We start from the raw sequence: 72,089 nt of genomic DNA, 5'->3' as shown, positions 1-72,089 counted from the left end.
TAGCATGGCACAACTTAATTGGCCTTTAGCGAATGCTGCACCTGAAGCACGTTGACAAAAGTGGTTTTAGCAATTTTCAAATTACAATTTGGTAAATACTTACAGGAAGTTTACAGAGATGCACTGGATTTGAATTAATATTCTCTTTTTTTCTTCCCTCCTCACCTTTTCCAGAAACTATGTCACATTCCTTTTTGCTCTGTCCACTTTCAATTTCATGATCCCAGGCTTCATCATGCTGACAGCCTATCAGTCCATACACCAAAAGTTCAGGAAAACTGGGCACTTTAAGGTAAGAAAGCTCCCTGAGCTCCTGCAATCACCTTGACAAAATAGGTCTGCATCTGGTAGAGATGAAGTCCTTGAAAAAAAAAACATTTTCTTTCACAAAGACTTTGACTCAGCTCCTTTTATCCTAACTCCCCAGTGCTACTTGAGTAGTGTAATGATGGAGCCATTCAGAAAGTCCATGGACACACCATCCTTGGAAATGTCAACATTTTACCAGACAGCCACATTTACCCTAACCTAGTCCTGTAAACAGTTCCCCATCAAAGAGGGAGTTGGACCAGTGATCCTGAAGATTTCCCTCCATTAACCCTGGTCCACCTCTCCTCAAAAATAAACACAGAGCATACAGAATATTTGCCAACAGCATATCAATATTTATTCAGAGAAATTTATCTCAGGAAGGATTGTTATTTCCTGCTTTGCTACTGGCCTTTGGCTTATGGCTGAGGAAGTCAGACAGAACTACAACTCTGCAAGGAAACATGCAGGCACCCCATGGGGAGAAGGGCTTTCACAGACACATTGTGCTAACACTTGGCTGAGGAAATTCAGAAATATTTATGAGCTGGAAACAAAGGAATTGCTCTGGTGTGGCAGGTTTATGGGAATGTAATGTGGTGATTCTATGAGTTGTTTGCTGAGGTGCAGGCGATACAGTCTGGGGCACTGTGCATGGCTGGTGGGCACAGCCCAACCCCTGCACTCAGTAAAGACAGTCAGATCTCAAGAGAAATGTTATACTGACAGAGACAGTCAGGCAGACTTGTTTGTAGCTGACTGGAATAAATACATGTGCCCTCTATATATGTCTTGAACAAATCTCAGTGTTCATTATTATGTCTATTACATTTTTCGAGTGACTTTGTATGCACTAGCATGTGATTTCTTTCTCACAATACTCTGTAGCTGCACAGACAGGTTAGAATGCAGAAAATTTAAGGATGAAATTATCACTTCCTTAGTCATTAATATTTATAAGATACTTGGGAACAGCTGGCCACAAACACCATGGATAGGGCCCTAGCATAAAGGACAGAGGAATCCTCCTACCACAGCAGAGCTGCTTCATCCATTTGTTGCACCAGCAGTGGTGTCACATACTTTGTCTATAAGACTATCTAAGAAGTCAGCAAAATATCATTCCTTTTAATCTGCTTTTAAATTTTCACATTGCTGTCTCCCCTCAGCAGCAGTTACTGGCCATGGCTTGTGTATCTAGCACACACTGATTTATCTGATCTACCACAAGGTGTTTTGTCTCCTCTGCCACTCCCCACCCGTGCCCAGGATCAGGGCTCTGGTGCTGCTGCTCTGTTCTGTCCCATATCCTATTGGCTGATCCTCTCCTGCTACTGAACACAAGCCACGGTCCCACAGGACCTCTCCCATCCATTTGTTGCAGTGTGTGATTGTGAAACACAAGGAAACCTATTGCTCTTGTTTTTCAGTTTAACACTGGTTTACCATTGAAGACGCTGGTCATTTGCTGGGGTCCCTATTGCCTGCTGTGCTCCTACGCAGCAGTGGAAAACGTGATGTTCATTCCACCCAAATACCGCATGGTACGTCAGCACCACCTCAGAACCCAAACAGTGAGATTCTCCTCACTCCCCTCTCCCTCTCTATGGGACAATGACAGTTTACTCACTACTGGGTCAATTTGTAAAAACATGTATAAGTAGTCCTTTTCCTCAAAGCATTCTGTTCACTACCATTTTTTAGTGAAAACAGGTAAGCACAGTGATACAACAGGCATTGTATTATTGCTTTGATCAAGCAAAAATTTAGGAAATCAGGGGTATTTTTCCGTAGCAGTTAGTTAGGGGTGTGTAACCTGTCCTGTTCTATGTCATGTAGGAGATTTTTGTCCTTCCCAGAGTGAGGTACCAGCTCAGAATTTTCAGTTTTAAAGTCAATGTTTGTCTCATTCATATTTCTAATACTTACTTGTCCTCAAGGAAGCTGTAATTGATTACTCCTAAGGTTCTGCTGCTTCCTTTTTCCACTTTCTTCAGTGAGTCTTGGCTCCAAAGCCACAGCTGGAATCATCACTGCTGTAATATCACATCAAACATTTCAACTTTCATTCCGTGCCTCCCCCCAAAATCAGCCCAGTTTCAGGTCACCAAATGCATTACTGTATTCAGTATCCCACATTAAGTGTGCTAGCAACATCAGCCTATTTATCCATCCAAAGGTGTCCATGGCACACCTTTCACTCATCCTAAGTGCTTGTATTCAATGGCAACTGAATTATCCCTGTTTCAGGCAATGCCAACCTAAATTCTTTCTTCTGTAAACTATAATTTCCTTAGTAGGACTTCCCACCAGCCAAATTGCTTTTACTTCTCCCCTATCCGGGAGTAGAAAGCTAATGCCATTGGAGACAGGCTTTTTCTGGTAAAGGGAAACTAAACATAGGCTGAAATCAGCCCGTTGGCTTCTCGGTGTGTTCTCCCAGTAATAAATATTGTGTCTCATGACAGATTCCTGCCCTTATTGCCAAGACTGTGCCAACGGTGGATGCCTTTGTATATGCCCTGGGAAATGAAAACTACAGAGGAGGAATATGGCAGTTCCTCACAGGACAGAAGATTGAGAAAGCAGAGGTTGATAACAAAACTAAATAACCCATTATGGCATTAAGCACAATTACTGTGGGTACATCACTGAAAGCAAAATTCAAGAGAAAACTGAGTGCATTCTCTGATATGTTATGTGCAAAGGTGGTTCCACATTGGAAAGGCTGTGCATTGGCTACAAATGAAGTATGGAAAGAAAGCCCTCCAGATAACTGTCCAAACCATCATGAGCTGCTTGTCAAACAAGCTGCTGTGTCGATTGTCATCAGTCTCATTTTGTATGTCACTGCGAATAAACTATGTGCTGGAAAGCATTTTTTTCCTCCTGATAAAAGCTAACATAAACTCTCAGCAAATTAACTGAAGCAGGATATTCATTTATCCAGTGAGGCCTCATCAGATCAATCTGTGCTGGTTGTCCATATGGTAATGTCTGGATTACTACAAGATTAAACCAGTATCCAGTATTGACCACATGTCTGTATAAATAGCTTGTTCATCTGAACAACTCGTTTTCAGTGTACCCAGAACAGGGCTTTCCAAATTTCCATCATGAATCTGACATCCTAGTTCCATAAAAACATTTTAGTGAGCATGTTTCCCCAGTAAAGAGTATTAGCTTGGCTCCTATTCAAATGAGTTACTGTGTGACATTCAGTTTTGTCACACAATAAACTACATCAGATTTTGCAGCTGGTGCTTAGCAGGACAATCAAAAGCTTATAGTCCATCATAAAAAACATTCATCTTTTTGTTGAACATTGAGCAAAAACTAAAGGGAGGTATGAGTCAGATTCTGTGAAAAAATGTCAGAATAAAAATTAACTTCACCTCTTCCATTAAATTCCCCTATGTTCTACATAAGAAAGCAATCACTGAATCAGTGGTGATTAAAGAGTCTGAGCAATTAAAAAGTCACTTTCATAATTATCAGAAATCATAAGTATTTTAAACTCTCAGAAATGTCCATTTTAAACACTTGTATTTGCTCATGTTGCTCATATTGCCTATGGGATGAAAAACTGTCAGTTGACATTGCCTGTTATTACAAGATGTGTCTCAGAATTGCCCATTTGTAAAAAAATATGTGCACGACACAGATTAGGAGAGATTATGTGTACAAAAAAGCAAACCTAATTGATATTTACAGGGATCATGTGGTTCATTTCCAAGCACTGACAGTGAAAGGGTTTTTGAAACTGACCAAAGAAAAAGCTGATCCGTCCTTTTGATGCCTTCCAACATAGTAACAGGGAAACAGTCATTTATGAGATAAAAAAGGGTAGATGGTACAATCCTGCAAGCTAAACAATCAGTGGGCAGAAGGAACATTCTTCTCATGTCTAGAGATAGGGAATAAATGTCATTTTGTCAGCAGTTAACCAGCAGGATCCCATTCAGGGATGTGCTTTGGGACTTCATGAGGTTCAATCTGGTCACAAACTACCTGACAGAACACTGAATAGTGCCATGACAAAATTATGCAGAATAATGACATCTAATGCTGACAGCTAAGTCTTACATCTTAGGTACACACAATATAAAGTGAGCAGATGACAAAATGTTTGCACTGATAAGTGCAAAATAATGTGTTTGGGCACAAAATTACCTTTAAGTATGTATCTACAGTGACAGGCTCTGAATGTGCAATTATCTCTTTCTCAGGAAAGAGGCCTGGGTAGGTCTTGCAATCACCAGCTCCATTGTCAGCGGGGTCACAATGACAAATCCCAGCAGAATGCTAAAAAAGGAGTAGGTAACAAAACAGGACACACAGTCACACCATTTGAAACCCATTTATTCAGACTTAGTGAACAGGGTGCATAGTTTGGGTCATTCCAACTCAGGATACACTAGAAAAGGGCCACAGAGATGATCGAACACAGGGAGAAGCTTGAACACAGTAGGGAGGAAATGAAGGAAAGTGTTGGCTCAGAAGAGGAGCCCGGTGAGGAGAACAGAGACAGCCTTATTGAACCATGGATAAGGGCATGAGAGATGGAATGATTGCTGCTCCCAGTAGCAGAAGAATGATGGGACACACAGTAAAATTACTTTGAGATGTGCATTTTCAAAAGTTCAATGTTTGAGGAGTGTTCTTCATGTCTGCCTACTGAAACACATTATGGTTTACATAAAAAGACTGTGATAATCTAATAAATAACAGCTAAAGATATTTGATTAGGGACTGAGTCCCTTTGGCTTAAAGGAAACATACATCAGGAACTCATCTCAGACTTTGGCTTACTCCATCTGCAGATTGATTTTTTTCTTGCTCTTACTACAAACTTTCTAATGTGGGAGTAGAAAGCAGCAGAGCTCTTTCTTCATTCTGTTGGACAGCTACAAATCTAAACATGCCTCTGCTTAGGTTTGTGCATTCTTTTTCATACAGATTACTGAGAAGTAGTGATGAGTAAAGCTGAATATCATGATTTAGAGAGCATAACGTTGGTGAATGCTATTCAAGCCTTGAGACAAATGGGGCCTGTGTCCTGAGCAGCAACCAAAGCTGTCCTCTAGAGCCCCACTGAAGAAATGCAGGGTGACAAAATCACTGAAACCTTTCACACCTAGTACAAAACTTACAGATGGACTGTGAAGAACACAGGATGTGTTCATATGGCCCAGCTATAAGTATGGGACTAAGCAGGGGCAGTACAGGGCATTACAGTGAGATAAGAACAGCCTGTCCCACCCAAGGGGGGGAGAGACCTCACTTCAGATGGTTTCCTGTGCACTGTGTTTCTCCCATCGGGTCAGAAATCCCACCTGGTTTCACTCTGCACCTCTAAACCAAAAGATGTACGTAAAACATGAGTCATTTCTCCTGTCATTTATCTCCCCCCTGAATATCTTCAACAAATGCTTCTCAGCCAGTCAGGCCCACAGCTGTCCCAGCCTGAGGGCTCCTTCAAACAGGTTACAAAAGCTCCTGACTGAGGGAGAAGAGGTAAACAAACCATTTGAACAAACTGTTCAAATTCGAGTTTATAGCCTTGGCTGCTGACTTCCTGCCAAAGAGGGGAAGAATTGAGGTTGCTCATGGCTCATTTATTGGATTATGGATACTTTCTCTCTGCAAAAAAACCAAAAAAAAACCAACAACAAACTGAAAGAAAAAAAGACATGGAAATAAGTGTGAGGGTTTCCAGGGACTGTACCAAGAACCAGCAGTATCTGATAGCTGGTCACTCTTCTGGCTATGACTAGTCCTCACCACTGATTTTTCCACATTAAGAGGTGGCTGATGACTACTAACAATAGCCTAAACAAGCATCCTGTGCTTCAGGAAAATGTCTGAGAGCAAAATGCACTGCATCAAGAAGCCCAGCACATACTTCTAGTTGATTACACAGTTTATCCTTAGCACAGTCAGCCTCCACCACAACATGCTGGCCCAGTGCCTCACGGCACTGCTGGTTGTCCAGGTCTTGGCAGTGGATATCTGTTACCATCTTGATAACACCTGTCAAAATAAGGTGTTATCTGGAGTAGTTTAGGCTGAAGCATACAAAATCTCATCATGTGTTTGTACTCTGGAGAGTCCCAGATGGCTAGAAACAGGATTTACAGTACCCTAACCAAAGTACAGGCCATGGGGATATACAGGGGGTGAAAGACACTCCTATACATGTAGTATTCCACCTATTCTCTGAAGCAAACTGCATAAGAACAAAAAAATGGAGACTCAGCTTAAGACAGTACAATATGAACATCACTGATTAATACCTGTCCTGTCACTAAGTGACTGAGTACAACTGTGTGCCCACTGCTAAAAATAATTAAATGGCACCTCAGGTTATGTCACATTAGCCACTGCAACCCTTTGTTGGGGAGATTTTGAACACAACCAAAATAGAAGTGGAAGGTGGGCCTCCCCTTAGGCTTCAATTACTTGATTCAGTATCCAACCACTCTTAATGTCCAGTGATCTGCAGCATTTTATCCAATAACACTTAAACACCCTACCATCCCTCTTACAGGCAAACTAATTCTGTTCATTTGTGTCAGTGAGCATTTTACACACTGATGAAAAACAGGCTTTCAAAGAAAAAACAGAAGACAATTTTTACTCCTTATCTCTGGAAACAAAGTGTAATTTCTTCAGGTTTTCTTTCAGCAGACATAAATGCCTCACATCTTAAATAGCATTTCATGCAGTTCTATTTTCAAGGTTATTAAACGCCTACAACTCCAAATGAAGTTACTGTGTCCTCAATAATGCTGCACATCCAGATCTTGCTGACTCAGCTTTCCCACACTGCCCACACTTACAAACACTCTACACTTCAATAAAAGGGAGCCAGGCCTTTCTGCAGTGCACATCCCTCATGTGCCTCACACACATTGTGATGTGCTTTCCCCAGCACCCTCAGAACAGCTGATGGGAGCATTACACAATTCAGCAATAGGGTCAGAGGAGGAATCTGCGCTGTTCCCTGTCTGTCATCATGTCTCTGAACTGCATTAATGTAAAACAGGGCAGTAAGCTGGTTTTGTCATCACAGAAGAAAAAAGGTCTGCCAAAATCTTAAACATGGACCCAAGTGCTAGTGATTTTGATTCAACAAGGTGGGATACAAAGAAAAAAGTGAAATATAAGATCCTTATAGCATGATGAATGGCAAGTGTTAGTCACAAATACTCATCCTTCCTGTTGTCTCACTTAAATTTCTGTTCGTGTTTCACCTGCAAGGAGGACAAAGTAGAGGCTCACACCTCAGCCCATGACAGTGAGAGTTTGTAAGTTGGAGTTAAACTGCAAAAATATTGTTACCATCTGCCTTTTTAGACATATTCACACTTGAGATTCTTCACCAAGGCATTACAGTCAATGGCCAGGCCAGGCCAGGCCCTGGCCCTGGCCAGGCTAATAAACTAAATGCTCAGAAGATTTTTGTTGTGAAAACATGCATTTCACTCTCTGCAGAGAGAAAGGGAGCGTGGGCTTGGTGCCTTAATATTCTGTAAAATAATAATTTTCACATGGTGAACACACATGCCTACACATCTATATTAGGTGTTGTTTGGAAGTTTGCTAATGCAAAATAATCTTTTGTGTATATCATTAAAAGACAAAAGGACCCAATAGCTGCACCAGGAAGCACAAAAATGCTTCTTGATGAGATGCGAGTCTGAATGGTTATCACTACATTTGAAATTGCTCATGCAAGATTTAAGAATTCTATTTTAACCCTTTGAGACCCTTGGATTTCTGCAGCGTGTTATTTCTTCCAGTGCTCGCTGTGTATGAATTTTCCAAAGCAGGTTTTGTTCAGAGCAGAACATCAGATCACAGAACTGTCAGAAGAGGAGAGCTACTGCTGTGTGAAGGAGCTGTGCTGGCTACAGGTTTTCCTTGTTTCAGAAGAAGCAGGAGACAAGCACAGGGCTCACTGGTTGGGAGCAATAACCCTGAGCAGTGCCAGAGAGGTGAGGCAAAGGGAGCTGCAGAGAGATGATATGTCCCTTGAGGCTGACCACAGAAATGGTCAAGACAATTAAGATTTTGCACCTAAATGCCAATTTAATACATTTCAGATGCAAATTCAATTACCTGTTTTAAAGAAATCTAATTTTAATTAACCCCAGTCTCAAATTAATGTAAAATAATTAAACAGTGTTTAGAGGTATGTTTCAGAAGAAAATACCTAGTTCAGTAGGCCTCTAATGGTAGAAAATGTGTTTTCTTTACCAACAATTTGTTCTTGGGAATTAGAAAAATAATTGTGTAGCTCTAAAGCAAGGTCTAATACTTTTTTACAGTGTTGTCAAAAATCAAGTTTGAAAAATAATTCTTTCTAATTATTGTAGTACAAGAATATGATTCTAGGAAGACAATCATTTGTGTCCTACAAACATATATCTTATTTTTAAATGGTAACAGCAATAGTTCACTTACATATAAGCCAGGTTGGATGGGGTTCTGAAAAACATGGTCTAGCTAAAGGTGTCATTGCTCAAGGCAGAGGGGTTGGAACTAGGTGATTTTTAAGATCCCTTCCAAACCAAATCAAGCCATTCTATGATTCTATGTTAGAAAAACCAGCAAAAATATTATGTAAGTGGAAGCAGAGAGCAAACTCGCAAGTGCTACAGCAAGAGTGCTAAATTTTAAATGTACTTTAGATCTTGACAGTGAAAACAAACTGCATTTTGACAGGCAACAGTTGGAGGCTCTAATTTCTGGAGAAACTACTCTTATAATCTTGGTGAACAGTGAGAAAACAGATTTTTTTCATGGTGTTCATTGAGTCATGTCCACTGTGCCAAGATTTCTTCCACTGAACTACACCGTGAGGTGCTACAGCAACATTCTTAATTTCTCTATCAATAAGCTGACCCATTGTTCAAAGACAAGCAGGTTTGCAAGCAAATTCTATCACATTGGATGAGAAACCATTGTGCTGATATCAGCTGTAGAAGCAGCAGCTTAAGGATGCTATTAACTACAGATGGGGCAGGGAAAATGCCATCAAACAAACAGGAGGAAGGCAAACCCAATGCTTTGATGGCAATATTTGTCAGCTCTTTCACTACTGAACCAGTCAGTTCAAACCTCAAAGGTGATCAGCACTCTGCAGTTCTGCCTCTGTCTCAGCAGCATGTCCTAAATATCACATGGAATGGTGCCTCTGATGCATGGATTAAATGCTGCATTTCCCAGAGAACTCTGAAGCCTTTCCTTTACTAGGAAGGTTTCAACTTTCTTGAAATAGATAACAAACAAAAATCTTAATGGAGACAAGACAATGGGCTGATTTACTGTTAGCCCTTAATCTACAAAGAATCTACATGTTGAGATACTTGGCATTGGTCCCCAAGCCTGAGTTTGGTACATAAATTCTACCCAAAACTAGAATTCACACAGAAAGTAATGAAAAGCACCTTAAACAGACTATAAATCTGAAAAGAAGGGGTATTTTTGTTTCATGTCCTTTGTCAGCACATTGAGCCAATTCACTGCAGCCTGTTTTCAGCAAGGGTTCAAAACCTGGGACTAGGCAACTCAGCATCATTGAATTATTCAAGCCAGAAAAGACCTTCCTAGAATCACATTCCTGTACTACCAATTAGGAATAATTATTTTTAATTAATGGTTGGACCTGGTTTTGCCAACTGAATGAGGACAAGTAATTTGTAATTGATTTGACTTGACTAGATGTGAAGAAACTTAGATCATGATATTTTTTCCAGGACAAAATGCAAAGACTTATGTGTTTTAGCCTAGTGAAAACTTGAATTTCTCCAGGATACTTGTAAGGATAAGTGAAATACAGTCAATTACACCTTTTATGGAATTACCATATAACATGTTCTGTGAACTGAATACTAGGCTTAAAATACTAATTAATAACTAAAATACAGTCCATAGGTAGATACCACTGAATGGGGACATTTTAAAACCAGAGACTTTTTCTTGATTGGCTCTTTGGTTTTACTTCTCTATGCTATAGTCCCATCTTCAGCTGACATAAAACTGTGTGGAGTAGTAGCTAACAGATAGATGGGTAAATGAGCCATCAGAGTAAATAGTTGTAACCTGCAAAAAAGTATTGTGGTAAGATCTAGTGTTTGAGATCCAAGAATGGCAATTGCTTATATTTACATGATAGAAGACTCTGCTTTGGAAAACAGAGCTCAGTAAAGGATCTAGGGGTCATTATAGATAATCACCTCAATGTAAGCTGTCTGGGCAATGCTGTTGCAAAAGGACTAATGAGATTCTTGAATATGGGTGGGGGAGAATAATATGAAGCAGAAATAATGAAGGATTTCGGCATCATTTGGCAGCACTGCCAAGACCCTTACTAGGTTAGTGAATGCTGTCTTAGTGTCTGCATTTTAAGAGGATTTGAAGACATTGGACAGAGTTCAAGTGAGTGTCACAAATGAATTCTCTGGCTTTAAAAAAAAGCCCATGCCTTCTGACGTGATGGGTAAGAGGCTCAGCATATTCAGCTCACTGAAGAAAAAGCGTAGACATACCTTCATCGCTCTGCGTAGGTAATTGCTCTTGGGGAAGACATACGTGAGGAGCTTTCCAATCTGGCTGACAAAGATCCAATGAATGAAAGCTGAAGTCAGAAAAATTCAACCTTGAAATAAGGAGAAATTTCCCAGCAACAAAGTAATGAAAAACAGAAACAGCCTATCAGGGGAACTAGTGAAACCACCATCATCACTTGCAACATTTTAGACAAAGATAGCACTGAAGAGACCCTTTTGGCCTATTTCAGACTAGATGATTATGGCTGTCCTTCCTGGCTCGGTAGGCTGTGACCCCTTAGTTCCCTATGCTTTATTTCCTCAGCCCGTGGTGAAACAGGACTGCCTATACTGTAATCAGTGTGCCTGCAATGCTTCCCTGATGGCTCAGATGATGCCACAGGGGCTGTGGGTGGCAACTGGGGAGGGTTAGCGTGGTGGGACCACGTTGGCCTCGTGGTCAGGGAGAAGGGGTAACCTCATGTCCTCTTCTGACATAGACAGATAAGGTTTTGATAGCAGGTGTTTGAGAGATCATATTCCATTCCTAAGGATGCAAACCAAGTGTAAAATCTTCTTGGGTAGCAATGGAGAGTGATCAACCCTTGTGAAGCTACAAATGCTTTCTTTTACATTAAGGCCAAAACTATTTGGAAATGTTCCCCCGCTTTCTCCAAAATCATCCACAGAGCACTTGGAAAGTGGAGCACATCACAGATATGGTCAGATCTGGTCCCAATGTGCTTTCTGGAGGGAGTCACACTAGCCAACTTCACTGGTCTAAAAATTTAGAAGGCACCAGGTGCTTATTCAGAGGCAGGATCTTCCAGGGGAAAGTGTACACTGGAGAGCACTGCAGACAGACAGATACACCTGCTGTGGGATAGACAGGTGGGGAGAGCAGAGTATCAGCACCTCTGGCACAATTGCCTAAAGATGGCATTTGAAATCAAATGTATACAGCAGCCATACTTGTAAATACAACACATGAACAGCAATGAGTTTCGACCTGAAGCATCAGTGAGAAAAACATGGTTCGTGACTCCAGTGAAACCCCACTCAGCAGCTGAAATTAGAAACATTAATCTCATGGCACTGCCCATAATTAAAGGCTCCATCTACCACCAAACAGCTGTGTAACTACTGCTGGCTGAACCTCGGTGCTATGAGATGGGATTAGCAAGAAATTAAAAGAGAAGTATGCATTGCAAGCATCAGTAAGACAAGTAATACCTTAGTGTCTTTTATTACATGGACCAAATGATAAAATTGGTGTTCTTTTGCAGTTACTTTTTCTCAGAATTCATTACCAGCAAAAATTACAAACAAAACTAAGGAGCTCAGGACTAGAGGCATGTCAGAATCCATCACCCAACAGTCTTTGCTTACAATGAGCATTTATTAACTTCTTTTTGCTATAATATTTCAGTGGCCTGAGCTTGCCACTTGTTCTGGTTTTGGCTGGGTTGGAATTAATTTTCTTCATAGCAGCTGGTATACAGCAATGATTTGGATTCAGTGTTTGTAATACAGGGATGTTTTCCTTATGGCTGATCAGCATTCACACAGAGCCAAGGCCTTTTCTGCTCCTCACCCCACCAGTGAGGAGGCTGGAGGTGCACAAGGAGTTGGGAGAGGACACAACCAGGACAGCTGACCTAAGGGGTATTCCAGACTGTATTATATCATGCTCAGTATATAAAGCTGGGAGAAGAAGGAGGAGGACATTCAGAGCAATGGCATTTTTCTTCCCAAGCAACTGTTACATGTGAGGAAACTCAGCTTTCTTGGGGGTGGCTGAACACCTGCCTGCCCATGGGATGTGCTGAATTAATTCCTTTATTCTTCAATGGATGAATTTCTTCATCCATTGCTTATGGACATGGCTTTTGTTTTACCTACTAAACTGTCTATCTCCACCCACGAGTTTTCTCACTTTTACTCTTCCAATTCCTCCCCATCCCACTGCGGGGGCAGGGAGTGAGTGAGCAGCTGTGTGGGGCTTAGTTGCCATCTGGGGGTTAAACCAGGACAACACTGAAATCTGCTCCAGTGATTTACCACCACAAGGGAACACAGTGCCTCAGACAACGATTTACAAATAATTATCCAAAGGGGTGGTGTTCTCTCCCTGGATGTCTCTAAATGGTGCATGTTGTTTTTCTGGCTGGAAACTATTTGTAGATATGGACAGGATAGCAACAAGAAAGTGTCATCCTGTGAGAAAGGTGCCATATGGAACACAAATCCCATTAAGAGGGTTTAATTGTTACTTAAAAGCCTACAGACAAGCAGGAATAAAAGGGAGCCCAGTTCAGACCTTCTCTGGGTGCTGATTTTGCTTCAGTTTCAGTTGAATGCAAGATCCATCCCTCCTCCTGCTGGTAGCCACTAAATACAACTGGGAGAATGTGGAATAACCCCCAGTAAGCCAGTGCTGTGCACTGCATTTTACCAAGTCACCAGTCTCCTGCAGTGCCTCGGTGCTAGCAGCCAGTCCTTTCTCAGTTGCACTGACAATTTAATTCAGAGAAGCTGATTCATCTATAATGCACAATGGGAATTCCATGATTTAAAATTTTTTGTGTCTCTTTTCAGAAGTATCCCACCCTCTTGCCAGAGCCATAAGGCCATGGTTGCAAACAACATTACTTGTCACTAGTCTGTTTCTTCTTTCTTCTTTTTTTTTTTCTCTCCAGGTGATGGAAAAGAAATTAACTGGGAAGTCTTTTCAGGCAAGGTGGCTGTACTGTGACCAAGGGGCATTACTGGAGCTGCAGAGCTGCCATCTGCACTGGTTCCTCACATCCCAGGCTGGGCTTTCTTGTCACTGTCATGGAGGAAGGAATACAGATGTGGAGCTGGCTAACTGCTGCCTCCAGCAATCAAAAATTATGGCACAGAGCTGCCTTGCCAAGCTTCAGGCAGTGGAAAAGACTGACCCCTGAAAATGTATCCTGGCTGTTCCATCCAGGGTAAAACTGAAGTGTCTAGTTTGTTTTTATTAAATTGGTGTATGGAAATAGTACATAATTTAGAATCATAGCCTTTGGTTAAGGCTATGATTGCAAGGTTTTAGGCAGATCAGAGGCCCAATTAAAAAAATTAAGTCCACAAAATGTAAGCCCTCTGTACCTTTTTGCTTCAATGTGACTCTTGTTAACTCCCTAAAATTAGATTTTTAATCTCAGATTGGCACCCCATTCTCTGCCACTCAAGTAACACAAGCAGTGAGAAGATTATGGCCACTTATGTAGTATCTATTTTCCTATAATCCTTTTAGCACCATAAATGCTAAATATAGCATCCAGTTTAAATTAGCTTTAACCTCAAGTTGACTCCAGTTAACCATGCAGGAACAGTCAGGAAAAAAAGGAAAAAAAAAAAAAAAGCAAAACTAAAACCAAACCACACCCCAAAGAAAGCTAGAAAGAGGTAGAAATATTCCCACAGTCTTTTAAAAAAATGTAGTAAGCTGTTTAGTGCATATTAACAGATGACTGCAACAGTGGTGAATTGTCAACAGCTTTTTGAAAATTTGGGACTTGTGAGCCCTTAGTCTGTCACACATGAGTAGATTGGTCACAGTACTCACCTGTACAAACAGCCATCCCAAAAAGTACAACAAGAAACTGGGGCTGCTCCTGCAGCTCCTTATTCCTGGCTATATTTACAAATCACTAACACTGAACATGGAGGCATCTCTGTGAATCAAACTCCCACTAGTTTTTCCAGGACAACCCTTTGTAAGCATCATGAGACCTTCACAAGGAAAACTGATACATCCCTTCATTAGGGGAGGACCACCATCATAAATTGGTAGTGAGGAGAGCTAAAACAGGCCAAAACCTAGAACACGAATGACTTCAGTAAAACAACTGCAGAGAGCCTTACCTCTTGCTTGGCAATTGCTTCAGGACAAAATAAGTCCTCAGCACCAAGGCAGGGGTTTCATGAGGTCTCTGTTCTTGGAGAGGGATACCCCTGAGGGGTCCCAGGGAGTGGGTGCCAGCTTTACAGCTGCCAGGGCCTGAGCACTCCACGCATTTTTCCTTGGACACTGATAGGATACATAGTTACTGTATATTATATATTATATTATGGTTAGCCTGTATATTCTATTTCTGCCTCTGCAGGAGCGCTTATTCTGACCAGCTCTGTTTTTTCACCAGCCAGTTTGCTTAAGGAGCATAACAGCAAATGAATCCCAATAACCAAATCATCCTGAAATAAACAACCATACACCCTTAAAGTTACAGGTTCATCTCAAACTTAATACTAGATTTAATAAGGCTGTAATTTTCTCCACTTCTAACTTTTGCCCTTTTTAAACACCACATGGAGACAAAGAAAGCCCACCCTCAGCAAGCCTGGCATTTTTTCATACTCCAAAGACAGAATGACTGCCAAACCCTACTCTGGCATGGGAAACATCATAGAGATGCAAATTAAAATATACCTGATTGCATCTGCCTGTCCATTTTGCTTCAGCATGTTAGGAACAATTAAACAGATGCCTAATGCTGAGCAGTAAAATGAGTACCCAGGAACTCTTCCCACAGTTTTCCTCCTTCACTTGGAGGACTGCCACATACACAGATTGCGACATTCTCAAATGTTCATTATTGAGACACGCTCATCTGTTAAACACAGATTAGAAGGGAAGGATAGGCAGAGCTGGTCAAAGGAGAAATAATGAACCAGGAAATGTTCGTGTGTACTGTCACAGCCACTACCAAAACATGTGGTGAGTTTCTGTTTAAAAAGCTATGAAATCTGAGCAAAATAAACAAACACATTGATGAAATGGAATTGGGGTTCTACATCAAAAGCAGAATCAAACTGGCTGTAGACAGGAACTCCAGAGCCCACGGTACCCTCATGCTGCTCCCAGAATGTTTTTCCTTAAGTAGCATCAAATATCTTTTATTTTCTGGAAAGGTTGTATAGTAGAAGAATAAACAAAACATTTTCAACTACACCTGGCTACAAAACCAAGGAACAATAAGACAGCAACCAGCATAGGTAATATCCGGAGGAGATATAAACTCCAGGTGTTTATTTTGAGCCTCCTGAGGTTAGACTGAGCACCTGGACCACAGCAGGAGTATCACTGCTGAGGGGCACTCAGTCTCCCTGAGACATGAGGGGAGCAGCAGCACCAGAGAGAGCAGGGCAGATACAAAGGTGAAACACAAGGACACACTGATAGAATCACATATTTAGAGGAGAAATTTATTCAGTTTTGCTATATTGCACTTGCAAACCTATTCAACTCTTGACTTCAGCAATCTCTTTCACTCTGGACCAAACCCCATGCAGTAGGTGATGGACAAAGATCCCAAGTAGGTTACACAGAAGTTACCTGACTTCCATAAACTGGGCTCTTTAGAATAAAATCTTTCTGATTACTTTCATTCTGCAGAATTTTCAAAACTTGCTCACTGGTACTTTTAAAGTGATTAGCAAGTTGAGCAATTATCTAAGCTATCATTTCCTCCTGAAATACAGGTTAGTTAAATCTTCTTAGCCTCTGCAATGGTACTGTGGCACACAGTTATAGTATGAAATAAGTCACTCCAGATGAAAGACGCTGAAAATGTTTTTGCTCTCCTCTTTATTTTTAAAAACAAATTTAAACCAAGACCTCACCATAACATAAGAAAGCCCAGCCTTAAAAACTGGAAGAAAGAGATTAATGTTATTATGCTAGTGGGGCCATGGTCTGTAATAGTGAAGAGTCAGCATCTATCTCTTCAAATCTTCTCTTTATTCAGTCCCATGTTACCATCACCAGAGTACACTGAAATGGCAAAATTCCTCCAGAGGGGCAAAATAAGTGGCCCTATGCCAAGTCACCCCATCCTATGCCCACAGCCAGAAAAGATGCACAGCTGGTGCCACTTGAGGTTGCCTAATGACATTTCCCATCACTGCAGCAGCCTCAGTAGGCCCCAAGGAAACCTCAGTCAATCCTTTTTTTCTTTTATTTCTTAATTCTTTTCCTAACAGAAAAAAAACAAAAAAAAAAAAACAAAAAAAAAACCACAACTTCAAAACTGGAAGTGTAAGGAGGAGAATATTTCTTTAATACTGCACTAAGATTTTTGGCTTAGCCAATGCCCAGGCACTTCTTAATGTCCCAAGTGCTGCAAGTCCCCTGACAAGAGCACAGGGCTTTCAGTCTATGGGGGTTTTTTTCTATTTTTTTTACCATGGAATGGATAGGGATGAACCAATTTCACATTCGATTTTTCCTCACCCTCCCCTCAAAACAGCATTGAAATCAAACTCATGTGAAATTGATTTTATTTGTAATGAAACAACAGGTCTGTGTGTTGAGGAGTATTGAGTACTCCTCATATATAAATATATACTCACGTACAAATATGTGAGTAACTTGTTTCACTTCTGCAAGAGGCTGCTGGGTTCTGCTGGGGGCTCACAGCCTCTTCAGGCAGGAGATACACAGCAGAGGCAAAAGAATGTGCGGCCATTTGATTTGCTCAGCCAGTAACAATCTCACAGCCAGGAAAACAAAAATCAGTGGGCATCTCTTGGTTCTGCTTTTTGTGAAAAGTCAACATTCCTACCATATTATTTATCTCTTAATACAGAAAGATAAATATAAAACCCACAGGCTCTGTGCATGGAGCACTCCAGGGTACATGCTCAGATGTAACCTGCCAAAGGTGTTAACAAGCCCTCTCCCACAGCCCACCAGGACAGTTTACCACACCTGGTGAAAGCATCTGGGACTAGGGTCCATAAGGCACAGCAGAGGCACGTATCTATCTCAACAGCTGCAGGGCATCCGATGCCCACGCTGCTGGTTGAGACCATCATGGTTTCTTTAGTGCAGCTGTCCCAGCAGCACTGGCCAAGAACACCAAGAGAAAAGGCCTTTTCTCCTACCATGGCATGCGTGGAAGGGAAAGGCATTGGCAGGTTGTATTGCTGCTGGTCCAGGGTGTCTCTCCTCCAAAAGCACATGCATGTAGGGATGGGAGCCAAAGGTGGGGAATTGTACCCACTGGGCAGTTCACAGCACAAGAGTACCTCCATTCGCTAGCAAGCACCGTGCTCCCAGCCCTGGAGATAAACTAAACCTCTTAGGGACCTCTCTAACAAGGTCTCTGTTCATATAATCACATTTCTCCAATAAGCAGTTTCTAGTAAGAGCAAAGTGTTGGTGAGAGAGAACAGTCCCTGCACCTCTCTCTGAGGGGACCTGGTGTCCTGAGTGCACACCAGTCCATTTAGTACTGTGACCTGTCTCCATTTACTGAATTGATTTGGCATATGAATGTTTACACTGCTGAGTGTATTTAAACTAATGGCTGCTAAAGCAGCTTATGTGACTTTTTAATCTAGCTTTTCCATAGAGTCATTTGTGGAATGACTGCTTGAAAGGGGAACAGACAAGAAATTGGGGCAAAACCTAACGCTGACAGACACTGAAAATGGGATGATGTGGCCACAGCAGTTACAGAGGCAGATTTGTGGCTCATTCATTACCATCAGACTGTTTCCCATAGCTGAGCTTTTCCACAGGCCACCTGACCAGAGGCACAGCCCACTCCCTGTGAGCAGACCTCAGGCAAGCCCAGGACAGCCTGCACTTTATGAAATTAATTTCATTCTCTGAAGCAGAAAATACAAGTTTCTTTTTCTCCCCGAGGAAAGGGGCTGGTGGGGAATGTGACCAGTTAAGAGAGACCCAGCTGGGTGGCTCATTCCCCTGTGCTCTGAAGGGTTTTGACTTAATGATCTCAAAGATCTTTTCCAACCCAGTTGATTTTGTGATTCACACAGTTATTTCAAGGACTCTGTGAATTACAGTGAACCTCAAAAGTTGCCACAGATAATTCTGTGTGACAATCATTAAGCACTGATGCAAAAGGACCATTGGTGACTGAAAGATAGTTTCAATGGCCTGCTGCAATGTACAGAGGTTGGTTTTGATCACAGATTACCTAATTTATTGAGCAGGTGTAATATTCTGTGTCACTGTATGGTGGAAGTTTCTTTGTGCCATTTACCCTTAGAGAACATAATGTTGATCTCTTACAAAACACTGAGATCTGTTATCTGTCACCAAAAATATCTGTATCATACTGTTTTCCTTTTCAAAGTCTTCCAAACATTTTTACAGTAATTAAGAATGCTGCATCAAAAATCAAATTCATCCAAAAGTCATAGTGACCCCCCCAACATGTCAGACAATTCATGTTGTTTCAGCATATGATGGAAAAAGTGAATCAAGGGACAGCAAACAGTCTTTGCAAGAGTAATAATTAGATTTGCTTCTCCTAATTCTTTGCACATGATCTTCTGGTTTGCACTGCAGCCCTGCAGACAGCACAGGACCAAGTCTAGGTATTCTATATAACCCACAACTTCTTCACAGGCCCTCTTGTAGAAATTGCCATTGCTGTTTTAAATATAACCAATAAATTGCCATAATGTTCATTTAAAAAATGAGCATTGTCTAAGCCTGCTATTCTGTCACTGATATATCCTTATCAACATTTAGTACAAACATTGCTTCAAAATTAGAGACAATAAAACCAAAAAACTCCTTCAAGAGGACTGGTGCCTGGCCCATCAAACATCTCCACCTGCAGGTGCCCCCACAGAGCCAGGAGCTGGGGCTGCTCTCACAACCACAGATCCCTGGTGTCTGTCCCACTGCACTCACAGCTCTGCTCAGAGCAGAGCAGGGTGTTGGTGATCCAAGATATATATATATCCTATATATGTAGGAATATGAGATGGGAAGGGCTACATAACACAATTATGGTTCTCATCTTCAGTTTCCTGAAGGAAACGCTGTTCCATCAGCGTGACTCCAAAGGTGAAGAGTCAGTTCCTATCACCTGTCACAGCAAGAAAATAAGAAATCACCTTTGGGTAATCTCATTCTGGGGATAATCATGTTAGCTCAGCCTGACAGCCGCTCAGGTCTGAGAAGCAGGAGGAGCAGACGCAGCATGATGTGGCCAGCCCAGCTCTTTATGAAAGCCACCTTCACTCTTGGGTGGTTGAAGCCATGCTCTGATCACAGCTTTCCACTCTTCTGGGTTTCCCACCTCCCCACAGCAATGGTAGCACCTGACTTTTGGTGCAGCATCCAGAACTTCGGAAGGAAATGGCATGATCTCCTTAAACCACAAGATCCACCTGGCAGTGGATTTCTGAGTGATTATCACGTACCTCAGTTGTCCCCAGACTTTAATAACCCAGGAAATGTGATAATCCCCAAAAGACACGCCAGAGTGTGTCTTATCAGTGGTGGAAATTACAGCGATGCATAAACAAAGAGTTGTGCTTTCCACATGGGCGTGGGTCTGGCACGAATCCCAGGAACCAACCCATGCCCTCTGCCGGGTCTAGTGCAGAAATCGCCTCTCCTTTCCCCCTGCCAGCTCAGGGGCACACCACACGGTCATCTCCAAACACAGCACATCAGCTATTTGCTGACTGGATACTTGGATTCACAGCTGGGGAATGGAAGGTCATTCAGCGCTGTGCCTCCTCTCAAAAAATAGTATTACTCAGAAGAAAGCTGCTGAATGTAGATTGTCAGTCCCAGACTGACGGTACAAAGTGGCAGAAAGCCGAGCAATGAGAAGGGAAAGCCACAGGACCCAGTCATAATTACATCTTCATTTTCAGAAATTGCTTTGATGTTCTCTCAACAGGGGATAGCTTCCATTTCCTTCAGTCTTTGCTGAAGCCTTAGTAGAAATATGGGCTGTTTCTGTTGGATTTTTAATTAGGAGTGGGCTATACTATTTCCTGCAGAAACCAGGGTGTCCTCCCTCAGCTCCCATTCAGACTGTATGAAAAAGGAGGTTGGATAAGTAAGATCAGAACCAAAGGGGTGCCTGAAAATACAGAAAATATTCCTTGGAAGAAGGTGATGACAGAGAGGTGCATTTGGGCTCTATACAAAATACAACAAATACAAAATAGTAGAAACCTCTAAAAGCCTGGCTGGCTCCTGCATTGAGCACCTCGTCTAAGGATCCTGGCCACGGCTCAGTTTGTGATTTATTTTAGACTTCCAGGATGGAGCTGACTGTGACAAGTAGGAGGAACATTCATTATCCGGTCTCCTCAGGCCGATGGCAGCACACACCTCCCTGCAGCTTAATCGGCTCTAAGCAGCCCAGACAGCAGCTGCCATTTGCTTTGTGCCCTTGCATAAATGCTGTGGATTTTACTCTGAAATCTGGATTTGACAAACTGGGAGCAAAGAAAGATAGCTGATGGTGATGCCTAGGCATCTGAAAAGACTAACCTTAATGGAAAAGAACTTTGCCAGGAAGAAATTTGTTTCTTGTATTTTTAAGAGTTATATTTTTGTTTGCTGTTCACCAAACAAATCATTTGAACAACACTAATCTCCTACATTGTAACCCATCTTCACTGACATAACTTTAATGAATTACTGAAGTTACAATAGAAAGAAGTAAGAAAACCCAAAAGACAATGTCACACTTGAACAAATATTTGACCACTGATCATAAACCACAGTGCACACATCCTTGGAGAGAGGAAGCTTTTACCAGGATCCTCATGAAGTGTTTAGAGAGTACAAAAACTAGAACTTCCTCCTGCAAAATTGAAAAATTCCTCCTGTTGGTTGAAGCCAACAACTTTAAGGTAGCTCCGAAGTGAGGAAAAAGTTGCTAAAGGTTCTATCAAGCATGATATCACACCAACATTTGTCAAGGAATGTTTTACTTTGTATGTCAAAAACACTGCCTTGTACTTCTTATTTCCTTTCAAAAACCACTTTCTTCATTTCCTTCTCAATTCCTACATATATACCATTACCCTATACATAATCTAGTGAAAATGTATGGCATTTATTAACGAATTTTCTAAACCTATGAAACTGCCATCAGAGTCTCAGAGTATCAAATCAGACAGCTGAGGTTTGTGTGCAGAATTCAGTCTCAGCATGCACCAGCCAAGATCAACACTTGCTAAAGCAGCAAATCAGGGTTTATAGTGGTAAGTAATAGAGAATGAGGTTTATACATCAAACCCTCTAAGAAACAAGAGGAAACATTAAATAAATGCACTCTGTTATCCTGAAGGTGGAATTCATTTTTTGGTATGCCTCAGTAACTAAGTTTCTTCTCACTTCAGAAAAATGTGGTCTTTACATGCAAAAGGTGGCATCAGATCTTTGTGAAAGGAATGAAAAGGCAGAAGTCGCTCCATAGCTCAAACATGAAAATGAAACCTTTTTTCCACAAAAAATAAAAAAGACATGCAGAAAGGCTTTGTTGTCAATAACAATAAAAATATTCTCTAGAAAATAGAAACGAGTTGCAGTAAATAGAGGGAACTCCATCCCCAGCCAGGCTGAATCCGGCATATGTGCAAAGTGAAATTAGAGTCTATCAGATAATGCTTCTCCATCTGCTGACACTCTGCATCTTCTGTGTTCTCGTTCTCCTTTATAGTTAAGAGCTTCCCTAAAGGCCAGGCTCTAGTTAAAGAGATGTGGGGCTAAGCTGAAGAAGAAAAGGGCTTTTTTCCCCCAACACACGCTACCTTTGCACCCTCTACTGGGGAAACAGCCGCGAGCAAACAGCTGAGTCTCACCACGGAGATCTTCCTCCCATCACCCAAAACACACAGGAGCAGCTTTCATCTTAAACAGGTCGTTTCTTCTAACCCAGTCATATCAATGGGATTCTACTCAGAATCCTTACTGACTTTAGTTGGAGCCAGTGAAAAGTTTACAGACAGGAGTAATGCACAGTAAGAGCTCATGAAAATCCTCTATTTACCACATTCTTGCAAAGTAACTCAGTTTTGTTTGCTTCTTTGTTTGTTTGTTTGGGGATTTTTTTGGCTTGTGGGGTTTTTTGGTGTTTGTTTGATTTTTGGGGTTTTTTTGTTTGCATGTTTGTTTGTGTTTGGTTTTGTTTGGGTTTTTTTTGTAAAGAAGGAGTCCCCTTGTGCTTAGAAAGGCCATTTAAATACAAAAAAAAAAAGCTCTAGTAGCAATATATCATTAAATAACATGTCCAGAGGACAAACAGTTGCTAGGTACTGAAAATCAGACCTTTGCTATTGATAAACAGAAATGGCTGTGGCAGATTTTGTGTTGTGAGGCTGGCAAGCCCTTTTCCAGAATCTTTAATCTCTCAGGTAAGCAGCAGATCACAATATAATATTTCTGTTCTTATTTTTATTATAATTTTATTAATATAAACAGTAATCCAAGGGAGAATTTTCATGTTACTCGGTAGAAAAATGTGTTAAAATAAAATTATCCAAGAAGGCCACCAAAGAAGTTAGGTATTTGTTATTCCAGTTTATTAAAGACTGCATTAAACCCTTTAAGAGCAGCCCTGCTGTTACACTTAAAACCAGAAGGTGGCATTGAATGGCCACAAATCTGCTCCCAGCGTCCTGAACTGCCTGGCAGAGCCGAGCAGGGAAAGGTCCTGGGCACTTCACGCAGCATAAATCTTAAACTTAGGCTACCACTCGAGTAAACTCCCTGGAATTAGAACGACGTGGTCAATAACTAATTCATGTTACGGTAGCAAGAAAAATACTTTATTTCTTCTCTCCTGTCTCTTCCCCTTGTGCAACCAGCCTATGGCATATCTGTTCTGGCTTTTTTGAAGTCCACTGAAACCCTAGCGGGACTCAGAAGAGCCCCACACCCATTAGTGTGCACAGTACGTGCAAAACTCTCATGTGGAGCGGAGCAGCGGAATCTCAAAAGCTCGGGAGAACTTCAGAGGAATGGGTTCCTGTCACTGTCGGACACTAAATGATTCACACGGATGCAGCTTGAAGTGTGGTGAAGGAAGAAGCGAAGTTTATTTGTTCTTTCAGTATTTATAGATTTTCGACCACGACCAGGGATTGGATAGTCAGCTCACCACCTTCCCAAGCACACTGGCCATGAGAGACTCCCATCGAAAGGCACATCTTTAATGGAATGTATAAATGTATAAATTATGAAAAGAGTATCGAAAGGCCTGATTCTTAGCGCGACAGGTTCCCATGATCCTTACCATTTATTCACATCATCTCCAGCGACAAAGCTCACACTAGAGAAACCGGGGCTGTGCCTGAATCCTCTGTTGGTTTCCAGCAATTCTGAAAGCCCCACTGCCACCTTGCCTCTCCTCCAGTGTTTCTGTATACCTTCAGCGATGCGCTTCTATGGATGGCCCAGGCAGCAGCTTGCCAGCTTTGACTGTGGACAAATCCTCTCGGGAGCGGCTGTGAGGCAGGAGCCCTGCCCGAGCTGCCCAGCGCAGCTGAGCACACACGAAAGCATCTCTCACACGGCTGGAGTCTCGGGAAAAGATCCACACGTACACCTGCGCACTGACACCGAAGAGAGCCTCAGAGCCCCGGCTTCCCTCCACGTGGCTGAGCGGAGCAGGGGCTCCATTCCCTCCCGCCCTGCTCTCCATGGGCAGCGCTGCCCTCGCTCCGCAGCGGCGGCACAGCCCGGGCCGCGCTGCTCCGGCTGCCACCGCCTGTCCGCCTGTCCCGGCGGCACAACAGCTGCCCGTGGCATGGGGAAAGTCGGGCTTGGGGGCACGCTGAGAACAGCCGGGAAATGCGCAGTTCCAGGGCAGCCCCCAGCCCGGCACCGCACGCAAAGGGAGCAGCACTGGGAACACGCAGGGCACGGCTCCGAGCTGCCCCTCGGCACAGCGGCAGGATCGCCAAAAGGACCGCGGCAAACTGCAGAGCAGGGACACAAGAGCCACGACCCTGCTCCCCTGCTCTGCCACGTCCCCTCATCAAGCTGCAGTCCTGCCATCTCCTTGAAGGAAAGGGCTTGGCTGTCACAGGGCCAGCTGTCAGTCAATCATACAAACACCACGCAGCTGCTGGCTCAACACAGGCTCTGCTGGACTGACAGAAAAGAACTCAGAAACATACAAAAATTGACTTTTTTTTTGCTTGGTTGTTTTTTGCTAAGACAGCTCAACATGGCTGTTTCATTTACTCTTTTTAATGAGTTGATTATTACTCCTTTTCAGTGAAGCCTTGTCTTATTTATTCTAGTGTCATGCCTAGCCCATCAAAAAGAACATATTTGAGAAAAGGAAATGCCATTTACTACAACAGTACAACAACAACAACAACAAAAACTAACCAGGCATACAAAATTGCAAAATGGAAGGATCAACTATTCAGGATATTTCAGCTGTAACGCTGAAATATAGGATAAGGTGACAAGGAGAATACTAGGATTTCCTCCTTTCTGTAATCATTTACATGCAAATGTAAAAGGAGACTCTTGCAAAGAACAATCCAGTTGTTTGAATCATTCTGTATATACACAGAATAAGTAGCAATTATCTCATGAGCTTTGACCTTATCTCAAACTTTATGTGTAGCTTTGCTTAGGAAAGAAATAAAGATAAAAATGATAAAATTTTTATTCCTGTATTTCAGATAAATAATTCAGAGGTTTCTGAGTGTTTGGAAGTTTCTTTGTTTTGAAGACAAGGGGCTCTGATGATGGACATTTAAAGAAGAGATCAACTTTGTCAACCCTCATGGCAGCCCAGACAAAATGAATATATGCATGCAGAGGGAAAGCAGAGAAATAAAATTCAGGGTTGGAAGAAACCTTGGCATTTGGGCTGCCAATCATCTGGATCAGCAGAGCCTCCTGACAGTCTACAAATCTGCATTTCCTTTTCCTGGGACTTGGTAGTTGAAGGACAGAGAGGACAGGCTGAGACCAGCTCCCAGCATGACATGAGCTAGATGTGCTCCCCAGTCACACCTGCACATACAATATAAAGGTGATGTGTGTTCTGGGGGGTGCTTAGGTGTGAGCCCTGTTACTGCTTCTCAGAAAACGTAAGGCAGGGAAAGGTTTGGAGTCAACAGGCAGGGGCAGGTCGATCCAATCAAAAGCACAGCGACGCTCAGTTCGTAGCACATGAAACTGCTGAAAGATTGAGTGCTCAGAGAGACTGAGGGAAATGCAAACAGAGCCCCCGGAGGGGAACCATTTTTCAGCAGGTCATGAGCAAGCCAATAATGATTTCCACTTCATTTGTATGTGTGCTAAACATACTTGGCATTACTTCAGAGACTGGGGTCAAAAGTTCAATGATTGCTAAAGGCATTGTGCTAGAAGATGCAGCTGGATAGCTGCTAGGGGAGGCTAAAAGCCAGGTTTGCGCTAACCCTTACCTCTGCCCTGTCCTGGTGGGTTTTCCCAACTGAGATCCATTATATATGCAACTGGCACATTGAAAAATGGCCACAATGTTTATCTTGCATGGTACCTCACTGCCAGGATGCTTCAAAACAGCAAGCAGAAGGCAGGGCAACTAGGGCCAGCATTCCTTTTGCATCTCTCAGTAGCCTTTCCATGCTGCAAGTCTCCTGGGTCAGCAAAAGCCTTTCTTTGCTGCTGACCCTCTTCAGCATGTCCACCAAAAACATATCTAAGCACAACACACACAAAACTCGAGTCATGCACACATGAGCTGGGGGAGCAGCTCCCTCAAACACCCATTGCCACGGGACTCTGGCAGTGGAGGACACTGCACAATGAGCTGCTCACTGCTGCTTTGCTGTAATGCAGCAGCAGTGCCAGTCCCAGCACCCCCTGACATGCCTTGAGCCAAGAGACACACTTAGCAAGCAGAGGGTTGGACAGCCAATGACTTCATTTCTTGGAAACACCATCAGTATTTTAGCCTCACTCTTCAGGCTTTGGTGGACTCACAGTGTCAACATCACATGCTCTGAGATACATGGTGGAGTTTCCCCACACCTCCAAAGAGCTCCTTGAACTCCATGACCTCCTTATGCTTCCCCTTATGGTCCCAGTAACACTTCACTGTGCTGCTTGGGGATAAGTGGAAAAGAAAACGATTTGCAAGCACAGGTTTCTCTGCCTGAAGATGATAACAAAGCTACAGAAAAAAAAATAAAAAGAGGGTCAAGTACACAAACACTGTAGTGATGTAGTATGAATGCTGTGAGTGCCCCTTTCCACCAGCTCTCAATCTCTTCTTGGGTCTCTTGCCTTTTGTTTGCCTTGCATTTTTGTTTTGCCTTTCTTGTTTTCCAGGCACAAGTAGCCCATGGAAAAGAAATCTTCCAGGGAAACAACAAGCAGACTCAAGGGAAAATAGAGGAGCAGAGGCTTCCATTAACTCACACAGGGCGTGGCTGAACTGGGTTCAGGCTCTAAATACTGGCTGGGGAAGACAGAGTCTCATTTTTCAAAGACCCCTGTGCAACTGTCATGAACTTGAATAGGAGCTTGCAGTGTGTGCTCCAAGACTGTAAGCCTGATAGATATGCATTGTCAATTTGACTTTTCACAAGGTGGGGAAGAGTAAAGGAAATAAACCTGTATCTTTTTTTAGCAACTTTCCCTTGCCTTTTTCGTAATTAAATTCACCATAATGACCACTGCACAAAATCTAATAAGAAGTCTGAGTTTCTGGTTTCCATTGGCAGCCATTTGCACTGCTCAATTCAGGCAACTCACTAAAGCATAAGAACAGGATTGCAAGACAACCTTCTTGAGTCAGTAAGTAAGAAGAAAAGCTTACCTAGACAGTATTAAATCACTAGAATTGATTGCACCCTATTGCTTATGCTCTGATTCCACTGTCAGGAAGGCTCTGAGCTGGCTTATTTACACACACACTAGTGAACTCATTCACACACAGCTGCTTTCCACCTTAGAGCAATAAAAATTAATAATAAAAATAATTAAACCTCATCAACCTTCAAGCATCTGGAAACCCCAGAGCCCCATTGCCAGATCCTCTGAAAATGCATCAGCCTTCCCGTGAGAGAGACTGGGGTTCAATTCCTGCAGGGACTGCCTGCCAGAGCTACCACGGTGCCTGGTCGTCACGCTCCAGCAGCAGATTATTCTGTGCTATCGACCCCCCTGCTCTGGGTTAATTCTTTTAATTGTCTCACCACATCTTTTCCCATTAGGCTGATGTAACTTGTTTAAGCATACACAGATTGATTTATGACAGCACTAGGGATGTTAATCTGATGCCTGCTCTCCAGTTAATGCACGCTCGGTGAGAGATGCAGGACAGCAGTCTCCCATTTGGGAGCTCCAGCCTTTTGCCTTGAAATCAAAGGCAGCCTCCCAGCGAGAGCAGAATTACAGTGCTCCAAGAATAGTGGCTTCCACTGGCATTACGGGTCAGGCAGGATCATTGCGTCCTGCTCTCAATTCTCAAGTGCCATCTTCTTTAAATATAGCAGCAATCAAGGAAATGGAAAATCTCTTTAAAAGTTCAGTTAGGAAATTACTGGAGCCCACTGAATTCCTAAAATCTTGTCAGGAGGTAAAGAGTTCCCTTCAAATGCAACCTCATTTGTCTCAATTAGAAACAGTTTCCTCCACAGTGTATGTTCAACATCCTTCTGCTCATTGCTGCATGTTCCCTGCATTTCCCTTTTACTCTGTGCACTTAGGACAGAAACCTGCACAGAGCAGCCTTCTGTTCCATACATACAGTTTAGGCCATGAAATGCACAGAATACATAATGCTCATATATTATGAGTTGGAAAATAGAGTTCTTAACAGTACCAATAAAAATTTGCAAAGCTTTGGGAAAAAAATAGGATACCCCATAGAATCAAATTACTTTTCCATTCTGTTGCTATGTTCACAATTAAAACAACTTGGTACATTAAAAAATATTTAAGTTCATCTGCAGGTGCCCCCATCTAACTGAAAGTCAAAGAAAACTTGCCTCATAATTTTGTGTTTCTGGGACAAAAAACCAAACAAAGAAACAAATAACTAAAAAAACCCAAAAAACTCCCACACATCCACTGTGCCAAACTTCTTAAGAAAACTGAAATTCTGCTTCTGAAGCTAACCTACATAACCATGCATTCTTTGGGCTTACAACTGGGACACCACCAGTCCCATCACATTTTGACAGCAAATCCCATGCATTTTCCCACCAGCAAGAGGACTCAGAGCAGGAGCTCTCTCAGCTGCTTCTCCCAGGTATTCCTCCTGTTACCCAGTTGGTCCTGCCTTGGTTAGTAGCGAATGGACTTCATCTCCTTGGATTTTCAAATCCTCCAGAGAGCTTTCAGTACAATTTCTAAGCACAAACTTACTAGATGTGCTGTCAAATCTCACCACTTCTTATGAAGTTTATTCCACTTATGATCTACTCTTGTCAGTTTGGGGGAGCATAGACATGCTCAGGCTGAGATACACTAATTCCATGTGCTTCCAGCCCAAGCAGGGAAGCAACAGGAGATGCTCCACCCCTGAGAACCAGTCAGTGCAGTCCAGATTTCTAATGTCAGGCACCTCATTCTTGCAGCAACTTCTCTGAGAACAACCTTTATGCTAAGAGCAACTTACAACACTTTCAAACAAAACAAGAGACAATTGTACAAGTACCTTCAGATGGTTCATGAACAAAAAGTAAAAAAAAAAAAAAGTCTAATGTATTATTAGGTACAGATTATTATTCAACTTTATTCAAAAATACCAGAGGCTGCTTTGATAGATCTAAAAGCACCAGCAGGAGTCACTGCCCTTTGCACCTGGAAAAGAAGAGCCCCCAGCTGACAGCGGCCACATATGGACCCTATACTGCTCTGAAGCTGCAGTGGCAACAGAGACTTCAGCAGATATTCCCAGTGACAAAAAGCACCACAAAGTCACTAACTTCATTCTTCTGCCTCTACTGACAACCAGTTCCAAGCCTTCACTCCTGCAGCTGCTCCACAGTGACACCAGCTCATGCCATCCCAAGACCAGCCTCAGGCTAGCAGGCTAAGAATCAGTCTGGTAACTTCCTGAGGTAGGAAGAATGATGCATCCCTGATTTCCCTTCCTAAATTTGTGTGAACACTAAGCCCACACACCTGTAAGGACCTTCAGGGTGGCTTCAGTCTCCACTGGCTTTATCTATGATGCAGAAAGGAACATTTTCTCCACTTCTTTACAAGCAGTTTTCAATGCTTTGAAATGCCACAGCTATCCAAACTGTTAATGCAGAGGATGAAAGCTACAGAAACCTAACTTCTTATGAACTAAACAGTGTACTGGGAGGAGATGGGCAAGTCTGGTGGCAAACACTGCCACAGACAAACCTGACATAATACATGCACATGAGTAAATACCTAATGTTTAGATATTTAGATGCATTAGATATACATGAGTAATTATCTAGGTTTATCTTTTCCTGATTTCCTTAGGTCACATGGAAAAGTAGAATCCACTACAAATTTATGTTGTTTGTCTCCAGACACCAATGGTTAGTTCATAGAATTTTCTCCTTGGCAATAATTTTGTAGAAAGACATTACTAAATTGCCAGATGCTTGAGCTTTTCCTGACAGTGAAATTTTGCTTAAATAGTTAGAAAATACAAGCTGACTTGTATCCTGTCACTGGGATATGTCACTTACAATATATCTTGCAAATATATATTTAATTATTTGCCAAGGTATTTGCCACTCCATTTAAGTAAACCATTCACATTCAATTCATTCTGCTTTGGACAAATGAATGTCTTTGCAGATTACCAATCCAAATTATCTGACAGGTTTTTTGATATATCTTTCTTCTGTAGTTAGCATGAGGAGAATGTCCAGCATGATGGAAATGCACATTTGAACAGTCAGCAAACCAAATTGCCAATATGACACCACTTTTAAATCCCCGGAAATTATTTGTGGGCATGTGGAAAATGTGTTTTCTGCTATCACAGCTCTGAAAGGCTGTTAAGCAGTGACAAATTTGATTTGGACTGCACCAAAGCCCCAAAAGGTGAGCAGAGATGAGTAGCTAGTAGAGAAGGATGTTAAGAATCAGGAGCATCCAAACATTCTTTCAGCTCCTGTTCCCTGCAAAATTGGATCAGAAATGAACTCGAGGAGTCTTGGAGCAAGGATAGATTCTGTATTTTTACAACTGAAAAGATCAAAACCGGGATAACTTTGGGGAAAAAATATACTTTTGTGGTTGGTTGGAGAACAGTTTGACAGGCTTCCACAAAAGAGCAGAGAAAGACATGACAGGACAAAAATTGTGTTCAAGGACTAGGAAGAGAAGCAGTCTTTGGGAGGAACAGCATCTTCCCAGATTTTATAACTGCTTCCTGCATCTCAAAGGCGGACACCACTTGTCATCCTTGTGTAGTCTGGGACTAACACAGCAAATGTCTGAAGGATATAAAGAAGAGAAAAAGGTGGTTTGAGGTGATGCACATGGTAGACATAGGCTTAGCAGAAACACAGCAGGAAAAGAAATTTCAGACTGAACATCACGAGACTACTCAAACCCTGAATTTTATTGGACATAATGTCCATAGATAAGTATTCTCCAAGAGGGAAAGGGGAAATTCCATTCACTGAGCTATTTACATGTTCAGAAATGACTTTGTCATAGAGAATACCCTGTACTTTTAGAGTTGGAAGACACACCATCATTTACTAGCTTTCTTTTAACTCTAACTGAGGAACTGTCTATTACAACTATCAAGAACTGACATAAGCTTAGACACATATCCTTTAATTGTTTTTTCTCTTATTTTTCCTATATTCACCTATTTTTTCCATTCTCTCTAAGCACTATTACCAAAGAGTGAAGCAGCATGAAGCATGGGTGTAACATTAATTAAAAAAACCCCACCCTGATCATTTTACCATTCCTCAAAGTATGACAACCATTAATAAAAAGCAGGTTTGCTTTTTATTAAGAACAAAGCTTTTACAGAAGTGGAAGGGCATGCTTTCATGTACAGTCCCCATCCCACATTACACCTGTATCACAGAGGTTTTGACAGAGTTACAAGACACCCAGTCTCCCCAGAATGCTGTGCCTGGTGGCTAATCCTGCTAATCCCAAAAGTACCAAAACTGGAGAGGCTAAGGCTTGTCCAGCCAGGACTGCCAACCAGCTCAGCTGGAACCCAAAGCAGGACCTGGGTCACCAAGCCCTGCCTGGCATGCCCCTGCCCAGTGCCACCTCATGGCACCACCAGCCCCTGGCAGGACTCCCTCTTTCTTCTGCTCTCCAAAGCTCCTCTGTGTGCTTCATGTGCTTCTGTCTGCACTGTGTGTCCATCTGCCTTGGAAACAAAGGTTTTAGATCCCAACAGGAAGAGCAGGAACCTCAGCTACTACTGACAAACAGGAGTGTGTTAATGGATAATGCAAAATACCTGTTGTTTTCTCAATAATTACATTCACAGCAATAATCAATTGGCTGTCATTTGATAGCCTGGCCATTTTCTGCACTAAAATGCATTTGAAATTAAGTTGTTGAAAATAGACCTTACCTTCTATCTCATCCCTTTTCTTCTACCACACTTCTAAAGATTGTAACATACTTGTCAAACTAGGTGTGCCTCTCTTATTTGGCAGAATCAGAGTAGTAGGTCTTTTAATCAAAAAAGAAACACATAATTAGTTGGGTCCTAAGTGCTAAAAAGTATTGCCATATCCTGAAGAGGCCAAGCTCCCTACTGCAGACATTAAGTACTCAGACTATTAAGAGTATTAATACTTTGCAGACCTGTAGGACTCTTAACTCCCTGACTCATTGTGTTTGGACACCTCATAGCAAAATCTTTTTCTCTTGTGAAAGAAAGGCTCCTAAGGATGCACTATTAACTCAGTTCCATTTCTGATAGCAGAGTGCGTCACAGCAGTTCTTGCTTCTCTCCCTCTCTCTCCCCCTCTCTCTCTCTCTCTGTAAAATCATCCTGCAACAGCATCAAAAACAATTGTCATTTCAAAGCACAAGGACTATCAGTAGGTAGCAGGACAAGCAAGAGCAGACTGTACACAAGTAATTTTATCTGTTTAACTACTTATATTCTTATTTTGATGTTTGGAGAGAAACCTCTCTCATTTTTCCAAAATTCCTGATGTTGGTAGGTCTTCCTTTTTAAACTGAGTGTTAGAAATGTGATCAACTGATCGTACTGAACCCTACTTTACCCTTATATTCAACTTAAACTGATACCATCATCAGATATGAAGGTTTGTATGCTCATATATGTTATATATTTTCTAGGATTTTTTCTGAAATCTTGAGGATCCTTAGTAGAATTTGTCTTCCTGGGCCATGGGCTTTTTTGGATTCAATAATAAATTCCCTTTCATTGCCAAACAGTCATCCTGAGCTACTTTTCCTTGATCTACAGCCTCTAGAACAAAGAAAGTGGTAAAAGTCCTGGTGCAGTCATCTCTGTTCTTTACACAGACTCAAAATCTTTTCTATTTCCTTGACATTAGTAGTTTTCCAAATCTGCATGTTCTGCACTGGAGGACAAATGAAGTACAGCACCTCCTCCGCATTCCTCCTCTCAAACTAAATAATCGTCACATCTCTGGGCTTTGGGATAAAAGCACAAAATTTTAAAAGTCATGTCATTTCACCTTAAAGTCCCTTCCCAAATACAATTACAAATTTATAAGCCAAACACCAGGGAGACTTTTTTAAACTTTAATTTACTGTGGGTCCATCAACTTTGACCACACTTGAAGGTACATTTTCTCCCCATTAGTTCTGTCTAGTCAAAGAAGCTCACGTAGCGATGACGCATCTCCTGCAGATAAGGGTATCCACTGATTTGATTTACTAAGGAAGCTAAATTTATTATGCAACATTTTACAAGTATAATTCTGCTTTCTCTTGATGGTAATAAATTCGATATCAACTCCCATGAGACAAGAGAACCAGTCCTTTTATTATCCAGACATGACCCCCAGAGCCAGATTCCATTTTAGAGACGGGAAATGACCATATCTCTGATTAAAAGGGAAACTTTAATCAAATAAAGTGCCTCATCAAGCGAGAGCCAAGATTCCAATACTCCTGACTGCAGCACAGCAATGTTCCAAAGTCACATCTGCCCCCAACCCATTACTGCCTGCTGCAAACGTGATATCCATCCCAAACAGGAGGTGCATCCTTCAGCCATTTCCTCATCATCTGGGTAGCTGTTCCTCCCGTGTCCTGTGCACAAACATGTTCTCAAAAAGCTACCCCAGGGTCTCTTTGAGGAAGCAGAGGAGGATGGACTTTGTAGTGTTTGATTTTTTTCCCAACTAAACCAGGCTCACAGGTGACAAGTATCTTGACACTATACAGCCAAGTGCAGCAGCCTTGGCTTTTAGCTCAATACCCTTCCAGTTTGACTCTTCTATTCCTTCAGACACTTTCCTTCTACACCCTGAAATTAGTTTTTGCAGCCTGTAGGATAATAGCTTATTTAGAGTCCCTGGTCAAGAGCTTTATCCCGATTGTCAGGGGTGCATTTCTGCAGTTTTACAACGCATGTAGTAAATGAGTAACAAGGGTAACAATGACAATATGGATGTCTAGGGGTATTGTTATTTCAAATATGCTCTAAGGTTCCACTTCTGTGTAAGCACAATTTGATCTGTATACTACTCCATGCAGGGATCCATCTTGTAGACTTTCTGGCCATCTAGAATGTTTTTTCGCAACAGAGCAAGATACATCAGCTGACAGATAAATCACCTATCTCCCTTTCAGCTGTGAAAGCCCAGCTACGCAAGCAAATGAAGTTGCCCCAACTCCACATCCACTCAGGAACCGCTCGGCTGAGAGATGGGATTATTTCATACAGCCTTCTGCAGAGATCCTCCTCGGATCAGCCCACATGTCATTTCTGCTACGGGAGTAATGATATGCTGCTTTGTGCAAGGGAGTGCTCAGTACCAAAGGCTCTGCGCTGAGTGAGGCCCCTTGCTCCGCAGCTCTTCCCGCTGCCGCATTGGCCCGGCAGAACGCGGGCAGTGTGTAACACAGCCGCACTCGAGGGTCATTTCCCCGCTGCTCGTCTGGGTGTTGGAAACGCGCTCGCACGCAGTTACTGCGCTGCTCTCTGATTTCCAATGAAGCTTCCGTGGTCTCGGGCCCCGCCTGAGGTGGGGCAGGGCTCAGCCCAGCCCTGCCAGCCCCGCTCCCCATTAGCCCGAGTCCCCCCCCCCGAGCGTCCCGCCCCCTGCCCCGGCCGGACCGCGCCGTGTGTTTGCGACAGCCCCGAGCAGCTCTGGGCTTAGACGGCGGCAGCAGAGCGGCAGAGCCCGTGATCGCCGCCCTCCGCAGGCGAGCCGGCTCCGCTGAGGCAGCGGCACGCAGGGCCGAGAGGACACGGGACCGCTGCGCGCAGCACGGGCGGGCGGACACCGCCCCGGCCCGGGGGGAAGCGAAGGAGAGCCCCGGGAGGCTGCCGGGGAGCCGGGCTCGCTTCCAGCGCCGCTCGGGCGTCCGCGGCCGGCCGTGCCGTCGGGCCGGCGAGAGTTGCCGTCGGACCCCCGCCCCGGGGGCGGTGCCGCGTCCCCACCGCCCCCCCAGGCACACCCCCGGGGCGGGGAGTCCCGCCGGCACCCCCGCCCCGCAGCCCCCTTACCGCGGCGGGCAGGGCTCCGTCCCCGGCGCGGTGCAGCGGGGCGGGGCGCGGAGGGCGGGCGGGCGAGCGGCGGGGCCGGCGCGGTGGCGGGGGCGGGTGGGGTTTCCGTGCGCGGCGCTTATTAGTGTGGTGATGGAGGAGCGGCCCCTCGGAGCCGCCTCGCAGCGGCGGCGCGGGCTGACGGCAGCCGCCCGGAGGTGAGCGGCGGCGGCTCGGGCGGCCGAGGCGGCGGGGCCGCCCCCGCCGTGCCCCATGCGGGCGGCGGGGCGGCGGCGGCGGCGCTGAGGGCGATGTCTGAGGCGGGGGGCGCGGGCCGGGCGCGGGCCGCCGTGGAGCGGCTCTCGGAGGCGGTGGGCGAGCGGCGGCGGCAGCTGGGCACCGCCATGGGGGAGGCACGGCGGCAGCGGCGGCTGCTGCTGATGGTGGTGTGCGTGGCGCTGCTGCTGGACAACATGCTCTACATGGTCATCGTGCCCATCATCCCCGACTACATCGCGGCCATGCGTGGCGGCGGGGGTACCGCGGGCCCGTCCGCGCCCGCGGGGGGCAACGGGAGCGGCGGCGGCGGCGGCAACCGGAGCCTTCTGCCCGCGCGGTACCCGCCGGCCTCGGGGGACAACGAGGACGTGCAGATCGGGATACTGTTCGCTTCCAAAGCCATGCTCCAGCTGCTGGTGAACCCCCTCAGCGGCACCCTCATCGACCGCGTGGGCTACGAGTTGCCGCTGCTGGCCGGGCTGGCCGTCTTGTTCCTCTCCACCGCCACCTTCGCCTTCGCCGAGAACTACGCGACGCTGTTCGCGGCGCGCAGCCTGCAGGGGCTGGGCTCTGCCTTTGCCGACACCGCCGGCATCGCCCTCATCGCCGACCGCTACGCCGAGGAGCCGGCGCGGAGCCGCGCCCTGGGCACGGCGCTGGCCTGCATCTCCTTCGGCAGCCTGGCCGCCCCCCCCTTCGGCGGCGTCCTCTACGAGTTCGCGGGCAAGCGGGTGCCCTTCCTGGTGCTGGCCTGCGTCTGCCTCCTCGACGGGCTGCTGCTGCTGGTCCTGGCGCCGCCCGGCGGCACCGGGGCACGGGCCAACATGCCCGTCGGCACCCCCATACACCGCCTTATGATCGACCCCTACATTGCCGTGGTGGCAGGGGCCCTGGCCACCTGCAACATCCCCCTGGCCTTCCTGGAGCCCACCATCGCCAACTGGATGAAGGATTCCATGGGGGCCAGCGAGTGGGAGGTGGGCCTCACCTGGCTGCCCGCCTTCTTCCCCCACGTGCTGGGCGTCTACGTCACCGTCCGGCTGGCTGCTGCGTACCCGCACCTGCAGTGGTTTTACGGGGCCCTGGGCATGGCCATCATCGGCGCCAGCTCCTGCCTGGTGCCAGCCTGCAGGAATTTCGGGCAGGTCATCATTCCCCTTTGTGGCATCTGCTTTGGCATCGCCCTGGTGGACACAGCCCTGCTGCCCACCCTGGCTTTCCTGGTGGACGTGCGTCACGTCTCTGTCTATGGCAGCGTCTACGCCATTGCAGACATCTCCTACTGTGTGGCGTATGCGCTGGGGCCCATCGTGGCCGGCCAGATCGTGCACACCATGGGCTTTGCGCAGCTCAACCTGGGCATGGGGCTTGCCAACGTGCTTTATGCCCCTGTCCTTCTCTTTCTCAAAAACGTCTGCCAAATGAAACCCTCTCACTCGGAGAGGAACATCCTCCTTGAAGAAGGACCTAAGGGACTCTACGACACCATCAAAATGGAGGAGCGCAAAGGCATGGGCAAAAGCCTCCAGCCAGCAGGCGAGGTGGATGAGAACAGCATGGGCTCTTACCACAGAGATCTGAAAGGGGTGTCTGAGGAGGACTCATCAGACTATGAGTACAGTTAGGTTCCCCCATGTGGCCCAGACCCAGGAGCAAGGAGAGATGTGGGAGAGAGGCAAAGCGGGGAACGAAAATGTTACTGCATTATGTTTCTGTACTGACGTGCAATATCTACAGTTTAACCTTTGTCATGATGTAATGGCTTTCTTCTAGACTTACTTTTCATCGGTATTTCCCTCAGCATTCTGGCAAGGTGGAAGGGGTGGGATAATGGGAGACAATACTGAAAAAAATTATTGGAGTGATCAGCAGAAATCTGAGGGGATCTTTCAAAAAATAAAACACCAAAAAGAAAACAAAAAACCCAACAGCTTTGTAGCTGGGGTATAATTGTGCAGAGTGTTCTCAAACTGAAACTGTGTGTGACATACTGTATATCTCTGTAAAAATTACAAGAAAAGCAAAAAAGTATGTGTAAAACTTCAAATGGTGTATTCAGGGACTTAGTAAATCTTGTGTACATATACTCAGACTTTCAGTTGGTTTCATATATTTAAGAGCAACAACCATCTCATTTTATTCTTCCTTGGGAATAAACTGAAGTATTGTACCTTTTTTCTCTCTTGTGCTGCTCTCCGGTAAGTGCAATATGCTGTATTATGTTGAAGTCCAAGTTACAAGAATAATACGGTCTGAATAAAGAGAATTGAAGGGGATCGATTGTCTTTTGTTTTGTTTTTGAGGGCTGCTTGGGGAAGGGAGCTGGTTGTGCTCAGTGTAACCCCTGAAGTAACAATTCCCCAGAGCATAATTCTAACTAGCTACCAAAATGGCACAGGAGAAAACCCCAGTACAAAATGTTCTTCACAACATAAGGGGTCTGAGCAAATAACATCACGCTGCAACTGTGCTACTGCTTGCTTAAAAACAGCTTTTTGAAATCTCATGCGAATTCAATTTTAATTCCCCAAAATAATGATTTTCAATTTTCTAATATTTCAAAAATTACATCACCAGCAGTTAGAGGCACAATACCAAAGAAGGTGCTTTTCTCAGTGCTAAATGCCCCAATTAGAAGGCACCCACCTCAGTGACTCGACAGGAATTAAACAAAAACAAAAGGTGGGTGAAACGCTTCATTCAAACATTTGCAAACAGTGGGAACCTTCGATCCTCTCACAAGGGAACCAGACTGCATAACTTGTCCTGTAAATTTCTCTTAATGTAAAATAAAATCGTTTGTTTTAATTATTAACCCATTAGGAAACAAAATTAATTATTTGTAATCGCAAGAGGGGGAAAAAGACATTTACAAGCGGCCCCAGCGCCGATGAAAGGGCTGCCACCCGTCCCCGGGGCTCTGGGTGCCGCGGAGCAGCGGCCGGTGCGCTCCGCGGAGCTGCTCGGGACGCGCCGCGGAGCAGCTCCCGCGGCCGAGCCGCTGCCCAGGCGCCACAAGACTCATGAAGACAGCGGGATGGCGCTTTGGCACGGGGGTTCGGCGAAGGAGCCACGGCCACCGCGGTGCGAGGTGAGACCCGCTTCCCTAAACCGCAGCCGCCTCTTTGTGGTAAGCGGCAAAAGCGGAGCCTCCTCCAGGCCGCCGCCCGCGCCGCCGCCCCGGGCCGCCGCTGCCCCACGGCAGCTCCCGCAGAGCCCTGCTCCCTCCCGGGACCGCTGCTGCCCCGTCGCGGCTTCCATCCCTCCCGGCCGCGGTGCCGGCAGCCACCTGCAGCGCCGCCCGCCCGTTCGGCCACCGAGCTTTCAGGAGCCGCAGAAACGCCGCGGCGACACTTCTCGACACTGGCGACAACCCCCGGGGCAACGCGGGTCTGCGAGCGCAGTAGCCTCCTGGGGCCGCCCTTGCCGCTGCCGAGGCTGACCCCGACGGCCGTAAGAGCGCCGAGGAGCGCGGCTGTGGCCGGCTGTCCCCGCCCGCCCTCACGGGACACGGCCGGCACGGGGCGAGCCCCCGCCGGGCGCAGCAGCGCTCGGGCCGGGCGGGCGGGCGGGAGCGGCGCCGGCAGCAACGCCTGTTGCGCGCAGCGGGAGGGGCGGCGGGGCAGGGCCGGGCCGGGCCGGGCCGGGCGGTGCTGGGCGGGGAGGAGCCAGCGGCGGCCGAGTTGAGCCGCCCTCCACACGCCCCCACCCAGAGGGCACCTGGCCGCGGAGGAGGCGGCGGTACCTTGGACAGAGCCGCCGCGACTCGCAGAGCCCGCCCGGCAGCCGCTCCGGAGCTCCCCGACGAGCAGGTACGGGCGGGCGGGCGGGCTGCGCTTGCTGCCCCGACGGCGCGGCTGCGGGAGAGCCTGGGGCAGGGGAGAGCGGCAGCGGGGGCGGCGGGTCCCGCCGACCGGAGCCGAGCGAGCTCCCTTGGCCAATATTCGGAGGGTTCGGCGGCACCCCGGGGCCGCCCTGGTTTTGGAGCCGCCCGAGTGTCCCGGCGTGGCGGGCGGTTCGGGATGGAAAGGGCTCCTTAGGGCTGAGGCTCGGGCAGGTGTCGGGACGTGCCGGCAGCCTCTGGCGGAGCATGAGCGCTCCCCGACGGGTCCGGCGCTGCCGTGGCCCGCAGGGAGCTCACGGCCGGCGACAGAGGGCGGCTCCTGGCTCCGCTCGCAGTGTCCACGGCCGCGGCAGTGTATTCCTCACATTCCTCTTAACTTCAAGCATAGATTCCTGAGAACTTTGCGCTTATCCTCCTGATAACACTGCGAGTAAGAATGAATGGATGAGGAGTGAGTGTATTGCCCCAACAACATCGTGTACTGCGAGCTGCCTCCCGAGTCCACCATGTCAGGAGAACTCAAGTATAAGCACATGGGCTTATTTTAGTCCTTCTCTGCTGTCTGCTAACGGGGAGATCAGTGCCTTTTGTTGTGGATTCGAGTTGCTGCTTTGAGATTGGGGAAGGCCACCGCAGCCTGCTGTGACTCGCAGTCACCGTGCTAAGCTGCTCACCCTGGCCCTCCAGCTAAGCCAGCTGTAAATAAAAACAGCTAGGATTATTTTTTTTCTTTTTTTGCCTAATAACTTTGACAATGTACCTCACAGCTTTCTAGTGAGCAGCTTTGAAGTCATCTTGAATTTCTGCAGGATTTTCTCCTGTGTCAGTTTTCTTGTCCTTTATTAAGCAAATACAGGACTGGGTGTGATGCTAAGCTGTCAGCACTTGAACCAGAGACAAAGCCTCCGTTTATCCTCACAACAGAGAAAAGCACAGTTCAGGCTACTGCCTCCAAACTCTTTATCACGCTGTTTTTACAGATATGCAGGGCTGTTAGTAGTAGCACTTCCCAGAAACCCTGAGCCAATACAGACTTTTAGTCAGCGTTGCACCATATTGCAGTTTGACAAAAAAATGTAAGGAAAGAAAGAGCAAAACTCCCAGCAAAAAGAATACCAGCAGGATTTTTCCTTCAAGGGAGTACAATTTGAGGGGCTCTAAAGACAAGATGTCTGCTCTGTGTTTGAATACAGGAGGGGGGCTGAGGCCAGCCCATAAACAACTGGGCAAGCCAACAGTCTTCCAAGAGTTACAGGACGTGCATTATTTGAGGTGCTTTGAACCTGTGTTTTAGGAATAGAGTGCATGGATAAGTGATGAGCCCTGTGCAGCACACAAGAGGGAGCAGAGCAGTGCAGTGGTCTAATGTGGCCTTTCCATGAGGGAAATCATCTCTCACCTGAGCTGAAATTGTGAGCAGATGACAGATCAACACGAGTTTGCTGTGTGGCCCCAGGGACGCCTCTCAACCCATTTCACAGCACATGGCCCCACTGACAGCCAGTGCAGGACAGGGAGAGGACAGGGTCAACACAAGGTGTCAGTGATCACATACACGTTGGCAGAGCCATGCTGAAGCTGCAAGGCTGGAATAACCAAGCTAATTCCTCAGGAGAGGAATAATCCACAGCCATCTCTGCCTATTGCTAAACAAAACTCTTCAACAACACTTCACTCTTTCAAACACTGTAGAGTTTAATCCAAATTGTTCTTAAAAGCTGTTGTAGAAATAATTCCAGGGCCCTAAATGTAATCATTCTAAAGATTACAGGAAAAAAAAATATTTTCTACACAGTTAACACATGTTGTCTTTTATATTTTGCATACACACAGTGCAAAGTAATTAAAAGAAAACCAAAAAAAACCTCTAATCTGTCAAGACCTGACTGAAAACAAAAAAATCCCTCTGCTTTAGCTGTACTTATGTACTGTCATAATTGAAGGACAGTCTCTTGGTGTGGTCACTAGTACATGAGAAGAAACGTGTGTCAGATAGCTTATTCCTGCACAGAAAAGGAGTTAAGAGGCATCTTTAGAAGTGAAAACCGGGATAAGCACACTAGAGAGACACGAATGGAAGTTTTTGCTCTTGTCACATTACTTTTGTGACTTTTGGCAGGTTAAGCTGTCTCCCTGGATAAGTGTGTGCTGTTTGGAAAGACTATGAAGCGCTCTATGAAGCGGCTCAAACCCAGGGTACAGCAGCCATGCCAGCCTTCCCACAGCCTTTACAGACAGGCTCACAGGGCCCCCCAGGCCAGACCTATGCCCCAAAGCACTGCTACCCTGTGAGATTCTAGGCTGCAGAGGCCACAGACACATCTCCATCAATCTCCTTTTTACATCTTCTAGCACGACGCCTCACTGTACACCCATGGAGCAGTGCCATGAAAAATACATTTAAAGGCTGTGGTGCTCTCCTGTAGAGTGGTATGGGGAGGAAATGTAAGATCCTAATACAGAAAGCTGCAACATTACTATTACCTGTGTCAGCATAAGTACATTCAAAGAAAAGTCCTCTCTTTCCTCCAGCTAGCATATAACAGTAATACAAAGCACACAGATTATGCCACAATAAATTGTAAAGTAAATTACAGTGACACAATAAACCATGCTGAGAAGGGACCTTTTATGAGCATCAGATAGTTCTGAATAAATAAAGTTATAGCAAAATGAGCCAGATAGAATGTCAGAGCAATCTCCACAGGGCTCAGTTCAGCTGCTTTGAATGTTATACTTCTATTTCTCTTCAGGTTTGCATTCTGAAGCTTCTGTGTGTGTTTGCACAGGGAATATTCCCCTCGTACATTTTGGTTATAAATAATGGGTACTGACAGGACTTTAAATCTTTTCTATTTCCAGAACTGAGGCATCAGGCTCCATAAGTGCCCCCAAGTGACTTCAATTTCTGTTCTCAACAAAAGATACCAAAAGAAATGCAGGACTGCCTGACCTAGGAAAAAAAATGCAGAAGAACGAGAAAGATACATGCAGTAAAGATGAAAGAGTAAGTAACTCTTTCTGGGAAAACAAAAAGGAAAAAAAAGAAGATGACTTAACTACTTTTAATTCTCTAAATTAATATCATAATTGTAACTCAAGCTCTGTTCTAGAGACAATTTCTTCATTTCAGGAAACACCAGTTATCCTGAAACAGTTTATAGCCAGAAACCTTGGTCTAACACTAGTGCTTCTCATATCCAAATAAACTCTTTCTTCCAACATCCTCTGAAGAACTAGAGTAAATTAAACATTATTATACAACAAATATTTTTATACTACAAAGTCAGAGATGGCATGAAATTATTCATGCTAGGACAGCACTATCAAACTATCACATATGATTAATTTTCAAGCTGGTTTAGAAGGTGCTGGGTGTGTATGCCTGTCAATAGCATCCAGGGTTTTTTTCCTAAAGAGAGTCATAGCTGCAGAGGAACCTTAGATAGGCCAAAGCCAGGTATCCAAAAGAAATACTAGTTAGCACATCTGTTTCCTGAGGAATCAATGACAGAGGAAATATATCTTGACTAAGCATAGCTTGTAACTGTAGAATTGCCATTTTTTTATTTCTGGGTATATTACAGGCTAAATTTGATTTGCATTTCCATTAATAACCAGTAATCCTATGACATTTTTCATGAGCATCTAAAGTCTTTGGTGTTTGATAGGGAACATAATGCAGCACTGACTTTTCTCTGGATGTCAAAAGGCAGAGCTGGTACTTGAGCTCAGAGGACACCCAGTCCCTGCCTATTGTTCATAGCACTTCTTCCACAGCCTCCCTCCCTGCATGTACTTAACTAACTCTGAGCAGCAAGGTGGGACAGGTGATCCTTTCTGCTAATCCTTTCTTCCACCTAAAAATCACACTATGGCCTGCAATCTTACTAAAATGAACGTCCATTACTGCAAAAGCTAGCAAAAAAAAAAAAAAAAAAAAAAAAAATCTGAACGTTGCCTATTTTATGAGATAGCAAAAATCAAATTAGAAAAAGAAAGGCTCCAAAAGTTTATGGCCTACACTAATCACTAATGGACAAGCATAGCTGCATTAGATGACCATTTCTCAAGTAGGAGACACAGCTTTCTCCCTGAGGAACCACGCTTAGAGCATCACAGCCTCTTGCAATTTCCCAGTCTTTCATGAATTACCTCCATACTTGATTTTCCCACTGTCCCCATAATTGCTCTGGTTTTTAAATGACTAATTACACTTCACTTGGTTAATTCTACATTAAAAAACAAAGGAAACTTAATAGCATGGACAGCAAGGAACTCTTTTCTTCCCAGATACTATTGCTCCAAACAGGGTAAGGATAAAGGAAATAGAAATGCTTTCTCAAGCCTTTGGGGGGATGTTCCAGACTGACTGACAGCAGAGGTTTGTCAGGGTAAAGCACAAGTTCACTGAGGACTGTGTGTGGTCAGTTATAACAAACAGACCTGAATGTTTTCTACTTCTATCCTTTTATAACCATTTGTATTACCAATCAGACAAGTATTAACCCCTGGTTTTACTAATCACAAGCTAAATGCACATCTTTACTAATGAAATACCTAAAGATATTATTTTATTATTTTGTAAGGTATTTGCAGATTTCCAAGAGTTTAGCTCAGGGTTATTTGCTTGCATCATGCCTCTTTGTTCTAGGATTTCTAGGAGTTTTACCAAGGAATAGTGTCCTCGATAATTTTCCACTAGTCCCCTGCTGTATCCACTTGAAAGCCTACAAAAAGTACATTTGTAGTAATCAAGCCTCTCAACTGCTAAAACAGAATAAATTAATTTTTAAAGGGATGTAACATATTAATCAGCAACAAAAAGAAATTTAAAATAAAGGAAGCAAAAGAGGACAGATGGGAAACAAATAGAATTACTCACTAATATGTATTTCTTTCTCATGACTAGGAAGTGCCAAAACTTCCAGTTCCACCACTGCAACAGACCTTACGCATGTACCTACAGTGCATGGAACACTTGGTGCCAGAGGAGCAATTTAAAAAGACCAAGGCCATTGTGGAGAAATTTGGAATTGCAGGAGGCCTGGGGGAATCCTTGCAGAAAATGCTTGAGGAAAGAAGTGAAAAGACAGTAAACTGGGTAAGCAAATGCAGTGGAAAAAATAATTGCTGTGTTTGATACTTACTTACATGTTCTTTCTGATATCCTCTATGCAATCACTGTTTTCTTTCAGCAGGTCAATGCGAATAGGGGTCATTCTGACAAAGTAACATTTCAGATGTAATAGGCTAGATTTTTTAAATTATGGCAAAATACATGTCATTATTATGTTTTCAGATCAAGAGTTTGTTGACATCGATGAGGACATTCATTCAACTCAGGTGTATTCACAGAAGTGTCACAACCTGTAGGAAATACACATTTTGGATGTAATTTCTTCCTTTGCCTTAAATAACAGGATTTAGAATTTTTATTAGAATGAAAAATACTTTCTGATAGGGCTTTAAAAGTGCCTTGCACAGCCATCTACCCAAAGTTCTGATCCACTCCAATTATTCTGAAATGGAATATTCATTAAAGGAATTAGTCTTTTAATATTGAGCTATTATTTGCCATTCACTGTCATACTATACCAATGCAGTTACCCTGAAGTAGTTACTTTGCCATGTATGCACATACATGTATATACATCTACATCTATCACACAGACCATGCTGAGACCTCTGCCTTTATAATAAAGTTCAGCTTTCTGCTTCCCAAGGCAGGCAAATTAGGTAAGCCATAGCTAAAGCAGATTTTACCATTCCACAAAGTCGCAGTTCATCCTGCCCTCATTAACCATGTTAGAATATGGCAGCTGAAAATTAGAGTTTTATTGAAGTCCTTCCATCCCCACAAGGAAAATGATTTTATGGATTCCCTGAAATCCTGCAGGCTTGTTACTGATGTCAGTGAATTGTGGTTCTCCCTTTTGTGTGACACACAAAAAAACTCCAGCGAATTGCTGCTACGGTCGGGGGAAAAGCTACAGTGTTGTCAGTGCTTTCATTTTAAAAGCAGTGCTTAATTCCTGAATATAAAATACTTTATTTTGGAATATAAAATACTGCCCAATCTTGTTTTCATATTGTGATCATAGAACTTCATGGTGGCTAAACTAACCAGCATTTAAATAGTTTTCCTGATAGGAAAAAATATTCCAGAAGACAGCTGCTCATTGGAACACTTACAGCATGAAAATTAGAGAGGAAGGATGCTTAAGCATTTTCTGAAATTGTGACATTTTTAAATACTGGTTATTAAAATAAATACCTGATTCCTAAGGTAAGTTAGAAATGGTTTTATTTGGAATTTAGCTTGCCAGGAGTATACCTCTAGCATGTTCCCCAGAAGACTCCAGAGACTGTGGGGGAAGCATCTGTTCTAACAGCAATGAAATATCTCGGAGGAAAACTTTTTCAACTGATGCATGCATTTGTAATTATTTTTGCATAATTTTGTTGTTGTTTATAGTTACCATATGCAAAGCCTGCCCTCTCAGAAAGACCATTTGATCTTTTTATGAAAGCTTCCATTTTCCAAATAATGATTCTTCAATCTCTGCTCAGACATAACGGAATGCAGTTACTGTTAATCTGTGTTTTCAATAAAAATGGTTAGAAATTTAATGTGTGTCTGTCTGGGTCAAGAATCAGCAATCTGCATTTGTGTCAGTGGACACAAAGGGAATTCTCCAGGGGTCCTACCCACATGCCACTCTGCAGGACTGAACCATTAGGCTTTGGAAATTCTTTTCCCGCTCTGTCTTGCTACAGGACAGTGTCTGATGTCTAGCAGTGGAGCATCTTGGCACCATTGACAAGTATTTTAAGTCCCCTGAGAAAAGGTATCATTAGTAAAACCCTGGCCCTCACTTAAACATATTCTGATTGCTATGCAAGAGTTAACGTTGTATTCAAACATTTTCTGGCTGTAGGGAGAAGCAAACGACAAAACACCCAAAGCACCACAATCTGGAGCTTGTTTAGTTTTTAATGGAACGCACTGTAAATTGCCATTGATTGAGAAATGGGATTATGGAATTGTGGCTGACTTCTGCTGAGCTGAGGTCACAGAGCCCAAGCTGAAAATGCTCAGCAGCTCCATTAATCAGAGCCATGGCTGACACCAGGAGCACCAGGCACTGTCCCCTCACCCCCAGACTGCTTTTCTGTGTGCTGCTGGCAGCTTTAAGATGCGGTGTCCCCTTCCCTCAGGTGTTTAACTATTGGCTCGATGACATGTACCTCAACAACCGCCTGGCTCTTCCAGTCAACTCCAGCCCCGCAATTATCTTTGCTCGCCAGGATTTCAAGGACGTAGATGACCAGCTGAGGTAATGTATTACGACTTTGCAGCTTTTGCTAAATGAAAGGATATTTTAAATGTACTGCTTTTGCAAAAAGATAATCAACTTTCATTAAAAAATAAGGGCTGTAGCCATTAAAATGATTTCCTATGAGGCCTGCTGGCTGAGGACAGTGTTTCTGGGGTAACTCATACTGATATTCAGAAAGAAAGATGTCCTTACTATTACATTTATTTCATGAAAGATATGCCATGGGATTTATATTTTTAAGGAATATTTACAAAGTGTTTTACTGTATGTGTTTCAAGTAAACCACTTTGTGATGAAAAAACAAAAAAAATACTAATTTCTGACACACAGTTTTAAGGAAAATAATCTTTAACATGGCTTCACTATGACTCGTAGCCACCCTGCAAACCCTGAAAAGGCCATGCTGGCATTAAATTGTCCCTCTCAGATGCGCAAAAGGGCACAAGAAACACAGGGGATCTAAGAATAAGAATTCTGAAATCATTCTTCCCTAAGAACGCTGCTTCCTTCAGGCCCATCAGTCCCAGCCCTGAACTGATCTTTCTGCTTTGAGCTGTTCTGGGCAATTATTATCATTTAAAAAGTGAGAAGGTAAGCACGTAGCCAAGCACAGAATATACCTCTCCAGACACCCTTAAAACAGGATTCCATTCTTCAGCCTTTGCCAAAACATTCTTCCTTTTAAAACTACCTTCATATAGTGCAATTTTCCTCTTTGCTTTTAGCACTCTCTAGCTGCTCATTACTGAAATAATTAACTGCATGAGAATTTATGCTCTTATAAAACAGCCAGAACCTTGAAACCAATATGCATTATTTTAACATTTTGCAGAGACAGCTAATGCATCTTTTTACTTTACTTTAAACATAACTATAAATGCTTCCATTCATTACTGACTAAATTTATTGTGCACACAGCTTTCCAAAAAAACCTCCACTTTGCATTTTCTAATGCACGTGCTTTAACAAGGAAATATTTTTCTCAGAGCCTCCCATTCTGACACAATGCAAACAGACAGTGTTAGGAAGTAATGCACCTGTCCACAGCTCTGCAAAATGAATATCTGCTTAGGACAGGAAGTACTCTAATACTGGACAGGTTATGAGTATTGATATAGAAATCCATGTGAGGATTCTATTAAATATTCAGTCTCTGCTCCCATTCTGTAAATAAGCACTTTCAGACCTCCTCCTGTGGTAGTCTGTTTAACCATTTGAAGGAATTGTCACTAGGATTTCATATTTCTCTTGACATGAATTAATTTTGGTTTTGGGTGGGGGCAGGGAGATCTTCTTGCCAAACCAGAAGACTTTCTCTCCTTATGCTGTGGCATCAATCATTCAGGCTTTCCTCTGTCTCCCAGAAACAGCCCAGTGTTGCCAAATGACAAAAGACTGAAGTCACTTCTCTGTGCTACTTGCAGGTTTGCTGCCAATCTCATTTCAGGAGTGCAAGACTACAAAGCTTTACTGGACACGTAAGTAGCTTGGAAGGAGAGCTTGAATATCCACAGGGCTCCTGATTCAAGGCTGCTCTCAGTAGAAAGCTGGACTGTATTGCACCTTTCCACCATGGGGAAGGGCTGGGGCTCCAGAATGCTTCAGGGCAAGTGCTTCAGCAATTTTTTTTTTGCCCTTTCTGCTGTGTTCCTGCAGTGTAACAGATTGAAGAAGGATCCTTTTTGATGGTGGGCAGTCATCACTCTGGCAGGCATGGCGCAGCCCAAGAGGACACACACAATTTGCCTGAATTACTCAGAGTTACTGAGAACACAAGAGGAAGCTTGTGCTCCCCACACCCAAAGGGCAGCAGCACTGTGGTTACACAGCCTGCACACCTTTCCTGGCACTCCCCACCTAAAGCAACACTGTCCCACCTCCCTCCTGCAGAGAAGTAACACATCCCTGCAGGGGAGGGAAGTCTTACCACAGAAGGGCTGGCCCAGCAGCTAGCAAAAATAAGCTCTTGTTACTTATGCTCTTCTTACTTTCTGAACAAAAACACAAGGGAAATACATGATTCTTCAAGTCATATATGTATTATTCACCTGTGTAAGGAAATAAGTGATACACAGAATTTGAGAGTTGGGAACTAAAGTGAATATCCCTGGTTTAGAACTGCAATTGTTTTGAAGACATGGTTAACCAAGATAAATTAACATAAAACATTACCCTCATAAGCTGTATGAGAATAAACCTTCTTGCCTGCTTCTTCACCTTTGCCCCTGTCTGACAAGTTGGAAGCTGAGATCTCTTTTGCAGAAGGAAAATCCCTGCACTGTAATCTTCTTCCTCCTGTGGTCTCTGCAGCCTCTCTTGACCAGCAGCACCATTATTTCCTGCTGCAATCCTACATTGTCAATTAATCACATTTTTTTTTTTCGTGGCCACTAAAGAAGCCTTTTAAGAGATACTGGTTTCACCTACCTTTCAGTCAGAGAAAGAATAGATTTTGAGTATGTATTACTCCATAGGTCTAAGTAAAAATTAGCACAAAAGCAAGGTCCCATGGAAAACAGAAATTCCCATTGTATTGCCCAAGTAATTCCCATTTTTCAGGAAAGGCCCTCTCACACCTCTCTAACCAGTCAGCACAATACAGGGCTGCTGTGGTTTGCAGGGAATTTCATCAGCACCTTTCTTCTAGGTGCTGATGTTTCCCAGCTGTTCTTCTGACTTCCGTCCTGCCAAGTTTCCCAGGTCCCATCTAGGCAGGCTTCCTACATTGCACATTGCAAAGCTGCTTGTGACCTGCTATTTCCATTTCCCCTAGATGATAATGCATTGCTTAATGAATATGCATGAAGCTGCCAGGAATGATGTATTTAACTTTGGTATGGGAATTCATCTATTTCCCTTATACTGTAATCTCATTTTATTATTCAATTTGTGTTATACCTGATCTAATTGTAACAGAACAAAGGACAGATTAGATTTCTTTTCCTTTCTCTCTCCCCTCTTTTCCTCTGGCTTTGTTTTTCTCCTTCTCTGCAGCCATGCTTTACCTGCTGATTTTTCTCGTGGACAGCTGTCTGGCCATCCTCTCTGTATGAAGCAATACTATGGACTCTTTTCTTCCTATCGTCTTCCAGGACATACCAAAGATACCCTCGTGGCCCAGAAAAGCAATGTAATGCCAGAACCAGAGCACATCATCGTTGCTTGTAACAATCAGGTAAATTAATTTTCTTTTTTCATACCTTTCTATATTTCTTAATTTGCTTAAATTCACTCCAGAAGAGCCTAATCTAATCTCTGTTCAGAAATGCAATTAGTGTGCTGCATATGAGCCCACTTCTTACCAATCGTTTGCGGTTGATATTTCCAAAAGATGCTTCTGCAGCATTTTGGTCCTTGGCCCACATTATGTTCCAAGTACAGTGATGCAGAAAGAATGTGGCAGAATTCATGTGCTTTCTCTTTAGAACAAAAATGTTTAATAAACAGAGATAAAACCACAGAGAAAAAAGAATCCTATTAGAGTGCATTTGCTGGAAATGTTCTCTTGACAGTCACATATTGGCACACAGTTCTGTATCACCATCACACCTATGCGTGGCATAGACACCATGCAGGGCTCCTAAGCTATGCCTGAAGAAGTTAGCACAGGTGCAGGCAGAAATAGTGGAGTGTTAGAGTGAATCTGCCCCAACCAGTCATCACCAGGGAGCAGCAGAGCCTGTTTCCTGGACACAGAACCTTAGAGCCCAGCTATTTGCAGTACCAGAGCCATACCGCTCTTGGAATGAGGAGGTAGGTTCCAGTGAAGTGCTTTCTGCTTTCCCAGGAAGTGCAGGAAATTTTCTAGATTCTCTAGGTTATGTTTAAACAAATAATACCATGAAAATTACATACTGCCTGATTTTATCTCTCCAAGTTTTTTTAACCTTATTCAAATAGCGTATATTTTATTTGAGTCCAACACATAATATAAGTCACCTATGGCAACTGGCAACACACTGGTGTTAAAACACAGGAGGGGTGAGCCCTGGACCATTCCCCAGTGGTTTTGTATTCCTTTGCATGCAGGCCTGGCTCTCCAGGCAGGACTTCAGCATCTCAACACCTACCCAGGTGACAGCAAAATGTTGGGCCACAAAGGGTTCAACCCAACTCTGACTGATCTTCTGACTTCTGTCATTTTTTTGCAGTTTTTTGTTTTGGATGTTGTCATTAATTTCCGTCGTCTCAGTGAGGGAGACCTTTTCACTCAGTTACAAAAGATAGCAAAAATGGCAGAGAATGAAGAGGAAATGCTGCCTCCAATTGGCCTGCTGACAACAGATGGAAGAACAGAGTGGGCAGAGGCCAGGATGATCCTTATGAAAGGTTAGCAGCAGCAACCCCAGCTTTCTCTTCATCATCTTCCTCCTCACCATCACTGCCTTTCTTTGCTGAGAACAAACATTACAGCAAACACAGGACTGAATGTGTAACCCCACTGCTGAATTTTGCCAGCTGTAGGAATCTCAGTACGTGTAAGGTGTGTGTTGCCAGGGGAGCAGCAGAAATGGCCTGACCTTTTGGCTGTGTATATTTAAGTGTTATGCCATGTAATAACTCTCACTCCATTCTTTGTTTTCCATCACATAAATTATGTTCCATCAGATTTTGTGATTTGTCTCTTTCTTCATATCCATTTTGTACCAACAGGAATGATGTATCCTCTTAGCTTTTGGCAGCTATTTGACATTATTGATCTTATCCAACAAAAGCATCTGCGAGTTAAACACCTATTGAATCTCGTTGTGTACTGTCTCTAGTCAATGGAGAAGGTTCCAGGGCTGAGTCAACCAATTCTTAAGTAGAAATCTAGGAAAGATGGCACCAGTTATTATCAGGGACTGCTCTCTCTCTTTTCCGACAGGCAGCATTTAGCTGTCTCAGATTCTGGACTTGAATGTCAGACTTGGAAACAGATGAAAATAAAGGGTGGGGTTAGTGACCTCTATCACATCACATCATATCACATCACACCTTATGTATTTTATCCTGAGTCTAAGTGATATAAATGCCCTCTTTTTGCCATTTTACATATCTTAAGTATTTACTTCTTCATCCTGAAGAAAACATTAACTCATCTCTTTATCTCCAGCTCAGCAATGCCACAGAAAACATTGCTGTTTTACTAATACCCTGGAATATATAAGAGTTGACAATAGTCTCAAATTAAGTTTATCATCCTAAGGAAGATTCCCCTTTTCTTATTCAAGTTTATCTGTGCTTAGAAAAACTTAGTACAGATACACACACACAGAGTCATTATTATTATTCAGCAATATTACATAGCATTAATCTCATCTTTTAGCTTTCCCCTCTTTCCATCATTTCTTTTTAAAGGAGGAGACAAAAAAGAACTTATTTTAATGAAAACTGAGGTGAACATCTAATCATTTATTTTCATGCCATACTAAGTAAAACAATCAATGCCTTGAAACTTACAGAAAAATTGTCTTACAGGAAAATCCAAAAGAAAAACAAAAAGAAAAATCAACAAAAACTGGCAAATCCCTCTCCATAGTGTTTTTAGATTGCCTGGCATTTACCAAAATATTCATTTTAATCTGAAGGCAAACCAGTTATGCATCTGAAAAAAACAGATTCTGCACTAGTAAACCTCATAACACCATGATGTGAGCCTTCTCTAATCTAAGCAGGAATCCCATCCCAGACCATTCATGTTAGCACAGCTCTTTTATATAGGTAAATGCATTGCTGTTACACATGGATATAAGATCATTAACAGCCTATTTTCTTTCTTATCTGTGATGGTGAAATGTTCCTGCAACAATAAATAGAGGAAGAGAGAACCTGGAAATCAGTGTGGGTGAAATGGTCACTCCACAGCTGGTCCATGCTGGGCAGGGCCAGAGAGATTGCTCCAGGACAGGAAACCTGCTCAGTGCTTTGCAGAGGCCATGAAGGAGTTACATCCTCCTTATGCACAGACCTGCAGGTACAGCATAGCTCTTCTAGGTGAGAAAATATCCAAGCTATTGTAATAAACCCAGCTGTGACAGATTTATAAACACACTCAGCATTGAAACTGCCTTCAGGCTGCAGAACTAGCTCGCTCTTCCTAAGTACAGGAAGTGAATTTTGTGTGAAGTGACTGGCTACAGTCCCATGCACACTGTCTAAATTTGATTCAAAACTCTCTTCTCATATTTTCCTTTCTAAAACTAAATTTAAAAAAACCCAACTAACCAACAGTTGTCTGACCAATTCAATGCAACTGTGTATTAGAAAGAAATGTCTTGCAGGGCTTTAGGCGTGGTCTTACTCTCCTCTGTTTTAGCTCCTCCTGCAGATATTTTTAATCCCAAATTCTGGTTCATGAGTGCCTGTGCAATTTATTGCCTGCTTCAAATGATAATTTTTCAGTGTTTGATCAGCCCTCTGGATAAGTCTGTTTCCTTCTGTAAAGGCATCTTTCCCTTACTTCTCTGTCTCTGGCACAGCTTAATTTTTTTCACTCTAATACCGAGACTCCAGATACCCTGAAGCCATATGTCAGACTAAGGGCTTCGTATCTGTCAAAGATGTGTGGGTAGCAGCCACAATGAAATATATATAAAGCTATCAAACAGCGTAAAGCAGAATGCTGAGCAAGCTGTGAGCAGTTTGTAAATCACTATCCAAGCTGTTTTTCCTCAAAGATGCCTGTCTGCAAACACCAGAAGCTGATGTATACAGGGCAAGTTCCATTCACAAGGATCTTTTCAGCCTTTGCAGTGATGCACCCAGACCGTCAGTGAGAAAATGTACCACAGTTATGGTCAGCCCTGCAAGGGTGAGATACTTAGAAAAGCTTTACAGCCAAGTGGACATGGATGTGTCTTCTCTCTTATAAAGCTTCTGAATGTTTTTGAAGACACTGTGAAGGGACGCTGGTGTTCACATTTTGCAGGGCAGCAGCCTCTCTGCGCGCCCCATCAAACACAATCTCTAGGCTCAAGCCTTTGTAGGAGCTGGCAGGTGCTCCAGCTGCTTTCCCTAGGACTCTTTTATTGGCAAGGAGACACAACACACTCTGCATTTCACCAGGTCCCCAGAGAGCCTGCAAGAAGTCAGGCTGACCATCTCTGTCCCTTGGGCCCCTGGCTGCTAATGCTGCCTTGCAGGAGCCACCAAAAGCCACAGCTGCCCCACTTCCTTCTCAGCCACTGCTATCACTTGCCTCTCCTTCTCTTGACACATTTTTGATTTCTTGCATATTTGGTCTCTTTTTCACTATGTAGCATTTGGAGAATGAACCTAGATGGTAACAAGTGTCTGGGTTTTTTTCCAGCACCTGACTAACCTATGTTACTCCTTCTGGAAAGGTGCATTATATCTTACTATGAAAAATGCTGTTCTTTCAGACAATCAAGTTACTTTACATACTTGCAAACCTTGAAAACATGGCCTCATATTTCAAATGTATATCAGAATTGTTTAATTTTAAATATTTTTCCATTCTTTCAGCTAAAATAATTTTCTGAATTGAGGACATATTTGTTGAACTTAGCCTAGACTTGCAAGAAATTTTGATCAATCTGAATTCATATCTTTTGGTGAGAACATTCAGAAACAAATTTATATTTACACCAGAATCCAGCAAAACCAGAAGGTTAAAGCTGATCTGTTAAGAACAAGAGGAATTTTATGTTGATGCTTGAAAGCCCTTTTTCCTTTGATCTTGGTAACAACCACATAACAGCAATTAATAATGTTGTATGTTATTAAACTAAACAAGTTCTTGTTATAGGTTGTGCACTTCTAACTTTTCAATGAGGAAAAGTGCTCACAATTGAATATTTGCTGTGCTTCAAACTGGTTCTTGGATGCCAACAAACTCTTAAGCTTTGTAATATTTCTGAGTTAGCCAAAGAAACTGAGAAACTCATAAATACACCATAAATAAGGAGGAAAGCAATAAGGACAAGGTAAAAATACCACCAGTAGTCCAACCATATAAAGAGTGTCAGGATAGGGAAAAGATGCAGAAAAGCCCATTCTATTCAGCAGTACAGTAGTGACAGGAGAGCAGCATAATGTGGCAACCCATGTTTTTGGCAAAGCCATGTTCAAAAACTAAGCCTCAAAACCTCATCCACAGATGTTTCCTCATGTGATGTAGGCAGTATAATCTAATGATCAGGGACAGGAAAGACAAGAGGGTTTTGATACAATAAAACAAAACCAATGTAGACCCTGCTGTTCCTTGTTCCGAAAAGGGTTTTCATGGTAGAACAACACAAAACACTCTAAGATCTGCTGTTCCAGAGCAGAATATTGCAGCAATAGCATGAGCTCTAAAATTTCCTGGTTTCCACCTGTTCTCTGTAACAGTTATATATAAATTAAGTAAGCAATGGTGGCGTTAAGAGTAAAATAGATCTATTTTGTAATAGAATTTCTTCAAGGAAATGAAAGGCAGAAAAAGAAAGTGGTTATTATTGAATCATGTGAGAGATACACAGAGTTACAAAAGTTAACACAGGAATTAATGCCTTGGTGTGTTGTTCCCTTGCACTGAGATGATCAGCTGCTGAGAGAAGCTCTGCAGACAGCAGCTCATTGCAGAGTCAGGGTCAGATCTTCGGTGCTCTCCAAGGCAGAGGGTTCCCCAGCCAGTGCTGTACTCAGAGGTAAGAGGATGTGAGCATCTCACTCTTTTATCCCCAGACTCCACCAACCGCGACTCTCTAGACATGATTGAACGGTGCATTTGCCTGGTGTGCCTGGACAGCCCCAGCGGGGTGGAGCTCAACGACACAAACATGGCATTTCAGATGCTGCACGGAGGAGGCTGCCATAAAAACGGGGCCAATCGTTGGTATGACAAACCCATGCAGGTAAAAACCTCCCAGCACTGGGGCATCACTTGCACGCTGCCTCGTGGTGGGGAACACTTAGAGTCAGCTGGGAGAAAGGGGAAGCGGTGTCAGCATCTGCCTGGGCAGCTTTGCTGTGAGCAAGGCCGTCCCTTGCAAGGCAGGGGAAGCACAGACACTTCCAGCTTTTCCAAAGCTGCCCTTTGCTCCTGAGATAACACAAATGTGCAGATGTATGGGTAGGTAGCTTCTGGATATAAAAAAAAAAATGCATTTTTCTACACTGAGTCAAATGGAATGGAAATGGGTCTAGTATTGCAGGATGGAAAAAAAAACACAATTTTTTTTTAATTTCCTCTTCTTACACATTTTCCTGATGTCCTAGAAATGCTACTGCTTATAATTTGGCATGTGTTTAAGTCCTCACTTAACAGACTGTTTACTCATTTAATGATATCCTTGTTGAGACTTTCCTTAAATATTGACTTCTTCAGCCTTTTTCCCTATCAGATTTTGATTGTCATATTTTAAAACATCACACTGTTATTTCCACACTTTGCAATAGACCCAGAGTGAAGTGATGTATTAATCTCCAACTGTCAACAATGTTGACACCTTGTGAGAAATCGAAAAAACCCTGACTGATACATTGCTTGCATAATGCTTGTTGCTCTTGCCATATCCAAGAACAGCAGCATGAGAAGAAAAACCCCTAAAATAATTTCACTTGCACCAACTTACCCAAGAACAAACACATTTCAGTAATCAATCCTGATTAATGCCACTGCAAATGGCATTATTAGTAGACTCTTTTGAAGAACAAACCATTTGTCTTTAGAACAACTAGAACTCTGTTATTTGCAGTCAAGTGTTGAGATATTTCAAGCATGTGAGAACAAGCAACATTTTATTTTTGTCTATCATAAGGCAGAAGAAAACAAATAAAATTGCATAGTGTGAGAGAGCTTAATCTGTCCAGATGTATTCAGACCTAACTAGTTCAAAGGTGAAGAGAAATTCTTAGGGAAATAAGATCCAATTTCCTTTTATGCAAACACAGAATATGTAGGAAGTCATTCTCACAGTAGAATTTGTTCCTTCTCTCCATATTCTTCCTCACCTTTGCAGTAAGGCTTCAGAAAATCTCCAGGTGAACTTTTTGCATCATGCCTGCTGTATACTCATGGAAAGCAGGGTGTGTGTGATACAAGTGTGCAAGAGAGACCTAAGTGGGTGAAGTCCAGCCAAATGCACTTCAAAATAAGTGTAGGGAAAAGCCCAGAAAAAGTATTTGCAGTATTATGCAGTATTGGCCTAGACATCTGCTTTTGAATGAGATGCAGAAGTTACAAATTGCATGGGTGTATCACAGAACTGGACTGCTGCAGGTTGTCACCAGCAGGGTCATGTGTACACAATGAAATTAAGAATGAACACAAATAAGAGGGAAATTAAATGAAGAAAGCATCTAAAAACAAAAGATCCAAAATAAGCTATGAGAAAGCTATAAAATAAGGATTAGCTTTGTAATAAAATGGGATCCTAAGGATTTCCCAGATACAGATGTTTTATTGTCCTCGAAAGTGGAAGGAGAACCCTGGCCTGTCTGTCTGAATGGGTTTTCTGTACCATAAAGCAGATGCTGAACAAATTTTCAGATTCCACTGGGAATTGCTAAAATTCACATTCTCACAGGATTCAGTCCCAAATAGCATCATGAAAGGGATTCAGTGCAACACCTTTCACAGGACAAGCAAGTCTCCTGCAGTAAATCTAAGTCACCCACTGATCCATAGGGCAGGGAAATTCCTGATATGAGCAATAAGAAAATCACAGGGGAACCATAACACCTTTGTCAGCTTTCCACCATGGGTAACTTACTCAGAACACAATTTATTCCCTGTTTATGTTGCACCTATTCTTCTCCTTGTTTAGTTTGTGGTAGGAAGAGACGGACTCTGCGGGGCCGTGTGCGAACACTCCCCTTTCGATGGCATCGTAATGGTGCAGTGCACTGAATACCTGCTCAGGCACACGTGAGTTCCCTCTCTGCACATTCTGTACCCATCCCAGCCCCTGGGAAGCCTCTGCCAGGGGCAAACTTCCCCTGATGTACAGGGGCACTAAGACACATAAAACTGTTGAAAAGCAATAATTCAACTGCTAAAAGTTTTAATAAATGGATCATTCCTGTGACCTTAATGACTTCTCTGTCACATGCCAACAGGAAAGAAAGTTCCAAGAAATTAGTCCGAGCTGATTCAGTGAGTGAGCTTCCTGCTCCCCGGAGACTAAGATGGAAGTGTTCCCCTAATATTCAGACATATTTGACATCAGCAGCAGAAAAACTCCAAAGGTAGAACAGATGCCTCATTTTTCTCAGCCGTGACTGCAAGCTGGGAACTACCCAGCACATTGCATGGGCTCCCTCCTGGGGGGCCTCCTGTCTTCCTGCTCCTCCTCTTCTTCCCAAGCTGCACATACCTAGCATCTCTCTGCAGAACAGGACCCTCATGGGCTGGAGCTACATGTCTGTATTCAGGAATTGCATTCCTGAATTGTTGTCCTTCCTTGCAAATATCAGGAACTCTAAAAACCACTGGAAAAACAGCTTTACCCATATTTACACAGGATGCAAACCATGCAGGTCCTCTGTTTTTGTGGATGTCTTTTATGGGTTTGAGCTGGCTCAATCTGAAACCAGGGCAAGAGGGGTACATACAGGGAACAGTAGAACACAACTGGTTTGAAAAACTATTTTAATTTAGGAATGTAATTTGTTTACATTCATATTGCTGCTACAAAGTCTAGTTTTTCTGACTCTGTTTCCAGGCTGTCAGAGATTTGCATGATCTTTGAGGGTGGGGGCAGCAATAAGAATTTTTTCTCAACATTCAGGCTTATGATCTCTTTGTAGAGAATTAACACATTGTCTACATGATCAGCTGTAAGCATTTCCAGTGTGGTTGCATTAGATAAGACCTCAAAGTGGCTTGAAAGATACATAATAGTGAGAACATTCAAGATGCAGAATAACTCCTTTGTGTTTTTAAATAAAGGTAGTAAGTAGTAGTTCTCTAAATTGAGTCCTGCAAGGAGTTTAAGTCTTTCATCATTGGGTCCTAAATGCACTCAGTTCTCACACCAGTAAATCTCTCAGAAATTTGTCAAGAGCAAAAGAGACTCTTGCTTGGGCTTCAGGAGTGGAAACACTAAGGTTGGGGGAAGGTTGTTGGATTTTTTGGGTTTTTGGTTTTTTTAAAAAGAGGTGTCTTAAACAAACAGACTTGAGTGGCACAGTTAAGGCTGCAGATACCAGGCCTGGTGTCGAATCTGTACGAATAAAAGTTACTGACTAGGAATAAGTTACCAAAGGCCTGGGCTGTTTGCAGAGCAGGAGAGCAGGAGGCCACTTACCTCTAAGTGGGAGCTGGGAGAAAAAAGACCTCTGGGCTTATTTGCAAACATAAATGAGACAGAATATGACTTAGTGGTGAACAAGGTAGGGTAGGTTAATGGTTGGACTTGATGATCTGAGAGTTCTTTCCCAACCAAAAATTCTGTGAGATTCTTACAACTACCCCTGCAGTAACCTCCTTCTGCTTGTTTTCCAGGGCAGTGGAAAATCTGGATTTTATTGCCTTCAGGTTTGAGCACTATGGAAAGGAATTTATTAAGAAGCAAAAGATTAGCCCAGATGCCTACATTCAAGTAGCACTTCAGCTGGCATTCTACAGGTAAAGTCAGTTCAATTCATGGGAACAAGTTACATAAAGTAGTGGGGTTTTATACAGAGGGTCCATTTTCTCCTCAACTTTCAAACAAATGCCTCCTGCATGGAAATGAGTGATCTTGCCTAATGACTGTAGAGCAGACAAGATAGAAACTGATACCTGGTTCTGGGAGAGAATACTCCTTTTCTTCTCTCCCTTTTCGCTCTATTTGCTCTGCCGCCCCATCCCTGTGTCCCACACATGCCGTTCCCAGCCAGTACCCTCCCAACAGCTGTCCCTGTGCTTGGCATAGAGGAGGTGAGGGAATATGGCAGGGATGTCTGCAGCAGCAGCAGCTGGGGAGCCCAGGTCCCTGGGGCAGGAACACCCCTGCCTTGCCTCGTGGGTAGCTTGGGAGGAGGCATGGCAGTAACCACACACACATCTCCGGCACCACAGGCTGAAAAGCATCCACCACAGCACATCAGACTAGAGCTCCTACACAGAACAGTAACCACCGCTGTTCCCTTCTTCACAGGCATCCCAAGATTTGATAAGATTGCCTAATTTCCATGGTCTTATCAAAGTTAAAATCTCCTTTCTACATTGCCAGAACTCCAGGGTAGAGAAGGTTGCATGGTTTCCTGCAGAACAGCCTATTACACAAATAATTCTTTATCACGTCAAATCCCAGAGTGATCTTTACCTGGTCAAGACCAGAGATTCTTAACACATTTCATGTACTCCTTTAACATCTGTTGAACATCCATTTTGCATATTCCATTAATAAAACTTCAACAATGACCTAGCTCAAGATTTTCATCTGGATCCCGGCCATGATATAAATCCTTTGTTTGCAATAAAAACCTTAGGGAACAGTTGTGTTCTGAGATGACCAGCTTCAACTGAAAGACACAGTCTGTCTCCTGAAGCAAGGAGTAGTATCTGTATACATGGACCCAAATTAAACAACAGTCTTCATAATCTGTTCTAATTTCTATGAGGGTTTTCATTCCAGCTCACAAATAACACCCTACTCCCCTTTAAGTTTTCTTCTTTTCATTCATGCACCCAGTGCACTTTCTCTTGCTTTAAATAAAGCATATTTCAAGCCCATAAGTAAATGATTTATTACACAATTATTTTATGATGCAGTACAAATAAAACATTCCTTGAGATCTTTCAGTAAATTTTTGTTTTACTAGCTTTGTTTTTACACAACAAGTCATTTTTTACTGGCAGTGCATAACTAAAACATATACAGCTGCATGCAGCTCTTCATATTAGAAAGGAATGAGCATCCATCTTTTTTAAGTTTCTTACAGAATTCTATCAACACTAAGATGAATACGGTGCAAGAAATAAAAGTGTGGCTGTAACAGTAAAATGTACCAAGCCTATATTTCTCTTAGTCTTTATGACTCTTTGAAAATAACCATTCTTTGTTTTTCTTCCTTCACTCTCTCAGGTGTCACGGGAAGCTTGTCCCAACCTATGAAAGTGCTTCCCTGCGCCGATTTGATGAGGGCCGGGTTGAGAACATTAGGTCTGCTACCTCTGAAGCATTAGCTTTTGTCAAAGCAATGGCAGGTGACAAGACAGCTGTGTCGGTATGTTGGGCTGGCTCCCTCTGTCTTCTTTGCCTAAACACTAAGAAATAATGCATTCATGGTCTCAAGTCCCTCACTATTTAACTCTTAACTGAACATAAAAGCATAGGGCAGGGCAGCAAGCATTACAGGATTATGCTTTTTGTACAGACCAACCATTAAGCTAAATATAAATATTCCCTTATTTTTATTTAAGCATCCAAAAGATTCAGAGGTACCTCAATGCGCCATTATAAGGAACAGAATATCTAATTTTAGATTCAGTACTGTCTTACGAATGTTCTATCATCAGGTCCAAATTCATCTCCCTGGAGAGACTGAGGCTGAACATGCAAAGTTCAGGATCATTAAACTGCCACACCAGGGGAATTGCCTGGCAGGTCTCCTGCAGTGGTTAGTTCTGCTGCAGCCTGCAATATGTGATGTAATTCCCATGCTTTCATTTCTGGATATGTGGATATGTTCTGGCTGATCTTTTTTGTTTTAAAGAGGCGTTTCTACCAAATAGAGGAAGTCTTACAGGATTCTCAAGAGAGCTGATCCTTAATGATGAAAAGCTTCATCAAGCTAATCAAGCGACTCTCCAAACTGTCCTGATACCATACTGCTAAAAGAGAAATTAAAATTGCCTTTCTCTGAGACACCACCATCTGTTTTCCAGAAGCATGAGCCCTGTACAGAGTAGATGAGGATGCAGAGAGGTAGAGCTGAGAGCAGAGCTGCACAAACAGCCCCATGCACTGTCCTGCCCACCATCCCTGGAGAGCCTCCCTCAATGTCTCTGCACCACTTCCACCCACTGCACTGCACTGCCGTACAGGGAATTTCCAGGTGGCTGTTTAGATGCAAAATGCTGCCACAATACAGTTTATTTTTCACAGTAAGCCCATTCCAGTGGCAACAGCCCACATGGTTGTTCTTTAGAATTTAGCATAACATTGCTAGAAGCATTGCTGGGCTGTAGATTATGTGTAAATTAATGAAATATTATAAAGCAAGATCTAACATCCCAGAGGATTATGAAAATTTACCCAAATAAGTCCTCTCTTCATCCATTGCTTCTTCAATCTCCTTAAGGTTATTATGGCCAGAATTTAGCTCCTAATGAATAAAGCTCAAAATTACCCAAAAAACCCGAAGTAACTCCCTCTGCTGGGTGGGTAATTCACAGCAGATAATGACCATACTACTGCACATAACAGTGACCACCACACAGTCGGCAAGAAGAGGCTGTTTTTATTTGCTCTCAGTGTCCTGTCTGACAAGATGGCTCTCAATCACATTTCATTAGAAGTTCCTGTTTTCTGTGCACTTTCCTCTGCACACTTGGGCACTCAGCCCAGTCCCAGCCCATGCTGTGGCACACTGACTGTGCTCCTGGCAGCGTGCTCCTACCATGTGGTTTCAATAGATCTTTCTAGCTCCTTCCTTCCTTCCTTCCTTCCTTCCTTCCTTCCTTCCTTCCTTCCTTCCTTCCTTCCTTCCTTCCTTCCTTCCTTCCTTCCTTCCTTCCTTCCTTCCTTCCTTCCTTCCTTCCTTCCTTCCTTCCTTCCTTCCTTCCTTCCTTCCTTCCTTCCTTCCTTCCTTCCTTCCTTCCTTCCTTCCTTCCTTCCTTCCTTCCTTCCTTCCTTCCTTCCTTCCTTCCTTCCTTCCTTCCTTCCTTCCTTCCTTCCTTCCTTCCTTCCTTCCTTCCTTCCTTCCTTCCTTCCTTCCTTCCTTCCTTCCTTCCTTCCTTCCTTCCTTCCTCCCTCCCTCCCTCCCTCCCTCCCTCCCACACTTGCTGACTTCTGTAGCTCTCCCAGAGCATTTCTCAGCCTTTTTCCACCCAAACCTGAGATTGTGCTCCCCTTTCACAGCACGCTAAACTGTCCTGTTTCACACAAGCAAGCTGGAGAAAGCTGTGTGTGTCTAGATGGAGCTCAGTCTCAGTCCCGTGTCTTTTTGCTCCATCCCTTGGCCGTACAGACTAGGGGGGATAATGGTTTCATTTCCCCTGGAAAACCTGTAATCATAATGCAAACCAATCCACTGATAGTTTTCCTGGCCTCTTCTCCACCAAGAGATACAGTCTGTGATTGTTCTTTTCAACAGACATTAGTAAGTCTTTGTTTTGATGTGAACATCTTCATCATTCCATGCAAAATTACATATATATATTAGTATCACAGAAACATTAAAAAATTCATTTAATACAACCCTATTCCAAGGTAATATCTTTAGACCTACGCACTGCTCTGAATGTGAAGGGGATAATTCTTTTTTCTGGGCAAAGAGATGCACCACTTGGTTTAAGTAGCCTTGAACTCCCCAAAATATTGTTTGTTAATAGCCATTAATTCAAATCCAATTAAAAAATGTTTTTCTTCTGATACAAATATAAATTATCCTCAAACGATAGCTTGAACAGTCACCAAAGATTGATTGAGTCAGATTGATTCTTCAGCAAGAGAAATATCTCATGCATTTGACACTTGCTATAAAAGCAGCAGCTACTGACACTAGAGATTGCTTGAACAGCTGTAAATTAATCAGATTTAAAGACTGCATTTGGTAATTTAATCTGTACAAGGAAACTAAGGCCTAGCTCTAGCCTTGTGAAAAAATATCAGACTTTGTATTTTGAAGGTCCCTGATGGTGACCTTGACTTGTTTCTAAAATTAATTCCTTGTTCAAAAGATCATTCATTGTCCACAGGAGCTGAAGGTCCTGTTTATCTGCAGACCCAGTGATTTCTGGCTGTTTCAGGGTCTCCCAATGCTGCAGTGTTGGACTTGATGTACAGCAAGGCAGGACTTCTTAAGATCATTCCCTTAATATAAAAGGCTGCCATTTGGCAGGAGTTAAAATTTACTAGCTTGTTATATGAAATGTGAGGCATCTGTGGAAGGTAGAGCCAGCTCAGAAAATTCTAGATGCCCTTTCACACACGGGAGTAATTTTTGACTGGCTAGTAAAATATCAGTAATGATTTTCATTAATATCACTGTCAGTCTCTAGATAAACCATTCTGGAGAAGGTACATCGCCTGTCTGTTTTGAAAATACTGAATTACACTAGGCAATTATTTTCCCTATTTCAAGCCTAGTGATTCTATTGGTAATAATCTACACCCCTAAAATCCATGGAAGGAATGCACAAAAGGAACTGCAAGCCTTTTTTTTAGTTCAAACAAACCACCACCAAGCAACCTGTTGCACCCCTTGCATGACCAGGTGCTGGTGTTGATCAGGACATTGATCCCTGTGGCTTTTCATTTATCAGAGTATTTACACCTGAGCCAAGAGCAAAGGACATTTGAGGTGCTTGCTGTTTGGCTCTTGGTTAGTTGATGGAGGATGCTATTTCTTCGAGAGTTGATTCAATAATAAATATATTCTGATTACCCCAACAGGACTCTGAGAAGATACAGAAATTTAAGGATGCAATTGCAGCTCAAACTAATTACTGTGTTCTGGTGAGTAAAACACTGCCTGTCTGAATAAGAACTAGTCAGCTTTTTCAAGAAAAGTATGAAGACACAGTCATTAGCTATTTAAACACTAGAAAAATGTAGGCATCTCCAAACAGGAAAGTATATGCTCTGTCACACTTAGGTACATTTTTAATGGCCCAAATAGTCATATTCAACTAACCTCAATTTAAAAAATACTAAGCCTAAAACTATATACATCTATGTATATGCTTATATTTCCCTTCACTAGATGATAGAGGTCCTTATCTGGAACCTGATCCACAAATGGACTGGTATTCTGGAACATGTATTCTGGTATTCCAAATAGCCATTTGTAATAAAGGCCATTAACAATGAGGGAGTGATTATAGTAAGTTTTCTTTTAAAGACCTGAATGCAGTGTCTAACAAAAGGGAGAGATCCCCTCCAGTGAAGAAATCAGTTTAATATCAAATACAACTCATTTTCTGTTGATTAAAAATGAGACAATTCAGTCTGGCTAATGCTTTATGTCCCACTGTGCCAAGACAAAGCACAGACTTGTTCTACAAACAACTTAGTCATACCACTCATGAAATTAATAAATATTAATAACCAGCTATGATAAGTGAATTTGCTACCCATGGTTTTGCCTCAGACCATTGCCTATAAACATATACTGTTGATTACTCTTTGAATATTCATAATATTTAAGAAATCATTCACCTTCAGAGGTGAATATGCTTTTAAGGTATATTCTGAGCACTGAAGAGGTAAAGTGCTGCTTTCAGGCAGGACTGTGAAACGAAAGAAGCAGGGAAGGAAAACAATTCTGTGTTTCAAGCCTCGTGCTGAGAACCCACATCAGAAGCTGCTACTTCATGTGTTCTGTAAAGCAAAGCCAGGTCTTACTTCAGGCCAACCTGAATCATCTCAGGGCAACCTCACAATAAACACAACACACTGTAGCTCTATTGGGTCACAACCAATGGAATTTCTGTACAACAGCTCTCAAAAAAAAAAAAAAAATAGAGAGAAAAATAAAAACACTCATTAATTCTCCCCTCCATGTTATTTCACATCCAGAAACTGTTACAAAATTCAACCTCCAGTGTAGCTTATGGGAAAATATTAAAACTACCATTGGAAAAATAATTTATCTTTAAATTTAAAAAGCTCTCCAGGTATTTCTACTTACCAAGCTCCCCCTCCTTTCTCAGAATAGCAGAATGTAATTGTTGGGGCTTTAAACTCTGGGTAAGACTTAGATGGTCTGACTAAATTGTGCATAACAGACTGAAATGTAATAGCTTCTAAGGAAAACAAAAAAAAATCTACTTCATAAAACAAAAGGCAATTTAATGATTTTATTTCCCCTTGTTAAGGCTTACTAGTAGCATTGCTATCTTAAAAGTGGAGCTCTAAAATTCAATTTAGCCCAGTTTTTTCCTATGCGTTGACTCACAGTTTATTTCGTTAGCCTGTCTCGGCCTCTCTTCAGACATGACATTGATCTATGTTGCAAAAATGTCATTGCTAACAGCCTTATAAATCTTGTGGGATAGCAAAATATTTCCTTTGATTATCAAGTCAGTTTCCCTGTATGGGAAAAAGAACGTAGACACAGTGCTGATGTATGCTACCTTTTTGCAAGCATCCTTCCTCTGTCTGGGCTGATGAACAAATAGCTCCTTTACCAATGGGTGCCTAGTTCTTAAAAAGCCAAACCAAGCTATGTACTCTCAGCCCCCTGCTTCAGGCACTTATCCATGGTAAAAATTACCTCCTCATAAGAGAAGTAAACTTGTGCTTTTCTTTTTTTTTTTTTTTTTTAATCCTTAAGAGGAAAACCAAGCTCATGCTCTTTTTTAAATCCTGCATTCTCTCAGACTGTTTGTTCCCCTTGTTACAAGGGTCCTGTGCCACGGGGATGTCAGCTCTGCTCTCAGGGCAGTACATTGTCCCTAGTTCAGCATTCCCTTCCTTCCTGACTTCAGCCTGGGCCACAGAAGAGCTACAGCTCAGTCCACAAAATCAGTGCTTTCACCATCAAGAATAAACCTGGACTGAAGGATCTTGAACACACTTTATTTATCACACAATTCCTGCATGGTTGGACCAAATTTTGGTTTGGTTTCCTAAAGAAACAAAACTCTAACTATCCTGTCTGCCAAGCCCCCAGTGCTGACTTTTGATCCCATTAGCCAACTTCAATCACATTTACTAGCAGGGCAAAGCTCTTAAATCTAATACATACATGCCTCAGGTCTGGAGCACTGGAGAGCTGGACAGAGCAGAGATCTGAGCATAGGCAGCTGATGGCAGGGACTTGCTGCAGGCTCAGCAGCAGCTCCTGTGAGCTGCCACTGCTGCTTCTGTATCCCTAAGCCCAGTTTTCTCAAGCTTACAGATCTGTGACAGATCACTGGCAAATATCTGTTATTCTGTTCAGCCTGTTGCAGACACCTACCAGATCCTTGGATCTAAGTTCTGTGGAAGGACATGCGCTTTAACTGCCAGAGGGAGATGCAGGCAGCAAGGCAATGGAAGACTTGTTCCAGTTTGGAGGTGCTTTGGAGCCCTCCACCTTGAAACATAACCCAAATGATGCACAGGAAGTTCCAAAACATGCTTAGAAATTTCTGCTGTCCCATATGCTCCCCTCAGCATCTTTAGAAGCCCTGCCCACGATATTCAGCTCTAAAAGACAATGAACACACAAGTAACATCAGCATATAATGCATCTCAAGATTGTCTCATTCCTAATTTGTAAATCTTCAGACCACCATATGAATTTCTAGTTATTTCTGATCTTCAGCAAAGTACAGAGTCAGAGTAATATCTGAACATTACAGGCTTTATATCACTCAAACCAAATTCACCAGCTCTGACCAGAGCACTAGGCAGCAATAGTCAAAATGCCTCCAAACTCAGTAAAATGCTTTTGTTATCACATCTTATCACAGGCTGTTACTGGAATGGCAATAGACAATCACCTGCTAGGGCTCAGAGAGGTGGCACGGGAACACTTAAAGGAGCTGCCAGAGATATTTATGGATGAGACTTATCTGACAAGCAATCGATTCATCCTCTCAACCAGCCAGGTGAGTTTCTCCTGTTCACTCGTCTTGCCAAGCAGAGGATAATTCATTTGTGTTCTGCCAGACCTTGTAGCTCACAGTGGGAACAATGTAAAAAAGCAAGCAAACAAGCACAGTATCATCAAGAAGTCTGCAAATTGCTCCACATTTTCAATCCTGTTTTGTTTCATCAGCACAGTAAATACTGACTGCAGCTACCACTTCATAGGAACATTTCAAAGTCCTTCACAGAAATTCTGTAAATGCACACAAACAAACTCAGTAAAATTCACGTGACGGCTGTTTCCTCAGTTTCCAAACTACGTAATATTCCTATTCCCCTTCTTTTCCTCCTTCCCCTAAGATGACAGCTCTAGTGAGCAGTCTTTACTCCAGTGACAGTACAGCCACTAGCCAGAAGGGCTGCCACTCTAAGAAGCAAAAAGCCGAGGGCCACAAGGAAATTTAAAGTTGCTACATTTAACATCTTTGAGAGCCTTCTGTTATTTGCTGTAAGACAGCAACCCATGCAGACATGCACCTCAGACTTACAGATGTTTTAGACAGGTACAGACATTTACAGGTTTACAGTTACTTGCACACACAAAGGTCTAAGAGTCAGTACTTCCCACATTTAATGTTATAATAAGGAAGCATCTTTATGGCATAAGGCCTAAAAATTAAATGTTTTGTTGCATGTAGTAGCAGTCCTAATGAAAAAAGAAATCTATGTAGGAATTCATTAACTGAAACACTAACCCAGCTGCAACAGATTGGGACTATTCAACAAAGGAGACTTACAATATCATGCTACAGCATAAAACCTTAATAAGTAATTTGATTTTGTCATAATGTTTGTAGGCTTTCAGACATGAGTGAATGTAACCAACATGCTACTACATAAATTCTCCAAGAAACTATCCATGAGCAAAGAGTGCTTCTGAATAGCTTTATGGCCTTCGGCTGTTGCACAGCAAATTCATCTGACAATTCTACGGCTCTATTAGCAGGACTAATGGCCTGTTCTACACCATTAAAAAGGCAAATGTTGTTAGAGAAGGCCCATGTACACAAAGTCTGAAACATATAGATTTCTAACACCTTTTATTTTCTGCAGAAGAAAGTGTTCCACTGCCATATTATGCCATGATTAAACTGGGTGAAACAGAATGCCTAGTTGCATTAAAGTATTTTTATACGGCATAACAGTTATAAACTATTATTAGAAATGGACAGTGCTAATTTCTCTAATTGAATGCAGTCTTCACATTACAAATTTAACACAGCCTTAAGAAATTGAAAACCTTAGAGAAGTTTTATATATCCATTTTTTGTACAAGAATTACATAAAATTCCTATCAATCAATAATAAATCTTACAGCTTTCAAATACCTATATAAATTGAGCAAAGAGATGCATTATAGCCACCTCAAATTATACCAGTTTTTAAACCACAGTGAACAAACAGAGCAGTCAAATTCTATACTGAGATCAGCATTCGCCTTCCAAGGTAAATCATCTCCAGGTCTGGATTTCTGAAGATAGCAGTACTCCACAAGGATGGACTCACCACATTACCAATATTTGTAGCATTTTTTTCTCTTTTTCCTAATTCCTAAGCAGCTGGTTTTCAGTGCCCTGATTAATCAGAGATCACTCCTTTCCTTCTCCCTGCAACCAGGTTCCTACTACTATGGAAATGTTCTGTTGCTATGGGCCTGTGGTGCCAAATGGATATGGGGCATGTTATAACCCTCAGCCAGAGCATATATTATTCTGCATCTCAAGCTTTAAAGAATGTAATGAAACCTCCTCAGACAGGTTTGCAAAAGCTGTGGAAGAAAGTCTCCTAGCAATGAGAGATCTGTGCAAGAAATGCAGTTCCACTACAGCAAAGCCACCTGCTAAACAAGATGCAGCCACACAGCCACAGAGTGACCGCCAGCGCTAAGAGGCTGTGGCAATTACTCTCCCAAATCCACCTTATGAAGAAACGTGACATAGCTGTTCAAAGGCAAGATAATACTAGTAATATAATAGTGTAGAACCAAAGTGTCATTTGTTTCTCATTGTTGCCAACATTTACAACTCTGTATACTAAATCTACCATTTCTTGCTTACGAGTCAGCAAAAAAGATATGGTCTCACTGGCTAAAATGAAGGAGGAAGTCATAAAAGTATGTGTTGTACCACCATTTCTAACCATAATTAACTTGTGCCATTTTACTATCTAAAAAGTTGAGTAAGTTTGTATATGGCATAAATTAGATACTAAGGCACACCAAATAATTAATATCCCCTGCAAGTAGTTCTAAAATATTCACATCTATTACTATGAGATTTGCATGTAAAGAAAAAGAAGAAATTTCCAATATTGGGAATTTCAAGAGTAACACTGTAAATAATAGGCTGATGCCATTATATCTTGAACTTTTGCATGAAGTCTATTAGCAGTCTATTTAATACCACCAGTCTATTTACCATATAAGAAAAACTGATTCTTTTTAAAGGAATGCCCCCTGTGCATTTCCACAGAGTTTGAGAACATACCACGAGTGTTTGCATGTTTCCCCCAATTCAAAAATGCTGCAGAAATAATTTAGCTTTTATTCTGGTCTGCTCTGGTTGCAAGCACAGTCCTGTTCTGAAAGCAGCATATTGGAGACATGATCCATCACAGAGAACTGGCAGAATTTTGTCCCTAATGAATTGACTTAATTATTTCTTTCTATCAGTGAGCAAAACCCAGCCTGACAGAGATGCAAAGCACAAAACAGAAGTACTATTCAATCCTACTTAAGACCTTTTCTGTTTGCATTGGAATTAATTTAGTCACTGTGACTGGCAGGAGAGTGAATGCAACCACACAAAATCAAAGAGCAATAACTAGAATGAAGAGGTAAATTTGCAATATAAGTAAGTCTTCAAACTAGAGTTATACATACCAGTACTGGTACTCATATCAGCTTTGCAACATCCCGCTTGGAGGGACTTATATTTTTTATTTTTTAGTAGCAGATATAAGGTATCATATTCTGCAATATACAGTAAATTCAACCAGGAAAGTGGTAGTATATAGTGTCTGGTAATTCCCATTTTATGTGAGTGTTATCCTGAGGTTTCTCTTATTATCTCTTTCATTCCATATGAATCCTTCCAGGGACTGATATTTTCAGTTACTTTCTCGTGAGGTGAAATATGCTGCCTTACAGTTCAGTACTGTTGTTAGAACACAACTTATTCACTGACTGAAGACACTTAATTCCAAACTCCAGTGCAGATCCTGTGCTGCACAAGCTGGAGCACACTCTGGGGCCTGGCCAGGGATTGCTTCCTTGCCTATGGAGAGGTGGAGATGTTCTCTCTTCCTTTGTAGATCGAACAATCATATGTTTCAGCACTCTGAAACATAAAAGCAGAATAGATTTATTGCAATAACTTAGAGATGCAGATATGTTTCTGTCTAAGAACTCTAGATACAAATTCAGGAGATTCTGTATGTCCATGGTTATTTTCCTGCCTCTTTGGAGTTGCAATTAAGCAGTTTGCTGGATAAAGGATATCCACAACCCCATATATGAAAGCACAGCAGGCCTGATAATCAATTAGAGCAACTAGCTATGTTGAAGTAAATCAACTATGATGATTTGCAGACATTAAGAGCTGGGCTCATTTTTTTTTTAAGTTATTATATTTCACTGAACAACATGTATGTTTTATTATTCCATGAGCTGTGGTTCAAATAAAAGATGAAATATGTTTTTAGATTACATAAATAATTATAGCATAAAAGCTGCCCCAAAGTTATCATAGAATGGTTTAGGTTGGAAGGGATCTTAAAGATCATCTTGTTCCCACTCCCCTGCCACGGGCAGGGACACCTTCCACTAGAGCAGGTTGTTCCAAGCCCCATCCAACCTGGCCTTGAAAACTTCCAGGGATGGGGCATCCACGACTTCTCTGGGAAACCTGTTCCAGTGCCTCACTGCTCTGACAGTAAAGAACTTCTTCCTAACATCTAATCTAATTTAAAAGTTAAGATGCAAAAATACATAAGCAAAACCCAAGAAAACTTAACCAGAGCAAAAGTTTGCTTAAAGAATACACAGTTCAAAATAAAACTTTAAATTGTTCCTATACTATAATTATAAAAGATTACTTTGAAACATTCCCAGTAATTTTACTTTGTCTCATTTCACTACAAAAGCATTCTGCATTTCTAACATAAATGTAGCACTACATATTTTTGTAGAATTATATGTTTAAAATTGTAGTAATATTTTAAGTGTATAAAAATACTGTGAATAGTTATTTGATAATTTATTCATTTTCTTCTAATTAAATATATACTTCTATTTTGCAATCCTAGCCATATAAGTACCAATTGTTATTTGCAAATATTACCTGTTTCTCATTTTACTTTTTTGTCTGGAATCTTAAAAGTAACTCACTGTGCTCAACAGAGTCATTGAGAACCCAGGATGCATCTACACCCACACCTAATATTTGATACCAATTTATCATTAAGAGTCCCTTAGTTGTCTACAGCTGCTGTAATGGGTGTTTTGCATTCTCCAGCTCTGGAAACTACTGGTGGTGGAAAATACTGACGCTATTTTTAGTTGAGGACCGGTGACCACCCATACTTCCTATTTATTTAACTAACCATTCTGTACTTGTATCTTACTG

The 72,089-nt window shown here is 42.8% G+C and overlaps 3 protein-coding genes across 3 annotated transcripts in view; all 3 read left to right on the top strand.

Moving 5' to 3' along the window:
• Positions 1–3,230, top strand: part of RGR (retinal G protein coupled receptor) — a 13,861-nt gene extending 10,631 nt beyond the window's left edge. The window contains exons 5-7 of the mRNA XM_058841547.1: positions 175–292; positions 1,740–1,853; positions 2,778–3,230. Of these exons, the coding sequence (XP_058697530.1) occupies positions 175–292; positions 1,740–1,853; positions 2,778–2,921 (376 nt within the window). The 3' untranslated portion in view covers positions 2,922–3,230. The remainder of the gene's footprint in view (positions 1–174; positions 293–1,739; positions 1,854–2,777) is intronic.
• Positions 3,231–35,477: 32,247 nt separating this feature from the next.
• On the top strand, positions 35,478–37,829 carry SLC18A3 (solute carrier family 18 member A3). Its single transcript, XM_058841438.1, has one exon. The coding sequence runs from the start codon at positions 35,593–35,595 to the stop codon at positions 37,183–37,185; it is 1,593 nt and encodes a 530-aa protein (XP_058697421.1). The 5' UTR covers positions 35,478–35,592; the 3' UTR covers positions 37,186–37,829.
• Positions 37,830–39,268: 1,439 nt separating this feature from the next.
• CHAT (choline O-acetyltransferase) lies at positions 39,269–69,653 on the top strand. Its single transcript, XM_058841590.1, has 15 exons — positions 39,269–39,372; positions 42,267–42,411; positions 44,317–44,508; positions 46,626–46,744; positions 48,172–48,225; positions 49,742–49,922; positions 50,899–51,076; positions 55,418–55,587; positions 57,502–57,602; positions 57,794–57,922; positions 59,181–59,303; positions 60,748–60,889; positions 64,282–64,344; positions 67,287–67,424; positions 69,082–69,653. Exons 2-15 carry the CDS (start codon positions 42,370–42,372, stop codon positions 69,349–69,351), a joined length of 1,902 nt encoding a protein of 633 aa, XP_058697573.1. The 5' UTR covers positions 39,269–39,372; positions 42,267–42,369; the 3' UTR covers positions 69,352–69,653.
• Positions 69,654–72,089: the final 2,436 nt, after the last annotated feature.

This window comes from Poecile atricapillus, chromosome 6, assembly GCF_030490865.1.
Source record: "Poecile atricapillus isolate bPoeAtr1 chromosome 6, bPoeAtr1.hap1, whole genome shotgun sequence".
Taxonomy (NCBI): domain Eukaryota; kingdom Metazoa; phylum Chordata; class Aves; order Passeriformes; family Paridae; genus Poecile; species Poecile atricapillus.
The sequence above is the reverse complement of the archived record's forward strand: the minus strand, read 5'-3'. Positions and strand labels throughout refer to the sequence as shown.

Bases quoted from the DNA above. Each gene is read 5' to 3' on its own strand.
- CHAT (XM_058841590.1), top strand. From the start codon at position 42,370: ATGCAGAAGAACGAGAAAGATACATGCAGTAAAGATGAAAGA. The intron at 59,304-60,747 runs GTAAAGTCAGTT...TCACTCTCTCAG, and splicing joins CTTCAGCTGGCATTCTACAG to GTGTCACGGGAAGCTTGTCC. The intron at 67,425-69,081 runs GTGAGTTTCTCC...CCCTGCAACCAG, and splicing joins TCATCCTCTCAACCAGCCAG to GTTCCTACTACTATGGAAAT.
- SLC18A3 (XM_058841438.1), top strand. From the start codon at position 35,593: ATGTCTGAGGCGGGGGGCGCGGGCCGGGCGCGGGCCGCCGTGGAGCGG.